The sequence below is a fragment of the Quercus robur genome, chromosome 11 (genome assembly GCF_932294415.1).
Source record: "Quercus robur chromosome 11, dhQueRobu3.1, whole genome shotgun sequence".
In the NCBI taxonomy this organism is placed as follows: Eukaryota; Viridiplantae; Streptophyta; class Magnoliopsida; order Fagales; family Fagaceae; genus Quercus; species Quercus robur.
The window spans coordinates 44721557-44793645 of NC_065544.1; the positions used below are offsets into that span (position 1 = coordinate 44721557).

General features: G+C 35.4%; 5 protein-coding genes across 15 annotated transcripts in view; 4 read left to right on the top strand and 1 right to left on the bottom strand.

Moving 5' to 3' along the window:
* Positions 1–202, bottom strand: part of LOC126705821 (probable receptor-like serine/threonine-protein kinase At4g34500) — a 4981-nt gene extending 4779 nt beyond the window's left edge. For both annotated transcript variants that reach the window (XM_050405037.1, XM_050405036.1), the window contains exon 1: positions 1–202. This exon is cut by the window's left edge and continues 640 nt beyond it. The gene's annotated coding sequence lies outside the window, so the exon portion shown is untranslated.
* Positions 203–9357: 9155 nt separating this feature from the next.
* Positions 9358–9638, top strand: LOC126705777 (ATP synthase subunit 9, mitochondrial; the record flags this gene model as incomplete). Its single annotated transcript, XM_050404970.1, has 1 exon — positions 9358–9638. A coding segment is annotated over one exon (252 nt), but the record flags the coding sequence as incomplete, so codon positions are not given.
* A 14302-nt stretch (positions 9639–23940) lies between these two features.
* On the top strand, positions 23941–34174 carry LOC126706590 (17.5 kDa class I heat shock protein-like). Its single transcript, XM_050406127.1, has 2 exons — positions 23941–24548; positions 34012–34174. Exons 1-2 carry the CDS (start codon positions 24135–24137, stop codon positions 34051–34053), a joined length of 456 nt encoding a protein of 151 aa, XP_050262084.1. The 5' UTR covers positions 23941–24134; the 3' UTR covers positions 34054–34174.
* On the top strand, positions 33393–60210 carry LOC126706587 (17.5 kDa class I heat shock protein-like). 10 transcript variants are annotated; one of them, XM_050406122.1, is made up of 4 exons: positions 33393–33813; positions 42368–42483; positions 54254–54335; positions 60018–60210. In XM_050406122.1, exons 1-4 carry the CDS (start codon positions 33502–33504, stop codon positions 60057–60059), a joined length of 552 nt encoding a protein of 183 aa, XP_050262079.1. In that variant the 5' UTR covers positions 33393–33501; the 3' UTR covers positions 60060–60210. The 10 variants fall into 10 exon arrangements, with proteins under 10 accessions (XP_050262079.1, XP_050262078.1, XP_050262076.1 ...); XM_050406121.1 differs by lacking the exons at positions 42368–42483; positions 54254–54335 and adding an exon at positions 54138–54253 and having other exon boundaries at positions 33402–33813; positions 59936–60210; XM_050406119.1 differs by lacking the exons at positions 42368–42483; positions 54254–54335 and adding an exon at positions 42484–42565 and having other exon boundaries at positions 33411–33929.
* Positions 49474–50380, top strand: LOC126706593 (17.5 kDa class I heat shock protein-like). The gene has a single exon (XM_050406129.1). It carries the CDS (start codon positions 49672–49674, stop codon positions 50125–50127), a length of 456 nt encoding a protein of 151 aa, XP_050262086.1. The 5' UTR covers positions 49474–49671; the 3' UTR covers positions 50128–50380.
* Positions 60211–72089: the final 11879 nt, after the last annotated feature.

Here is a 72089-nt window from a genome sequence, read left to right on the forward strand (position 1 = left end):
TGTGAACTTTTTTTTCTCGGGAAAGAGAGAGAGAAAGTGTGAGAGAATTAGGAAGGTTTAGACTTCATTCAGAGGTTTGGGAGATGAGACTTGAGAGTTCTGTGTTTGGTTGGAGAGAAAAACTATTAAAAAATGTACATTGGTTGGAGATATTAGTAGGGATTTGAAAGTCTTTTGCACAGTGAGGGAGAGAAAAAGAGAGTGGGGTTTCAACGGATACAAAGTGAAAAGGAGGCAAAATAGTGAGGGACAAAAGTGAGAGCTGTTATTTTCAGGGTTCGGTGTAACTGATTATTACGGAACTGCCACTGTTGTAGTGTGAGTAACTTTAACGGCAATAAATTATTCAATTTCCACTCTGCTTTTTGCTTCTGAATTTTGCAACCGTAGGCTTTAATAAATTATATTTGGACAGAAATACATTACTATTCCCTAGTCCTTATCTACCAAGCTTTTATGTGAGAGTTATTGTTTACATAGAAATTATTATGTAGTGTCATAAATTATTATGTAGAAATTATTATATAGTGTCATAAATACATTCTCTTTTCTCTCATATGAACAGTGAGTCTTACTAATTAAATTCATGATAAAACTCACAATTTATATGAGATAAGTGAGTACGCATTTATGATATTCCAGAAATACCTAATAATTTTTCAAGTTTATATAAGGGGTGTTATTGGTTCTTAAAGTTAAAAAAATGAACGTTAATGCTTTGTTAGATACATCAGTAAAGAAACTAGCAGAAATTAACGAAATAATTAATAATACTCATTTTTAAAACTTAAAGGACAAAAGTGGTCATTTGTTAAACTTCAAATACCGAAAGTGCTCAGTAACTAAAGTTTAGAAATCAACCACTATTTCATTTTATGTTCAAGAGATACCTCAGAAACCCTACCGGCTGTTAGTGTAATGGATTAAACCTAAGATCTTATAATCTATGTTACATCTCAAACTAATGAGTTCACCACCTGGATACCCTCATAGTGTTAACCCATGTATTTATGGTTGTGTATAATCCAGACGATTTGAGATATATGTTCAATATTGCATTCAGCGTGAGATCAACATGACCGAAATACTATGACAAATATGTTGCACATGTCAAATGTGGCGCATATCTTCTCGTCTCATAGAGACTAATATGGTCACTTTGAGATCAAAATGACCATAATAACCTGGATTGATTAGGAAAAGGCCAAAACTCAGATTTGTAAACTTAAATAGCAAGTCAAGTTTAATGTCAGGAATTGGATTTGGGAAGTCAAGTTGTGCATGTCAAGCAAGTGATTAATGCTAATATAAGTTACTATGTTAGAAAGATGAGCCTGGTCCTTTCATTAAGTAGGACGATGTGTGTCAAACAATTTTAGCAATTAGCATGTCGCTGTGGCACTTTGCATTTTAAGTCAAAATTAGATATTAACAAACAAATGCTAACACACAAAAAGAACATCTTCCTTTTTTTTCTCTTTTGAAGTACGCATGGTAAAAACTTAAACTTACATTATATGTCAAAGTATTGACAGAGAAATGATAATACATGGAAACAACTTAAACCAGTCAACATGGCTATTGATTATTGAAACGAGTCTTACAATCCCATCGTCATAAATAATTGTGACTTAACAATGAGCAATATTATAAGTTACCAATTATATAACGGAATTACTGATGCAACTATGCAAGTTGATGTGAAGGAGTATAATGTTATATCATAATCACAACAACCCCTTTTTATCTTTGTATTTTATCAATAATACGCTTCGTGCATCAGGCGTACAGTACAAGAGTATGACAACATGAACAAATATTAGCACGTTTTTCACAAAATAAAATTTGAAGGGGTTGATTATGGGTTAGCACCTTTTTTTTATTTTATTTAAGTACTAGTAAATTTTCAAAATGATTGATGCAATTTAATATGAAATTTTAATGCACTACTGACCATGAGCATTGCAAACCAACCATTATTTAGTGTTTTATTCAATAGAGATATTTAGAGTTTAAATCATCCCTCACTATTATAACTATTGAATTATTAAAAAACAACAACAAAAACAAAAAAGCACTACCATAATAGTCATTTATTTTGCTTTCAGTATTTTTTTTCAATAATATGTTGTATGTATTAGAAATGTTAGGATTATATTAATGTTGGCAAAATTATGTATCAAAAGATTCAATTGTAATTGCAAAATTTTCATGTATTTAATTTATTTCAATTGTAAGTGAGTTAAGTGTAAAACAAGGAGATGCTCTTAAGTTTTTGTTTAAAGTGCTATATTGGAGAGTTTTGGTTGAGCGGTATACAATTTGGTTGAGCAAGTTTCAAATAGAATGAAACTTGCTCAACCAAACTGAATAAGTGTGGACTAAGTTTCAAAATTGTATACCTAAATCAAACGAGATCATCAATGTGGACTTCCAAAGGAGCTCACCTAGCACTAGCTAGGCGTTGACCTCAACTTTTTAATGGGATTTTTGTAGCCATTTAAAGTCTCAAATTCCAAACCCTACACATACATAAACTTGGTTTTAAAGCCCTAATTTATGAGGAAGACAATCACATAGCAAAGAGAGACTAGATTTGAAAATTCCTAACCTCTTCCTACCCTCTCCCATTGAATACATTTGAGAGGAAAATCCATTCAAACACCGTGTTACCTTAAGAACTTTGGAGTGCTAAGAACCTCAGAGACTTATTAAAATCTTCAAGAGGCCTTGAAGTGTTCAAGAGATGGACTCGCATAATTGGAGGTTATTTAAGCCATTATGTTAGATAACTATCTTCATAATGAATTTTGTTTACTATAATATCCGAAGAGTTTTTGTCCTTGACGAGTTTCTCTCTGTAATCACATACCATGTGTGCATATGTTGTGATTTATTGCTTGCAATTTGAATTAGATTAAGCAATCACTTGGTTAAGAATAATGGTTAAAATAAGTAGCAAGTTGTTCTAGGGGGTATAAATGGAACTTTCAGGATATATATATATATATATATATATATATATAAAAGAATGACATAACCACACACACATATATAATGCAGCAGCGCAATCATTATATCAGAATGAAATCATAGTGTTTGTTATCAGCTTTGTGACTACAAGAACATGATGTATCAATGCCAAATTTTGTGGTGTGCTCTTTAGGTAACAAGAACATAGTCCAATATTCATTACTTATAGATCATGCCTAGCTAATAACCAAAAAACTTAAATGTATTTACTACATACACAAGCTAAGCTATTGATGATTTTGAAAGTACATCATCCCATTTGCATCAAGACAAAGTGGGGTTCACCGCCAAACAAGAGTCGGTAGCAACAACAAATATTTCATTGTCACAAGTTTCCTAATCCGAAAGAAATATTCTTACCAATTGCGTATAGCATTGAAATGAGATAACATTGAAATTTATTTACAAAGTTTCAAGTTTCAGCAACCATTTTTACCCAATTTTTTTTTCTTTTTGGGTTACACGCAGCCAACGAAATCCTTAAGTAGGGCATAAGCTATCCCAAGAAATTGTGTTAGCTTCGAATGAATCCTCTAGTTCATTTGTCTTGACCGGTTTGCATGTGATTATCAATGTAACTTTCCACCAAATGTGTCGTTAAATATGCTTCTCTCAGACACAGACTCTTGCTTAATTAATTGAACACCATTAATTTGACACCCACATGCTTTGGTTACTATATTTGAGAACAGTTCTATGTCGCATGTATTGCCCTATAAGAAAGGAGGAAGAAGAATTACTATAAGATTAGATTACATATGGAATGTTTCATTGTTTTTAGCGTGTAAGAAACTCCGAAATAGAAATACTAAAATACAAAACTCACTCTTTCCCTTTAAGTTTTACTAGAATTCATTTCAATTTTTTAATTTTATTTTAATTCATTTTAATCCTTTAAATTTCAAGTTTATTAAATTATTAAGGTCTTTCCATTAACTTTTGTTAATTTTTTTTTTTAAATCCTGGAAAGTATTTTTAATAATTAATTGGATTTTTTTATTTAAAAATTTTGAAAAAAATTAAAAATTTTGACAATTAACCACAACATTTAACAGAAGTTAATGGAAAGATTAAAATACAAAACTCACCATTTTCCTTTAAGTTTCACTAGAATTCATTTTAGTTTTTTAATTTTATTTTAATTCATTTTAATCCTTTAAATTTCAAGTTTATTAAATTATTAAGGTCTTTCTATCAAGTTTTGTTAATTTTTTTAAAAAAAAATCCTTGAAAGTATTTTTAATAATTAATTGGATTTTTTTAATTAAAAATTTTGACAATTAACCACAACATTTAGTAGAAATTGATGGAAAGATTTTAATTGAATAAACTTGAAACTTAAAGGACTAGAATGAATTTTAGTGAAACATAGATAGTGAGTTTTGCATTTTAGCCTAAATATAAAGCCCCTTCTTTGAAAAACTAAACTAACGGTTGGATGGAATTAATTAAGGTTATTGAATAGTTTTGGTAAATGAAAATAGCATTCCATCTTCTTTTTTTTTTTTGTGGATATAATTGTCCTTTAATTTATCGTTTCAAATTATTCATCGGCAAACTTTAAATGCTGCTAACTAACAAGTAACAATCTCGAGCTATATATTTTGATTGGAAATCCGAAATTTCATTTTGCTCTATGGTTGCAGTTCTATCTAGCTTGATCGCTTTGTTGTGTAATTGGGCTTATCTATGCCCAATTTTCTCTCACTTAAGTTGACTTAGAAACACTTAATGAGTATGTGCTTTTAGACCGATAATTACTCAAAGAACACTATGTCCAATGACGACTGCTATGTAGATAAATTATGATGATGAAACCAAACGAGTGCAGTAATTTATGCAATTTGACTGACCCAATCATCATTCATTTTGCAAAGTAAAAAATGTCACTCACAGTTTTCCTCCTCTCTTTGACATTTAACCTTTGTTGATTTTGAAATATTCCGGTAACCCCAATAATTAATGATGAAAATTGAAAGGAAAAATTCCCACAATAAGAGGAGAAGATATACCATGCACCCTATTTTTCACGACAGGGTGAACTCAGCAATCTCAAACATGACGAAAATTTCGAAGTAATAAATTCAATCCACTATACTATAATTTATAGAGTTTTTAGTTGTCTTATGAACAAAGCATGTAATAGTTTGAATTTTGAACTTTGCACTAAGACATTAGTTGATTTTTGGTATAAAGTGAAAACAATATTTAAAGCACAAATCTCTTATTTGATACAAAAACACCTTTTTGCTAGTTGAACAAACTAGAATTCACAATTATTTAAGAGACGCTTTGTAAGAGAAACTTATGTATGGCTAGAAAAAAGAAAAAGGGCAATATTTGTAATTAATATAGAGCAATTTGGACAAAATTACAAGTTCCCGATTGGCATTCAATGGGACAGTGTCTCTGTTTGTGTGGGGACTGAGGACCCGGCATATTTATGATTATTTGAAAATTTTCGTGACACGTAAAATGAATCTTATTAATGAAGGAGCTCTTTCTTTTTCTTTTTTTTTTTGGCTTCAGAAATACTACTAACCAAAAACCATCTATGATCGTGACAGAAAGTAAAGTTTGTCACCCAATCGCTTTTAAATTTAATTATTACATGCGTGCAACGGTGCAAACAACACTATCCTCATGTATTTGTCAGGAGCAAGAACTTGATGGGATCATATTATCATATAGACGATGCCAACAAATACTTTATTATAAGTGTATATATATTTACTATAGTCTCTAGCACGCGTAAATATACTTACTAGTGAAAGTATAAGTGTATATATATTTACTAGCCTTTGAGTAAGTGTATTTACTAACCTTTGAACATGCACAAATACTAATGAGAGTATAAGTGTAGGAATATATATAATATAATAGCTTTTGAGAGTGTTTAGAGACTTTTTTAATTATTTTTTTTCTCTCTAAAGATTAATAATTTTCATTTATCATAATTTGAAGTTACTGCATTTTTCAATCACAAACCATCTCATCATCTTAAAATTAATATAATAATTACCCAATTATAATTCTTGTGTCATTGTCATATATATACTCTTGATATTATTATAGGACATGATTCTACTTTTGTGACAAGGAAGCTAATTGGAGTGGGCACAAGTAATGTAGTACTGTAAAATCTTGTGAATAACGTTTCAAATGCGCTTGAAAGTTTGGACAACTTTTGAGAATAATAATCATAAATAAAGTAGTACTTGCACCAAAAAATTGAATAAATGAAAGTAAGGCTTGGTTTAATATGAGAGTGTAGATAGAACCGAAAAAAGAGTAAATTTTTCTTTTTTCCGAGTGAATATAACATGCTCTAAAGCACTCCTAATGATTTTTAGCTTAAAAAGTAATTTTTTATTTTAATTAATCCACTTTTCACATACACTCACCAACAAATTTTTTTTTTCTTTCTCCACTTCCATTTAAATAGTTTTTATTATCCTTTCTCTATGAGAAATCTCTCTTTTTCATCTCTTTCCACTGTCTTTCTTCTCTCACTCAACTATCTCCATCTTTTCTCCAATTCTATTTTTGTTATTATTGGATTTTTGTGAGTTTTAATGAGTAGTAAAGGTGTTCCCATGTCTTAGATTAGGTTTGGTGTTAAACAGGCACTCGACCCGACTTTGTATTGGCTGTTTATTTAACCAATGATTCAAACTTAAACCCAAATTTATTCTTTATTATCAAATGAGCAAAGTTTAAACATAATCATATATTCATGAATAAGTTTGTGAGTATGAAAATCGATTCAAGTATAGATTGTGTGAATTTTGTAAATAAAACAATAAAAATCAAATTAATGTTTGTAATTTGTTGAAAATATAAATAGTTCATTTTATAGTAAAAATTATATATAAATCATAACAAGACATGGTTGATTAATCTAATTTTTTTTTTTATAAATTCATAAACTAAAAGCATTCTATCTAATTAACTTAAATAATATAATTTAGTTATTAATTATTAGTATAAATTTGTGAAAAAAAAGGAAAAAAGTTTTGTTGTGATATTTACTATAAATGAGAAATAAATAAGTCTATCAAATTGCTTGTGAACAAGTTTGAGTTTAATCAACAATAAAATAAATCAAGTTTGAATATATAAAGTATAAACCATCTTAAGTGACAAAATTGAAATGGACTTGGGTCTAAAAGAAAATTATGTAAATAATGTTAACTTTTAATACTCATCCAAATGAGTTGTTTTTTTTTTTTTTTTTTGATAACCACCAAATGAGCTGTTTGTTGAACATATACTATGCAAAGATGTAGCAATATTTTGACAAAAGTTGATGAGAATCAGCCGTACCGGAATGCTTCCAAGAGGAAGAGAGGCAAAAGATAATAATAATTATAACGGTTAATTTTTATAGATTCACAACCCTTTTTTAACGGCTATATTGGACTTTGGAACAAGATTCGAGGATTTGTCTGCCAAATTGGGAGTATATGTTAACTTGTAGGCGGCCTTAGGAGGGCCAGAAGCTGTGCATTGAAATGAAATGGCCCTCATATATAGTGATATGTGTATGACATTTTAACCCTGTCCTTTGCGGTATGTTTGATTGGACCCTTTGGCGTTGGTACCCAAAATGGTTGGTTTTTTGTGATCATCATCCATGCTCCCTTAATCATCACTTGTGGCTTGGTGGGTAGGAATGTACGATGCCTCGTATTATTGCATGGTGAGACTTGAGCGATTCTAGTAATGACACTTTAATAAATGTGTTTATTAACCACGAAAGTTACATCAAAACTCTGGTAATACGCGTAGAATTACCCCTACTGTCATGTGGATCGGAACTTCCCCCCTTTTTTTTTTATTTCAGGGAAGAAAAAAAAAATCATCCATATTTGTTTGTTTGTTGATTCGCCTTCTACGTGGGAAACACATTGATTCGCACTAGAGCTATGCGCTTTTTGGATGTATATTTCTAAATTCAAGGTGTCTAGGTCCACATTGTCTTGTTTCACCACTGGTTTTCATCATTTCACGTTGATTTTCTTGTTTCACCATAACTATATTTTCTTTTTGTCTCAATGACTCTTGATAATTTCCCATAAGCATGTTTCAAAAATATTCGCATCTGAATGACTCAAGGACTTCATGTTCCCTAAATCATGCCATTGTTCTTGGATTTTCACATAAACAAAGGTTAGTTTTTGCCATTAAAAGATGAGATTAGAAATTCCTTTCGTTTCCACTTTCAATAACAAGGATTAGATCGGCCTTTTGTTTCCAACAGATCATGGAAAGATAATTTTCACCTTTACTATGTTATCATAGCGACTCGCCTTTAAAAAATATTCTTATATTCTTTAAAATATTCATTCGGATATTACGTAAGATTTATTTTTTGATATGCAAAACTATAATCCGAACCTAATTTTTTCACTTCTGTGTATGTTTATATATTGGATAACCAATTTTAACAAATAGAAATAACTCTTTCACGAATAATGCTATAAAATAAATATAAAATTGTTGCAAGTTTGAGGCACGGACTAAATTATTGTTACAAATGTTATTAGCAGTTTCTCAAAAAAAAAAAAAAAAAATGTTATTAGCAGATCATTTATGAGCTTTGGCAAACTCATAAGTGAGCTATTTATAGACTAAAAATTAAAAAACTATATATACCTTAACCACCATCAATTCAAGTATTCATCACCAATTCACCATCATTCTCTTATTAATTTTGTGAGACAAGTTGTACTAGAAGAAATTTAATGACAAATGATCAAAATAAAATGTTTCCTTTTTCAATTTTTAATAAAATATTTTCCTTTTCAATTTTTTTTTTTGCCAATAGCAAAGTAGGGTGCCTGCTTCTTACACAGGTGTTTACACTAATAAAAATTATCACAAGAGAATATGTACGGATGCTAATACTTTCCCACTTTTCATGAGAAAATGTGAGAGTTATTTTGGGTTATATTAGCACTTCTCGTATGTTTTTTATTTGTATTTATTTAAATAAAAAATAGTATGCAGTTTTAGACTTATATATAATGACTTTTCTTTTCTTTTTTAATAATTGGACCCGACCCACAAGGCTGTCAATGCTGAATTGCATGAAGTATATCCAGGTGTCTGTGAGCTGCTCCTAGACTATATCAAGGTTGTTGAAGGGTTTGTTAGAACAGTGTTGCTACCTCATGGTTGGAATAGTAATTTTACTAAACTTAAAAAACATGATTGCTCTCAATTGCCCGTTGATGAAGTGTATTTTCAAAAGACTATACACATTTAACATTATACGTTAAAGGTAAGTTTCATGATCTACCTCTAAAATCGTGAATAAAAAAGCGTGACGAGAATTCTCAACCCAAGATGTTAGAAGGTGCAAAATCAATGGGTGCCGGAGCTGCTACAATTGCTTCAGCGGGAGCTGCTGTCGGTATTGGAAACGTGTTCAGTTCTTTGATCCATTCCGTGGCGCGAAATCCATCATTGGCTAAACAATTATTTGGTTATGCCATTTTGGGCTTTGCTCTAACCGAAGCTATTGCATCGTTTGCCTCAATGATGGCCTTTTTGATTTCATCCGTATTCTGATCGAAGAAAGAAGGTTGAACTTTCATAAAGCAAGCACCTCTTTCACATAAGAAAATGGAGGCGGAAAAGTGTTGATATGGCATCAAGAAGAAAATGGATATAGATAAAAATAAATAGAAAAAAGGGTGCAAGACAATGATTTTCAATGTGACACATTTTAATGTGAATAATTATTAGTTTCTTCCAATATCTCAATGGTGGTTCTCGTTGAACATTTATTTGTAAAAACATCAATTTGATATCTGTGTTTTTAAAAACTTTAACCTCAATTGAATTGATTTCTTTGTATTAATATAATGGTGATCATGCCAAAATCATGAAATATTAGCCATGTTATTAGCATGTTAAATGTTTTTCATGCAAAATAGGGCCACTATGAGAATTTTTCACATGCGTGGAGTATTTTAAAAATAAATTAATTTATATAAAAAAAAAAACTTGTAAATTCTATGTAGTGTTGTTTCTAACATTCTATCAAATACTTCAATTCAATTCAATTCAAAATAGATTCATTTCAAACCTCAATTAAATTTGCAGTCTGCAATAATAGGGCCTAATCTAAGACAAGCACAACCCGTTTTGGAGTTTACAATAATGTTTAGTGGGGACTTCTCTTATTTTAAATATTAATTGTATAATACATATGTTTTGATTTTTTTTTTTAATTTAAAATTTTATTTTTCTTGCCTTTTGAGATACAAAATTGCTACTAATTGTGGTTTAGCGTTTAACTTCTGCAAAGATTGCATTTTCAATTGGTAACATCACTAATTCACTTAATATTAATTGTGTCATATTCTATCTTCAATAGGATTTTATCATTTTTAATTTTGGATAACTATACGCAAATATTATATGTATTGTTAGTTAATATTTTATAGGTGACACGTGCATTAGAAAATTTGTCTAGTCTTCTCACATATCTTAATATGTTAATTGAACTATTTTCATCTATATATAAAATTGTAAGGATGATAGGCCTAGTAGTATATATTGGGTCAAGGGCTCGGTCTGAGGACACCTAGTAATTCAAGGACGGGTAAACGTGTTATAGAGGTCGACACTAATAAATAAAGGAAGGGATCTAGGCATGATGGTCCAGGAAGGTGGTCCGAGGAGGGATGCTTTCTCGAATAAGTAAGGCAGAGGTCAGAAGGTATGGCCCGTCATCCAAAACAACGCTCTAGGAGTTTCTATTGACAAGGATACATGTCATGGAGGCATGGGGGCTATGAAATATCTAAGAGAAAGTTGTTACCACCGCATTGAATACTCTGTAACTAACTCTCTAGCCGCATTAATGAGGAAGTGATACCTGAACAGTAACTTTCAGCCTTACAGCTACTCCCCAAAGACTTCAAGAAGGTGCTGATGAGACAAGGATCAAGACCAGCAATCTAATCTACACGTGGAGGGTAGAGATGAAAAAGGAGGATAGTATAAATAGAAAGAAGACCCTAAGGGAAGGGGATTGGAGAATTGAGAGAGAAATATTGTAGCAACAAGAGCTGTACTTGTAACCAATTTTAAGGATTATATACAAGAACTGATCTCCTCGGATTGTGCCGAGGACGATTTTCTTAGATAAAACCAGTCTATTTTTACTTTATTGTCATTTGGATCCACTATAATCATGACCCAACTCATAAGAACCTAGTTTTCCAACTCACTCTCTACAAATTCATTGTATTGGGCTCTTTGGGCCTAGATCTTTTTAACTTTTGGGTTTAGGACTCAAATTGCATCCTTACAATTGGCGCCATCTGTGGGAATTTCTTGTGTTCTAGTGAGCTTGACGTTCAGTTATGATAGGTTCAGGTCCAAACCAGGCGGAATCCATAGGGTTCCAGCGTTAAGATCATTTCTTCAATTTTGAGCAAAAAAGGGACTGAGAAGTTAGTATGCACACCACCCATACTAGTAGGAGCCACTCTCGAGGTGGGAGTCATATCTCTCATGAGGAAAACACTAGAGCCATGCAGTTGGAGATTGATCGTTTGAAGAGGAAGTTACGCCACAAACGACGAAGGCAAACTCCCTCAAACTCTTATTTTTCTTCTAGTGATGAGGGGGGATGGTAGCTATAGACCCAGATTAAGAACTCCCCCTAGTAAATCCTTCATGTGTGATGAGGATTACCACTGTAAGTGTAGGAATAGGAGCCCGTCTCGCAAAGGCCTGGGAAATGACGTGATGAGTAAGGTGTTAAACCAAATTTCCAAGTTGCCTTTCACACGCAGAATTGGAGGAAAACTTCCTCAACAGTTTACTATGCCAATGTTCACCATGTATAATGGTCAAATAGACTCTGTGGAGCATGTAAGTCACTTCAACCGAAGAATGGTTGTCCACTCCAGGAACGAGGCCTTAATGTGCAAGATATTCCCATCCAGCTTGGGGCCTGTGGCCATGTGGTGGTTTGATGACTTAGGAGCAAGTTCTATTGATTCTTTTAAAGAACTCGCTCAGGCATTTGAATCTCGCTTTATTACATGCTACTTACTCGGCCTTTAGACTCCCTATTGTCTATGACCGTACGAGAAGGGAAGACCCTGAAAACGTACTCAAATAGATACTGGGAGATGTTCAATGACATAGGTGGTGACTTTGATGATGTGGCCATAAGAAATTTCAAGGTCGGCCTACTGGCGAGCATGGTTTGAGGAAGTCTTTAAAGTTATCCCTCAGGAGATGAGGGATTTCAAATCGAATTGATACAACAATAACCAGCCAAAGAGAGATTTTGTTAGGTAATCAGGGTTAATTGCTACTCAAGTGGTTAGTACGGTGTTCCAAGAACTAGTACACCAGGTCTTGGAGAAAATCAAGAACAAGTCATTCTTTAAATGGCCAAATAAGATGGGAGGTGATCCCATGAAGCGCAATCAAAGCTTTCATTGCCAATGCCACTGGACTGAGGGCACACCATAGAAGACTATGGAACTTTAAGGAGTCATCTGGAGCAACTAGTCAGAGAGGGGAGGCTGGGGGAGGCTGAAACAATTTTTTCATCAGTCCAATGGACTAGAAGGTCAGACAGGATCAAGATTTCAGGGGAATGCTTTTTCCAGAGCCCCTTTGGGCACCATTAATGTCATCTTCGCGACCCCGATGAGAATTGGTTCTCACCCCTCCAAGGTGATGTCTGTAGCTTGGCCACCTGCCGAGGACTCTAGACCTAAGCCAAAGAGGGCTAGAGTGGAGAACTGGCTAGCAATGAGTTTCTTTGAGGAGGACAAGGCTGGAACCATACAGCTACATGATGTTGCCCTGGTAGTCACCCTCAAGATAGGGGGATATAATGTTAAGAGGGTGATGTTGGATCAATGCAGTGGGGCAGAGATTATGTACTCTGATTTGTACAATAGACTGGGCTTAAAACCTGAGGACTTGATAGCTTATGATTCGCCTCCAGTAAACTTCGACGGGAAAGTTGTTCTTCTAAGGGGCTAGATTTGACTACTCGTGCAAGCAAGGTCAGAGGTGGTAGAGGTGGATTTCATTGTAGTGGATGCTTATTCTTCCTACACGGCCATTGTAGCAAGACCCTAGCTTCATGCCTTGGGAATCATTTCCTCCACTTTGCATTTAAAGGTGAAATATCCGTCTGGGGACCGGATTGAGGAGTTGATTAGGAGCCAGTTTGTGGCTAGGCAGTGCTTGGTCGCTGCAATAATGCATCAACCAGGAGTGAAGTCCTTGGCCTCTACTGAGGGGAGCTTATAGCAATCAAGGACTTTGGTCTTGTTTGTGGGTACGGTGTCAGAAGGGGCAATGTGTGAGGAATTGGAGAAAATTACTATTGATGATGATATGGAAAAGTTCTTTCAGGTTGGAGCTTAACTGCCTCCTCTAGAGAAGGAAGAGCTGATAGTGTTTTTCAGGAGGAATATTGATGTGTTCTCATGGAATGCTTACGAAGGACCTGGGGTGGATCCAAACTTCATCTGCCATCACTTGAATGTCAGTCCGTCCGCCATCCCCAAAAAGCAGCCACCTTGGCACTTATCTAAGGACCATTTTAATGCTGTCAAAGATGAAGTGACCAAGCTTAAGTAGGCCAGGGCTATTAAAGAGGTGTTTTACCTTGAATTACTAGCCAATACTGTAGTGGTAAAAAAGAAGAGTGGAAAGTGGCGAGTGTGTCTGGACTTCACAGATTTGAACAAGGCCTGTCCAAAAGACCCTTTCCCCATGCTCCGAATAGACCAGCTAGTAAATGCCACTGTAGGCCATCATCGGATGAATTTTTTGGATGCCTTCAAAGGATACTACCAAATACCATTGGCTCTGGGTGACCAGGAGAAGACAAATTTTTTCACTCCTATTGGAAATTACCACTACAAGGTGATGCCTTTTTGGTTAAAGAATGTAGGATCTACCTATCAGAGGATGATAACTAGGATGTTTGAGGCACAATTGGGCAAGAATATTGAGATTTATATAGATGATATGGTGGTGAAGAGTATGATGATGTTCGAGCATGTGGGAGACTTCGGGGATATTTTTGAAATACTAAGGAAACACAAACTGCGCCTTAATACTTCCAAGTGCTCATTTAACGTGGGATAAGGCAAATTTCTGGGCTATATGGACACCCATCGTAGAATTGAGGTCAACTCTGATCAGGCTAAGATAATTAACAGTCTACAACTACCTCAGAATCCTAAAGAAATCCAGAAGCTAATTGGAATGACTGCTGCCCTGAACCGATTTATCTCTCGATAAGGGAACAGGTGCAAACCCTTCTTCTAGCTGTTGAATAAATGGAAGGGATTTGAATGGATCCAAGAGTGTGCTTAGCCTTCCAGCAACTCAAGGAATACCTTTCTCGACCACCTATTATGTTCAAGCCTGAGGTGGATGAGGTCTTGTTTGCATATATTGCTGTGGCTTCTCACGCTGTGAGCTTGGTACTGATACGGGTTAAGAATGGCATGCAAAGGCCAGTCTACTGTGCGAGCAAGTCTTTACATGAAACAGAAGTTCATTACTTACTATTGAAGAAGGCCATTTTAGCAGTAGTACCAAGGTTTTAAAAACCGATACTGAAAAAGAACCGAAAAAGTAGCTAATTATCGGTTTTTTGGTCCGACCAATGGTCGAACCGATGATGTCATAAATAATTTAATTAAAATATTAAAATAATTTTTATTTAAAATTTTAATTTTAATAACTTATATTAAGAAAAAAAAAATTTTAAGGTGCTTTTTTCCCTATCACCTTTTCCTTCTTATCAGTAATAGTTGACAAAGAATAAACTATTTAACATTTAAGCTTTTATCTTTTAGTTTGTATAAACAATAGTATAACAATAACTATTTATTTATTCAAGAAAATTTAAATTAAAAAAAAAAAGTTCCAAAGTCAGATGACTAGACAAGTCACTGAATCCCCATTAGAAGAGGAGATAGAGAAGTAAGACATTGATGGAAAATCAGTTGGCATGGTCACCTTGCAAGAACCTTTATCTTGGAAGGTATACATTGATAGTGCAGTGAATCAAAGAGGATTCGGAGTAGGGCTGGTTTTAATATCTTTTGAGAGGATCACTATTGAGAAATTCTTAAGATTGGGCTTCTCGGCCACAAACAATGAGGCTGAATATGAGGCTTTATCAGTAAGGATGACCATAGTTCAGAAAATGGGAGGAAAAGCAGTGAAGATATTCTTGGATTCAAGTTTGGTGGTAGGCCAAGTAAAAGGAGAGTTAGAGGCCAGGGATGTGAGAATGCAAGGATATTTAAGTCAGGTTAGGTACTTGTGATCAGGGTTTGAGTCTTTCAACTTGCTGCAAATCCCGAGAAGTGGAAACACACATGCTGATTCCCTGGCCACTCTTGCAACTTCCTCGACACAGGGCTTGCCTCGGGTTATACTTGTTGAAGACTTATGCAAACCTACTGAGAAGAAGAAAAAGATGACTCAAATTCATTAAATTAGGGTGGGACCTAGTTAGATGGACCCTATAATGCTATTCCTTAAAAAGGATATCTTGCCCAAGGAGAAGTCAGAGGCTAACAAGGTGCGAAGAAAGGCTCCTCGGTTTTGGTTGTCCAAGGACCAAAGGTTATATAAGCGTTCTTTTTCTGGGCCATACTTGCTATGCATACACCCTGAGGCATCAGAGATACTCCTTGAGGAGTTACATGAAGGGATTTGTAAAAGTCATACAAAAGGAAAGTCTATGTCTCACAGAGTTTTTACCTAGGGATATTGGTGGCCGAACATGCAAAAAGAAGCGCAAGAATATGTGAAGAAGTGTAACCAATGCCAAAAATTTGCATCAAACATTCACCAACCAGGGGGAGTCCTTAATCCTCTGTCTAGCCCTTTGTCATTTGCTCAATGAGTTTGGATATTGTAGGACCTTTCCCTAAGGCAATAAGGAATAAGAGATGGTTGCTGGTCGGCACGAATTACTTCACCAAATGAGTTGAAACTGAACCATTGGCAAATATCAAGGACGTGGATGCCAAGAGATTTGTTTGGAAAGATATTGTCACTCGGTTTGGGATCCCTTATACCCTTATCTCTGACAATAGTCTTTAGTTTGATAGCAAGGCTTTCAGGAGGTACTGTTGTGATCTGGGAATTGCAAATAGGTATTCCACCCCGGCTTATCCACAGGGGAATGGACAGGCTGAGACTGTCAATAAGGTCATAGTGAATGGACTCAAGAAGAGATTAGATGATGCGAAGGGAAAGTGGGTCGAAGAGTTGTCACACGTCCTTTGGACATATTGGATCACACCTCGTAGGTCAATAGGGGAGACACCCTTTTCAATGACTTATAGGGCCGAGGCTGTTATTCCTCTAGAGACTGGATTCTTAACACTAAGAACAAGTTCTTTCACTCCGAGCAATAATGACATGCTGTTAGGGAAGAGTTTAGACTTAATTGAAAAGCGAAGAGAGAACACCATGGTCCAACTAGTGTATTATCAACACAGGCTCAAGTAAGGGTATGATGCCAACGTGAAGTTAAGGCCATTGGCGCCTGAAAACTTGGTATTAAGAAAGGTTTTAGGTACTACAAAGAACCGAGCATAGCGAAAGTTAAGGCCTAACTATGAAGGGCTATATTGCATCACCTTAGTGGTTGGAATAGGTGCATATTATCTTGAAGATCTAGATGAAAATGTTGTACTACGCCCTTGGAATGTAAACAACCTAAGAATGTATTATTATTAATGAAAGTCTTTTCTGCCATATTTTTGTTTATTGAATTATGTGTCATACATCGTATTTGCTTAAGTATCAAAAAGAACATTGGTTATGTCTGACTCCTCGGATCACATACTTTGAGTAAATTGATATTGTCAAGCGTTTCTCTAAGTGTTAAAAAGAACCTTAGTTATGCATTGTTTCTTAGACCACATACTTTGAGTAAATTAATACTTCATGACTTTTTTTTTAGTGCCAAACAGAACCTTAGTTATGTCTGATTTCTCGAACCACATACTTTGGGTAAATTAATGCTCTCTGTTATTTTTCTAAGAGTTAAACAAAACCTTAGTTATGTCTGGCTCCTTGGACCATATACTTTGGGTAAATTGATACTTCATGACTTTTTTTTAAGTGTTAGACAGAACTTTAGTTATGTTTGGCTCCTGGGACCACATACTTTGGGTAAATTAATGTTTTCTGTCATTTTTCTAAGTGTAAGAACCTTAGTTATGCCTGGCTCCTCAGACCATGTACTTTGGGTAAATTAATACTTCATGACTTTTTTCTAAGTATTAAACAGAACCTTAGTTATGCTTGACTCCTCGGACCACATACTTTGGGTAAATTAATGCTCTCTGTTATTTTTCTAAGTGTTAAACAAAATCTTAGTTATGTCTGGCTCCTCGGACCACATACTTTGGGTAAATTGATACTTTATGACTTTTTTTTAAGTGTTAAACAGAACCTTAGTTATGTCTGGCTCCTCAGACCACATACTTTGGGTAAATTAATGTTTCTTGTCATTTTTCTAAGTGTATAACAGAACCTTAGTTATACTTGACTTCTCAATCCACATACTTTGGGTAAATTAATATTTCATAACTTTTTTCTAAGTATTAAACAGAACCTTAGTTATGCCTGACTCCTCGGACCACATACTTTGGGTAAATTAATACTCCCTGTTATTTTTTTAAGTGTTAAATAGAAGTTTAGTTATGCCTGGCTCCTTAAACCACATACTTTGGGTAAATTAATGTTTCCTGTTATTTTTCTAAGTGTAAAACAGAATCTTAGTTATGCCTGGCTCTTCAGACCACATACTTTGGGTAAATTAATACTTCATTACTTTTTTCTAAGTATTAAACAGAACCTTAGTTATGCCTGACTCCTCGGACCACATACTTTGGGTAAATTAATACTTCATTACTTTTTTCTAAGTATTAAACAGAACCTTAGTTATGCCTAACTCCTCGGACCACATACTTTGGGTAAATTAATACTCCCTGTTATTTTTCTAAGTGTTAAATAGAATCTTAGTTATGCCTGACTCCTCAGACTACATATTTTGAGTAAATTAATACTTCATGACTTTTTTTTAAGTGTTAAACAAAACCTTAGTTATGCTTAACTCCTCGGACCACATACTTTGGATAAATTAATGCTTCTTGTCATTTCTCTAAGTGTTAAACAGAACCTTAATTATGTTTGGCTTTTTGGATCACATACTTTAGGTAAATTAATATTTCATGACTTTTTTTTAAGTGTTAAACAGAATCTTAGTTATGCCTGACTCCTCGGACTACATACTTTGGGTAAATTAATACCTCCTATTATTTTTTAAGTATTAAACAAAACCTTAGTTATGCCTGACTCCTTGGACCACATACTTTGGGTAAATTAATACTTCATGACTTTTTTCTAAGTGTTAAACAGAACCTTAGTTATGTCTGGCTCCTCAGACCATATACTTTGGGTAAATTAATGCTCCTTGTTATTTTTCTAAGTGTTAAACAGAATTTTAGTTATGCTTGGCTCATCGGACCACATACTTTAGGTAAATTAATGCTTCCTATCATTTTTCTAAGTGTTAAACAGATCCTTAGTTATGCCTAGCTCCTCAGATCACATACTTTGGGTAAATTAATACTTCATGACTTTTTTCTAAGTGTTAAACAGAATCTTAGTTATGCCTGGCTCCTCGGACTGCAAACTTTGGGTAAATTAATGCTTCCTGTCATTTTCTTTAGTGTTAAACAAAGTCTCCTCAGACCACATGCTTTGGGCAGGTTAATACTCTCTATTGGTTGTTTAAGTATCAAATAGAACTAACCATGCATAATGACATAGATTTTCATAGTAATAGCTTAAGCAAATGGACATTCATGAGCATCACTTAAAGCATTTGTAAGTATATCAAGTATATTTATCACCTATTTAAGAATTGATTGTTCCTTTAGTCCTTCAGACTTACAGATAAATGGAGGGGTTAAGTGGAGTCAGACATGCATGGATGCTTCACCATTGTATATTTCTAAGGTTAAAATTATACTTTGTTGAGATTGTGGACTTAATAGGTCTAAACTATCCTGTTGCTGATCATGTAAGGTGTGGTAATTATGCTACCGCTTATGCAAATAGCTAAGGGGAACAATCTCTCATTGTTGCTTTGGTTAAGTGTTAAAAGAAACAGACACTATGTGTGGATCCATACAAATATCACAAGTATAAAAGAAAAAAACTTGCAATTATCATTAAACTAGGCCTTGGAAAAAGGCAAATAAGTTACAAAAGATTAGACTAATTACAAATGTTGAACACAAAAGTTAAAAAATAAAATAAAATAAAAAAGCTACATTGGAAATTACTACTTTTTTATTACAATCTTTTCTTTGGTTGGGGCCTTGGTGGGCCGAGTGAGTGTTGCTTCAGGAGCCTCTGGACCCTTACTTGTGAGATCACCCTTAATAGGCACGAGAAGAGTAGCCAGGACTATCTCCTTCCTTGTATAGGCTTCTTTCTCTGTTGGGAGGTCCTAGGGAGCAGTTGGGGGCTTTGTGGCATCAGGGGGCCACTCCCTTGGTTGGGTTTGCTTTCTTTTCAACAACTCCAGGCTGTTCGGCCACCTTGGAAAGGCTGTCAGGAGAAGGGAGGACCTTGGTTGGGCTGGCCTTACCCATATTTGCCATCTTGGAGGAGGTATCAATCCTAAAGCTAGCAAGGCCAAATGATTGGATGATAGGAGGATAGTATACACTCTCTGCTCTCTTTAGTGCAAAAGAGGCCTTAACCCTTTCCTAGTCGCGGGCCTCATTCCACACCTGGAGGCAGTAGTTCCTACACACCTCTGAGACCTCAGCCCTGAGGGCTTCCTCGGTCTCCACCACTCTTACATCGTATCCGTCCTGCTTGGCCTGATCCATAGCCTTTGCTACCTGGTCCTTGGTCCCTGGCCTTCTCGGCCTCCTCCAATTTCTTCTTTAAAGCAGCAATTTGCTCCTTAGCAGCAATCAGCTAGTCCTCAATTTGGCGAAGCTACCTCCGTTAACGTTCAACCTACCTTTCAACCCCTTCCAAGGTGGCTTCAACGCTCTTCTTGTCTCGGTCCGCCTCAGCCAGCTTATTCTTCAAGTTTTGGACCCTTTTCTCGACCACATTGAAGGCATTAATGGCTGCAATGTGCCTCCCCTTTTCCTCTTTCATCATCCAGTGGGAGGTATTCACTATCTCCTCGGCCCTGAACGTGGCTTGGACGGCTTAAGAGAGGAAGAAAATATAGTTAAAAAAAAAAAAACGAGAAAAGAGAGAAATTAAAGACTAAGACTAGGATACTTACCATGGCGAGGTCTCTCTTCAAGCCGAGGAACACCTCATACTTCCTCATAAACCTGAGGTCAACCATGTCATTGGGCAGCAATAGGGACTGTTTCACGGCATTAGCCATAAAACCAGCTTTACCCTGCTGGAAGTATTGAATGGAGGCATCATTGAGGAGGGGGGCTCCATCCATCACCAAAGGTGGGGTGTAGGCTAAGACTATATAGCTTGCTGGCCATCCCTCCTCTCACCCTCACCAAATGACCTCGTCTGCATACCTCTGGCCTATTTGGCCCCCCTCTGGGGCTCAACCTCCTGGGAGGGATGGGTTTTTCTTACTTCTACCGCCTCCTTACCCTTCTACTCCCTCTTCCTCTTGTGGTTGGCTGGATTAGATCGGAGGGGTTGGATGGGTGGAGGGGTAGGAAGCCTAGTCTGGGTTGCCTTCCCAGGCATGTTTCCCTTAGGTTGGGACTTTAGTAGCTCTTGGAGAGTTGACATCAGTTTGCGCTGTATCCCCATAGCGTCTAATATGTTAGTAACTTCTTGGTGGTGACTGACTTGGGCTGGGAGAGGCTGGTCGAGGTCACCAATTGGGATCTCTGGGGACAGAGGCTAATTAAAGACCTCGTGGTCGTCTTCTGAGTCCGAGACGTCTACTATCTCTTCTTCTTCTTTTTCTTCTTCTTCTTCTTCTTTGATGATAGGATGGAAAGGGGCGGCCTCTCCGCTTGTATATTGAAGCGGCAGAGTTACTTGAAGTATGCCTTCTAAAATAGGGCCGGTGGTGAGGAAACTAGGAGCAACGACACTTATCTGGTGCAAGCACGGATCCCTTGCCTTTATCTGGCACTTCGGTGCCTAGAAATTAGACAACAAAGGCTTGTAGCCGAGGATCAGGTGGGTCGCTCTCAGTTGACCATCTTTGTGGACAAACACCTCGGCTTGGAGTATCCTGTCTTAGCTTGGCTGGTTGACAAGGCTGAAATTTAGAATGACGGCGTGATGATCTGCAAAACCATTAACAGAAACAATCAACAAAGGGTACAGCGCAAATTAAAGGAAATTTCAAATATCGACACAAAAGGAAGAAAATAGGAACAGAATGTGTCAAAGTGAAGAAAGGGTAACATAGAAGAAATAAACTTAGACCTAAAACCCCACCTAGTTGCCCCTCTCTCGTTGGGCAGGGGAGGTCATCATGCCACTCCCCTAAAACGATCAGGAAGTCCTTGTTCATGCCTTTGTTGGAATCAGGAAGGCATGAGATAAGTTTGACCTCGGGGTGCCTAGTTTTTAAGTAATACCCCTGCCCCTTTACATGGTGAAGGTTGTAAACCCAGTTAACATCGTGGTAGGTAAGGTTTAAGCCCATTTTCTCATTAAGGGTGTCTACACTACCTAAAATCCTAAACATGTTGGGGGCACACTGGGTGGGAACTAACCTATGAGCCTTTAGATAATCCCTGGTGACTGTACCCATAGGGATTCTCATCCCTCCCTCTATGAAGGCAATCATTGGGTTTACCACTTCTTTCTCCTGCTTATTAGTGTGCCAATCCCCCTCCTTATAATACCTAATGGAGACTCCCGGCAGGATTCTATATTAAGTTTTAAAGTTCTCAATACTTTCTGCGGAGTCTACCAAGTAAGCGAATCTACCCATTTAGTTGGAGATAGGTGAAAGTGAGAAGAAGGGAAAGGGAAATTAAGAGGAACGAGGAGAAAAGAACTCTGTGAAAAGAAAAATAGAAGGGAAAGTAAACAAAAAGGGTTAAAATGACTTACGTGAAGTAGGAAACTCTCCTCGGACTAGCTCTTGGTATTTATAAGTGCAAAGGTTCAATTTATGAGTGCAAAGGTTCAGTGTATGAATGCTAAAGTGAGGTGAATGAGGTGTTGGGGCAATATTTGTATAAGTGAGAGAGCGACAAGCGGGAAAGTTCCCACTCGAGTTCCAATAAAATCTCCAGCTGTTGGATCTGCATCGCATCGTAGAACGTGGGAAACATGGAGCCGCAAAAATTTAATGAAGGCATGTCTCGGATATCGAAGCGTCAAGAGCGTGTGTTGGGCAGTTAAAAAGGCACCTGTGCAAACAGAGGTGATATATGATAAATGCAGAGTGGTTGTGGCGATATCGAAATCCTCCTTTTTGCCCGATGAGCAAAAGAGGAGAATTTCAAGGGGCTATTGTAAGGATGAAAGGGGCAGTAGTATATATTGGGTCGGGAGCCTGATCCAAGGACACCTAGTAGTCCGAGGACGGGTAAATGTGTTATAGAGGTCGGCACTAATAAATAAAGGAAGGGATCTAGGCATGATGGTCCAGGAAGGTGGTCCGAGGAGGGATGCTTCCTTGGATAAGCAAGGTAGAGGTCAGAAGGTGCGGCCCGTCATCCAAAGCAATGTTCTAGGAGTTTCTATTGACAAGGATGCACGTCATGAAGGCATGGGAGCTATGAAATATTTAAGAGAAAAATGCTACTACAGCATTGAATGCTTTGTAGCTAACTCTCTTGCCACATTAATGAGGAAGTGATACCTGAACAGTAACTTTCAGCCTTACAGCTACTCCCCAAAGATTTCAAGAAGGTGTTAATGGGACAAGGATCAAGACCAGCAATCTAATCTACACGTGGAGGGTAGAGATGAAAGAGGAGGATAGAATAAAATAGAAAGAAGACCCTAAGGGAAAGGGATTGGAGAATTGAGAGAGAAATATTGTAGCAACAAGAGCTGTACTTGTAACCAACTTTAAGGATTATATACAAGAACTGATCTCCTCGGACTGTGCTGATGACGATTTTCTTAGATAAAACCAGTCGATTTTTACTTTATTATCATTTGGATCCACTATAATCATGACCTAACTCATAAGAGCTAAGTTTTCCAACCCACTCTCTACAAATTCATTGTATTGGATTCTTTAAGCATAGATCCTTTTAACTTTTGGGCTTAGGACTCAAATTGCATCCTTACAAAAATATATTTTAAAATTTTTAATTCTAAAAATAAATTTGAATAATCAGTATAAGAATAAACATCATGTATGAGATAGTCATTATCTCTCTTGGTAATATTAATTCTAATTTTAACTTTGATAGAGAGAGAATGAAAGAGTAAAATTTTTAAGAGATTTAAAATTGTTAACTTATTTTCACAGGCTCAACTCTAATATCTATTTTTTAATTTGAATTTTAAAGTAACAAAATAATGTTAAAACATATCAATTTAAACTAATTAGATCATTCTTTTTCAATAAAGCAACCCAAGTTCATAATACTAAACAAATTTTCATTAAATTAGATGTTATCTTTTCTGAATTAATTATAATAAATTAAATAAGTCATTTAAAAAAAATTCTCTAATTAATTTTTAATTAATAAAATATATCGGATTTTTTGTTCGCATATTACAGGCTTGCTACTAGTTCTAAAATATAATCATATATTGCTGGGCTAAAAAGGCCAGATATTCAAAAGGGACTTGCTAAACCATGGGCCATGAGTCTCTTCAAGCTTCAATTTGGTCCTATAAACGTGCCCACAAAGTAGCTCCTACATAGTTCTCAATAGTCCTAGAAAGTTCCAAAGAACCAAAAATCTCAAAACAAAAAACAGGGCCTAGACTACACTAGAATCCTCCTAGTCATCTTTATAAATTCCCAACCCATCAAATCCTTCAACCATCGAAAAATTTCCTGCAAAAATCTGAGTCTCTGTGTCTGAAGTTATTCGCAACAACATCAAAGTTCAAAAATGTCGATAATTCCAAGCTTCTTCGGTGGCCAACGCAGCAATATCTTCGACCCATTTTCTCTAAACGTATGGGACCCATTCAAGGATTTCCCAACACAAATTTCCAGAGAGACTTCCGCTTTTGTCAATACTCGTATTGATTGGAAAGAGACCCCAGAAGCTCACGTGTTGAAGGCGGATCTTCCTGGGCTAAACAAGGAGGAAGTGAAAGTCGAGGTCGAAGATGACAGAGTGGTTCGGATCAGTGGAGAGAGAAAGATAGAGAAGGAAGACAAGAATGACACGTGGCATCGTGTCGAGCGGAGCAGTGGCAAGTTTGTGAGGAGTTTCAGGTTGCCGGAGAATGTGAAGATGGATCAGATCAAGGCTGCTATGGAGAATGGGGTTCTCACTGTTACTGTTCCTAAAGTGGAGGTGAAGAAACCTGATGTCAAGGCTATTGAAATCTCTGGTTGATTTTGTTTGTGTGTGTATGTGCTTTTGGGAAACATGATTAATCTCAGCTGTGTATGTTGCGTGTGCGAAGTGTTCGCTTAAAATATTTATGCAAATAATACTTTTTGGCTAATTTTTTTATGATGCTCTAGTATTTTATGATCGTTATTTACTTCTTTTGTGAAATTTCAGTCTCAGTGCATTCCTCTTGAGTAAATTGCCCCCTCTGTTTTTTTATTTTTCAAAAAATACTTTTATTCAATTGATGGGATTTTTAAGCAGTGAATAGACATTAACAGGAGGATTTAACGATTGAATAAAATTTGAAACATTTTTATTATTGTTTGGTTATTGTTTCCAACTATCCCTCTTTTCTCTATTTTTTCCCCCTAAATTGGGGAGATGGAATTTTGGTGTTCTAAGGAAAAAACGCCCTAGCTCACTATTTTTTTTTTCTTTCAATCAAACACTAATAAAATTAGTTTTTTCTTAACTTTTTTATCCTCAATTTTCTATCCTTTTTGTTTCACCCAACCAATCAGACCCTTACACCCACCAAAAGCATATAAAGTAGATAGAACGGTTTTAAAGCATATAAAGTAGATAGAAAGGTTTTATTGAATAGGGGATGTAAGTGTGAAAGTATGATATCTTAATTTGATTGGTGATGTGATATGTATAGGTGTGGTATAGGTGTGTGATGCGTAGAGGAATGTAGGAGTGGAAGTATGATATCTCAATTTGATTAATTATCTGATGTGTGTATAATATCTCAATTTGATTGATTATGTGATGTGTGTAAGTGTGTGATAAATTTCACATTGAATATTTATTAGGTAGATCTTGGTTTTATTAACAATTATAAGAAGTTACAATTGTGACTAATTTTTTTGAGTTATAGTATAGAAGTGGCTAAAGTTTTTCTTTGGGTTGTTATAGGAAGTGAGCTTCATAATAGCTTCTAAGTGATGGCTTAAGAGTACTCATAATAAGTGGGCTATTTTTAAAGCTAAAGAGGAATACTTGATTGGGGATACTACTTTGTGGTGGAAACTATCCAAAAAAAATTGGGCTTGTTGGAAAGCAAATAGATAGGAAGGAAGGAAGAAGATCACTAGGCCCAAATAGAAAGAAAGGAGTTTTGGACTTTCACACGACTTAAGCTTATTTTAGACTTCGGCAAGTTAAATTATGTTCGATTCAGGAGGACCAATTCTTTGTAGTTCCAATTGACTCTTCTTGCCTAACCCTTTTCTTTTTTTTCTCATCTTACAACTTTAGAGTAACACATCCTTGGTAGATAAAGTGCACCTATCAATCACTGCATTGGAATGTAGCCCTCTAAATCTAATCATGTGATGATTGTCCTAGTAAGCACTAGCACCTATCCAAGTTAATCTTATCCGTTTCATTATGTGAAAGTAATAATTAAGGGTTTGAAACTTTGAAGAGGCATCCTAGGGCTGTACATGATGCAATGTGGCCAATTTTGGAGGGCTTTTTTGCACCGCACCTACAAGGGTGGTTTCCCTTATCCTTTACCGCACCTTACCTGTGAAGGAGTGAGAATTAGTTTGCACAAGGTGCGATGCACCATGTCGGTTTGGTGCAATATGTTCGGTAAAAAAAAAATATTACCTAAATATTAAATAAATAAAAAATTAAACCACATCAAACAACCCATACTGAATCATCAAACAATGTAAAAATTCATTAAAAAAAAAAAAAAACAAACATATTCACCGTATTTCTTTAAAACCCACACAAAATATCTCAAGGGAATTCACAATCTTTCTAAAAAATATTGCAAGACAAAGCATAATTTGTAACCTAGATACTAAGAATCAAATAAAATTAGATACCTAGTAAAAGAAGGAGAAGCATAGTAGTTCTAAGTATTGACCATCAAACATTCTGTACAAACTTCCAGAGAATAGCTAGGACAAAGAGAAGAGTGGAGAGGAAGACACTTGGAGAATGGTGGTGGTGAGCGGCAGAGGACGGTGGCAGTGAGTGACGAAGGCTAAGGAAGAAAGGGGCTGTGATGAGAGAGAGGGAGAGCGAGAGGCTATGGGCGGTGGGCTTGTGGAGAGAGAGAGAGAGATATATATATATATAAATGAGAAACTAGAAATTTAACCTAGGATAAAATGACATCATTCCTTAAATTTTTTTTTTTTTTTTTAAAGACCAAAACTATGTTGTTTTAGTATTAGAACTTAAAAAATATATATACAAAACGGCTTCATTTTATATTGTATTACCTAAACCTATTTAACATGTTCTTCTTCCTCCAAATTCAATAGTGCAGCTTTATCTCTCTCTTTCTCTCAGCCTCCTCTCATTCTATTGTCCTCTTCTTCTCTAAGCTTTCTCTATCCTAATCACACACACACACACACACACACACACACACACACACACACACACACACAAGCGATGTGTGATTCTCATCGGTGAGCAAAACTCACTATCATTCACCACACCTGTTGGCTTTGGTTCCCAAATAACACTGCCAACCACTGCGTCAAACACCTACAGTGGAGCTTTAGGTCAGGCGGCTCAGTGTGGTAAGGGGAGGTTCCATCGGTGGTGGGCGATGGATGAACAAGCCAATCACTATTCACTTATCATGTGAAGTTGTGAACGCACTTCAATTGGTCTGGCTATACCAAATTTGGGCACACATCAAAATAAGCATGGGCATTTTGCCCATTTTTAACCTCTTAAAACAACTATGGTTGGTTCCTAAACTTAGATATCTATTGCATGCTAAACTTAGACTCTTTATTAAGTCTCTTTAAGTTATGTGCAACACCCAAAAAAAAAAAAAAAGTGTTTACACAACCTTGCAAAAAGTTGTGGGCAATCTTCTTGTATGTCAAGCCTGTATACGACTTATTGTTAGCTTTAAAAACATGCAAAAGGCTGTGGTCAATCTTCTTTTATGTCAAGCTTGTATATGACTTATTGTTAGTTTTAAAAGTAAGTATAATCTATGAACAAAGTTTAACTCAAAGTCGGTTTGAAGGAAAAAAAGGTTTCACCCACTGTGTGATTATTAAAACGATTATTCATGTATATTTTTAGTCAAGTAGCGAGTTATTTTAAGTGATCTATGAATGAGTTATGTGATTTGTCCGTTTAAAATCTTGTTTTTATACTTTAATGACTGACGTAAATGTTTAAGTGATAGCCCATTAATAATGACATCCTTTATATTGCCTTGCATCTATGGTTTAAGACCCACCTCCTCCTCCCAAACTTCAATGTCATTAGTATATTTATTTTTATCTAAGATAGAATTCTACTTTAACCTTATCTAAATTTTTATATTTTTCAAGAAAGAAAATCATTTTTTTTAATTAAGAAAAATTGATATTTTAATGAAATATGGTGTAAAATAAATAATCTAACATGGGATGTTTTGAAAAGCGAGTATATAAAATAAAAAAGGTAGGTTATTATGCTAAAATAGACACAAATTTTTGCATGAACAAATGTGAATGCTCTTAATCGTTAGTGTTGTGGATTTATTAGATTCATGTTCATTGTTTTTCATAGGAACCAAATACTTGAATTTATTTTTAAGTATCCTCTAGAATGCTAACAATAAAATTTAAAAAAAAAAAAATCAATTGAACAAATTTAAAAAAAAAAAAAAAAAAAAAAACCACCTAGGCTTTTATGGCTTAAACACTTTTAATCTACAATTACAAATTAGTCCAATATAAGTGTTTAGCCAAAATTCATATTGCAAACATATTCAATAATGAACTAAAGCATGTAAAAAGCAATATGAAAATGCCGGAAAAAAAAATCCACCCTTTCAAAGAGGAAAACCTGATCACTCAGGCAAAAAAACCTCTCTGCCAACACCACCGTCGAAAAATTCACTATTATGAATAGTTGTAATACATGAATGACTATAACTTCTCCAAGCGTATATTTCCTTGTATATTTGAACCCTCCAAGTTCTACCTAGCAACCCATTGCTCCAAGTATTTTTTGCACCCAGCTTACCGAAGTTACCACCGTTGAGCCGCCAACGAAAAAGCACCAAAGGATTTGGATTTGAGATAGCTATACTGGTTTCCAAGCCAATCAACATTCTAACACTTATAAATTTTGTAAGAAGTGATGGTAGAAATCTCCTCTCAATGATATAAAAGATTGGAGAGGGAAGGGACAAAAGGCTACTATGGGTTTCTCATTAAGGGAATGGGTAGCTCTCTTTCATACAAAAGGTTAGGATGTGTATGTGGTATCTCCAGTTTTATAAGCTCAACTTATTAATTTATCACATTTAGAAATGTATAGGGTTTGAGTCTTACTTATATATATAATGTGGGTGGAAAAGAATATTGAAATAAGAACATATCAAATTGCCAACTAGATAAAGATACATTAAAATGAGAAACTAATTACTTGTAAATCTGGCATGACATTAAGTTATCAAAAACATAGATTTTACAGCCGTCAAAATGAAAAATTTTTAGGAGATTTGTTGGGTAGAATTTTTAGGGACTCCGAAAGTTTTCCAGTTAGCTGATTGGAATGCAAGTTTAGATATTCTAATTTCTCTAAATTGAAAATGCTAGGCGGTATATTGCCTTTCAAAGAATTGTTCATCAAGTAAAGCCCTAAGAGGCTTGTACTGAGATTGGAGGACCAATTAGGTATCTCATGATTGAAATGATTTTCAGAAAGATCAAGGACTCGAAGAGACGTGAAATTGACAAATCCAAGAGATGGATTCAGGCTATCAAGCTGACAGTTATACAAGTATAGCTCCAAAAGAGATGGGAACTTACTCGTTATTTGAAGCCAATCAACTTCTTTGTGAAGGTCAGTTGAGCTCAGGTCAAGAAATTGAATGGCAGAGAGACTAGACATCCAACGAAGGTTATCTACATAGAGGTCATAATTATATTTGAAAGACAAATAGCGAAGGCTTGAAAGGTTCTCAAGCTGATGAGGAATGATTCCACTGAAGTTAGCATATGAGAGGTCAAGATGTGTTAGACTGTACATTGAACCAAAGAAAGTTGGGATCGGAGTAAAATTAAAGTCATTGTGACTCAAATCCAGGTAATTCAAATGTTCTAATTGGAGCAACGAACCACCAACCTCACCGCCTAACCTCGAATAATTGAGGTGGAGCTCAATGACTCGGCCAATTTTCTTGTCACAGAAAACTCCGTCCCAAACACAGCAATCTTTATGGTCAGACTAGGATGAGAGGACGTGTCCATGATCAGTGAGACCACGTTTGAGGGTTAGAAGGGCTTGATTGTCTTTTTCATTGCAAGAGACATTTGAGATTGACTCTGCTTTGAAGAAGAAAAAGCTTAAACTGAAGGTAGTGGGAAGGAACCATACTAAGAAAAGCACGTGAAGAGTTGCAAAAGAGGTGGCCATAGTAGCGAAGGAAGGGAAGTTTGAAGGAAAAGAAGCTGAAGTGTGAGTGTATTGTAATTAACTCGTCATCTATATATATATATATATATATATATATAAAACCGAAACATTTGAAACTCCCACAATTTTTCACCTCAGCATTACTTAAATAAAAAAAAATAAAAAAAATTCTAATATTACTATAAAACCAGGAAAAAAATTCTCTGCCACTTAAAACAAAACTCGATAATAACACTATCGCAATAGCAATTTGAGCATCATGACTGCATGACTTTATTTTGTTTGACACACACAGGCGCTTTGAACTCCTGGCTTTTCCGCACTGGTGGTGTAGCCCCAATTGGCATCATCACACCATCAGCTGAAGATTCCATTGAAAATAAGGGCTTACTACTAGCAGTAGGGTCATCCACGTTCTTTTCAAACAATGGGGAACTCACATTCATCTTGCCATTGGGGTTTGCCTGATCCCTAAAGTTAAATATGCTTAGAGCACCCACAGCAGATGTGGGATATGTGCCAAATGCTAAATATTTGGCACATATCCCACACTAAACACCATTTGACCCCATTTATCAGATGTGCTAAATGCCATATTTTTTGCAACATGCTACAGTACAATCACAAATTTCCCACGGTACGGTAAGCTGTGGCATATGGATTTATTAATTTTTTATTCCTCTTTCTCTCTCATATCTCTTTCATCTTCTCCTTCAGCAATTTAGTATTCACCGCCTCCATCTCCACTCTCTCATACTCTTTCTTCTCCCCTTTTCCCTTTTGCTCTATTCTCTTCCCATTCATGAATATGAGCCACCACCGATTTCCTCTCTACCATCACTGATCTCCTTCACCGGTTTTTTCTTTCCCCTTTTGTTTGCTCTCTCCTCTCTGTTCTATCTCAGAGTCGCCTATTGGCGTGGGTCTAGGTTTGGATTTGTGATTTTCGATTGTGATCGGCGTGGGCGCAGGTCTCTGGGTTGTGGGTTTGTGAATTCGGATTGTGATCGGCGTGGGTCTCTAGGTTATGGGTCTCTATTCTATCTTGATTCGCCGATTCGCTGTTCGTTGTTCTCAGAGCCGCTGATTCGCTGTTCTATCTCTGAAGGTTTCATTGATTCACCGTTTCTCTGAAGGTTTCATCGATTCGTTCTACATCTACTGCGTACAGGTAAGTTCTCCGTCTTCTCTATGATTCTCTGAGATTGTCATATAGTCATATAGTCATTGATTCTCCGTCTTCTCTGTGATTCTCTAAGTTCTTTGTGATTCTCCTTTTTTTGGTTTTTTTTAAAAAAATGGTTTCGACTGTTTAATGTCTGTTTCTTCGTAAGAATAAAAAATGAGCTCTGGGTATTTCTGATTCTGAGAAACTGTCTTTTGGGTTAGTGTCTTTTGAAAGTGAGAGTGAGAAGGAGTTTTTGAATATACTTCTTTTGTTTGATTGCTGTACTTGGAAGCATTGCTTGGTTTTTAGTTTATTAGAGAGAGAAGAGAGAGAGATTTGAAGATCAAGTTATAGTCAGTAGCTGATTCTTATATGCATTTCTAAGTTATAGCTTTGAAAGAAAGAGAGAGAGACAGAGAGAGAAAGAGGTTTGAAGAAGAAGCTATAGTGGGTTGTTTTCTGGGTATAAAGGGACAAGGTTCTGAGTTTCTGAGACTTAAATGTTGGTTTTTCAGATCGTTTTTGCTTGCTTTCATTGATGCCTACTTCAAAAAAGAAAAGAAAAGTGATTTTGTTTTCTTTTTTCCCTTTTCCTTTGTTTAATTTGCTTTCTGATCACTATAGATTACGGATCATTGTTTTTTTTTTTTTTTTTTCCTTACTTGTTCTTACAGTAGTGAGGCACTGTTTGGTGGCTGTTAGTTCATATGTGTTGTGTGCTCTGTTATTTATTTATTTTTTTTTTAAGGTGACAGGTTCTGAGGTTTTTTTTTTTTTTTTTTTTTTTTAGTCCCCAGGTTCTAATTTTTTTTTTTGAAGGTGACAGGTTCTAAGTTTTTTTTATTTTTATTTTTATTTTTAAAAAAAAATGCTTAAGAAAATATTAATTTTTAAAAATATGACAGTTGAATAAAGAGGATTGTTTGAAAATGTTACCGTTAGAATTGATGAGATTTGAAAATATGACTGTTGTAGAAACAAATATTACTGTTAGGAAGAAAGAATAAAGAAATAATTAAAAAGAATTAAGAAGTAATATTTAAATGAAGTGGTAAAAATATAGAACATCTGATAAATGAAATTTTGTAAAATGATGTGGTAAAATAATAAAGTATGCTTTTGGTGTGGCAAAATGACATAATTTTTGTAACGGCTGCTACGGATGCTCTTAAGGGTAACTTTTTTAGCTTCCCTCTTCCCCTCTTTTTACCAGTGGCACACACATCTTCCAAAGTTTTATCCCTTGGCTGACTTGATTCTGCTTCCCCGTTATTTTTTTTTTTGTATGGATGAGAGAACAGGTACTAATTGAATTGATCAGGTACTTAATTATTAAAGATTTAAAAGCACATACGCACAAACAAATCCTATGGAAATGCTCTTAATCGTTTAGTGTTGTGGATTTATTTTTGACGTATTGCAGGCTAGCCTCTGGCAAAAATGGCCCATTACCATCAATTTTCAAAATAATTTGCCCAGAAACACTGTTTCCAAACTATATAGGTATATACCACTTTTTTAGGTACTCGAGCTTGCCAAGCTCGAGTACCATGTTTTTTTAATCCACTGTCACCCCATATTCAAGGAGCCCTATAGTGGCGTTTTTAAGCCCTATAGTGACGTTTTCGGGCCCTATAGCGGCGTTTTTAAACCCCCATACCAAGTTAAGAGACCCTATAGTGACGTTTTCGGGTCCTATAGCGGCGTTTTACTGCAAAATTTTTTTTGTAAGTCCCCATAACAGGTTCAAGGGGCCCTATAGTGGCGTTTTTAATCCCTATAGTGACGTTTTTGGGCCCTATAGCGGCGTTTTCAAGCAAAATTTTTTTATAAGTCCCATAACAGGTTCAAGGGGCCCTATAGTGGCGTTTTTTGGCCCGAAAACGTCACTATAGGGCTTAAAAACGCCACTATAGGGCTCCTTGAATATGGGGCGATAGTGGATTAAAAAAACATGGTACTCGAGCTTGGCAAGCTCGAGTACCTAAAAAAGTGGTATATTGCTATATAGTTTGGAAACAGTGTTTCTGGGCAAATTATTTTGAAAATTGATGGTAATGGGCCATTTTTGCCCTAGCCTCTAGTACTAAAATATAATAATAGTTTTGGGCTATAAAGGCCTGATATTCAAGGGACTTGTTAAGTTATGGGCCATGAGTCTCTTCAAGCTTCAGTTAGGTCCTTAAACGTGCCCACAAAGTAGCTCCTACATAGTTCTCAATAGTCCTAGAAAGTTCCAAAAAACCCAAAAATCTCAAATCAAAAAACAGGGCCTAGACTACACTAGAAGCCTCTTTTTTTTTTTTGTTTGCTGAATACACTAGAATCCTCTGAGTCATCTTTATGAATACCCAACCCATCAAATCCTTCAACCATCGAAAAAAATTCAGTAAAAACCTGTGTCTCAGAAGTTATTCCCAACAACATCAAAGTTCAAATATGTCGATGATTCCAAGCTTCTTCGGTGGCCAACGTAGCAATATTTTCGACCCATTTTATCTAAACGTATGGGACCCATTCAAGGATTTCTCAACCCAAATTTCCAAAGAGAATTCTGCTTTCGTTAACACTCGTATTGATTGGAAAGAGACCCCAGAAGCTCACGTGATGAAGGCCGATCTTCCTGGGCTCAACAAGGAGGAAGTGAAAGTCGAGGTCGAAGATGACAGAGTGGTTCGGATAAGTGGAGAGAGGAAGATAGAGAAGGAAGACAAGAATGACACGTGGCATCGTGTCGAGCGGAGCAGTGGCAAGTTCGTGAGAAGTTTCAGGTTGCCGGAGAACGTGAAGATGGATCAGATTAAGGCCGCTATGGAGAATGGGGTTCTCACTGTTACTGTTCCCAAAGTGGAGGTGAAGAAACCTGATGTCAAGGCCATTGAAATCTCTGGTTGATTTTGTGTGTGTGTGTGAATTGTGTATGTGCTTTTGGGAAACATGATTAATCTCAACTGTGAATGTTGTGTGTGCGAAGTGTTTGCTTAAAATATCTATGCAAATAATACTTTTTGTCTAATTTTTTTATGATGCTCAAGTATTTATGATCGTTCTTTACTTCTTCTTTTGTGAATTTTCAGTCTTCAGGGCATTCCTCTTGAGTAAATTGGCCCCTCTATTTTTTAATTTTTCAAAAAATACTTTTTATTCAATTGATGGGATTTTAAAGCACGGAATAGACATTAACAGGAGGATTAAAGATTGAATAAATTTGAAATTTAAGTACTAAATTGAGTTTTGGGTAAATCTAAATGGAACAATTTGTAATTTGGGCCTAACATTTAAGAACGGTTGGTTGCATTCTAAGTTCATATATTTTTGTTGAGCTTCTCATCTATAAGTGTTATGGGCTTATGGCTGACAAATCCTATTATCAAATACTGGAATACACGTTGGAAGCCCACAAATATGCACTTAACAAAATATGACACTTAATGATGCAAAAAATTAGTAGTTGTGCTCCTCCTCGTCATAGCGGATGGATGAATCTGTGATGGGGTCGTCTCATTTAGAGGAAAACTTACAAAATGAACTGGGTGGTAGTGTAACACGCTGGTGAGGTGTTAGCAAAATCACTTTTGATGTTTAAGTTAGTAAGGGAGAAAGATTTTAAAGAGAAACAATTTGGAAAGTGATTTTTGTAGAGTACTAGTCTGTACTTTTAACTTTTGTTGCCCTCTCTTTTATAGTTGTGTGTGTAATTAATGGGCAATGAATTGTTGTATTTATGCTCAATGATTAGTGCGTTATAAAATCTTTGTCTGAAGTTTACAGCTTATTTTGTGACTGTTGCTTCATCCGTTACGCTTTGTCATCAATGAGCGTAATAAATGCGTAACATCTTCTCTTGGTTAATGACAATCTTTGCTTAATGACGATCGTAAATTTTTGACTCATCAGCTGCCCCTTTGTTCAAATCTTCGTCTGTTCGATGAGATGAGAACATATTCGTCTGACGCTTTGTATTCCATGTATTGTGTATTTATGATGTGTTGAAGTTTGACCAATTGAGTGTCATGTGTACAGTTAGGATGCGTTCAACGTAGACACTTCTTGGTTTTTCCGCGCGTGTTTTGGTCACTTATTTTGCATTTTTCCCTCCTGTTTCCTTTTCTTTGTAATTTTTCCTTGTTTAGTTTTCATTTTAGGGTTTGTTTCTCCTTCAAGCTTCCTTTCTCTGTCTTGCGTTCCCTGGTAAGTTCTTCATGCTCTTGGTTCTTTTTCTGTTCTTCCATGGTAGATTACTCTTCTGTTAGGGTTGATTTTCCTTTAATAGATTTTCTTTTTGCTTGCTTAGGTTGTTTGCTTGAGGCTGTAGAAGGAGAGTGTCTCAAGTGGGTCAGCCTCTTCGTGGGGGAGGACTGTCCACATAATTTTGTCCTTTCTTCTTTATTCCCTTTAGTTTCCCTTTCTGCTAGGGTAGCTAGGTCACTAAAGATGTCTGGGGAGGTTAGGTCTAGTGAGTTGGAGACGGGGTTGTCCTCGTCTGATGACAGTGTGATTCCCGAGGTTACCTCCCCTTCCACTCCTTATAAAGCTTGGAATATCTCTTGTGCCCTCTCTGGAAAAGATGAGAAGCGGATTAGGGATAGGTTTCAGTTCCCTGATTTTGTTAAGATTAGGATCTCGAGTGGCGAGGATAGGACCTGTCACTCTTACGCTGATAAAGTCTGTTTCTACGAGGCGAACTTTACTAGTGGTCTTCTTTTTCCCATCCATCCCTTTGTTAGGGAGCTTTTTGCATATTTATATCTTGCTCCGGCACAATTAGTGCCCAATTCTTAGCTGATCGTCGTTTCTTGTATGGTAGTGTGGATGTCTGCCAATGATGGGGACGTCATTAAGAAAGACGAATTCCTTCATTTTTATAGTCTGAGGAAGTCCAAAGACCCTAACTATTATGAATTTAAGTCATGGGATAGGGCTTCTAGATTAATATTTGATTACCCATCATCTCTCCGCTATTGGAAACCAAACTTCTTTTTTGCTTCTAGCAATGGTTAGGAGTTCGTCCCTGGTGAGGACCTAGATGAAGCCCCCAAATTTTTTCGTAGTTAGGGAACCCCTATGTCTAGTGCATCTTTCTGTTCGTTTTTCATTCTTTGCTAGTGACGGTGGTATGTAACATACTTGTTTTTTTGCAGTTTCTCAACGTTCTCATTTGAAGACGAGATATCATTGTCACGCTGAAAAGGTGTAGGAATATTTGGAGACTGTCAAGGATTTTAACGAGCTTGTCTCTACTCAATCGCTATTCCTTCATTTCCTAGGTTTGGAACCATCAAGTAAGGTCATGAGAAATCTTGAAGTTGTGAAAAAGAGTGAGTGTTCCATCTTTTTTTTTTCTCTCTCCTTCTTTTCAAGAATGACGACCAGATTTAGCAAGCAAAAGTTGGCCGAGGCTCAAGAGAAGAAAGCCAAAGGTGGCCTCGTCAGTGGTCTCTTTTCAAAGAAGTGTTCAAAGGTAAGGGACGTTTCCAAGGATGATCCCGTGGTGACTCCTCCTTCTGCCCATTCTCTTGCTAAGCATCCAGCCTCTCCCACCTTGTTTCTGGAGGTAATTGCCTTTGCTAGGGAGGAGACTAAGAAGAAGAAGAAGGTTGGTGGCAAGCCTTTTCTTCCTTCCTTCTGGGACAATGCTGATGCTGCTGCTCTAAAGGCTCATGAGGCACTCTCTGTGGACAACCCAAACCCTTTGATGGCGAAGTCGTTCGGCAAAGTTGTCCAGTGAAGTGATGTCGTCTCACATTCAGAAACTCGTGCAGGTATGTGTTGATAACGCAAATTACTTTTTCTTTTTTGTTTTGCTTTTTGCTAAGAGAGATTTTATGTGGAGGCTTTAGGGAAGTCCTTGTTCGTTTATAGGAAACTTTTGGACTTGGAGAAAAGGGTGGCCATGTCTGAGCCTATGATCAAATCTTTTTCTGTTGAAAATGAGACCCTCAAGAACAAGGTTGCCATTCTTACCGTCAAAGCTGAAAATGAAAAAAAACGTGTGGCAGCCTTGGAGAAGAGCCTACAAGTGGAATAGGACTTTTGCAATCTAAAGTACAAGCAGGTTGGTGATCTGGAGTTAAAGTTGCAGAAAGCTTGGGCTACGGTGGTATAGGAATTCAAGGACTCTGATGAGTACTCAGACGAGTTGTGTGCGTACTACGTGGAAGGTTTCGATCTTCTCAAGAAATGGATGGCGAAGCATCACCCTGACTTGGACCTTTCTGGTCTTGTTATTAGTGATGTTGAGAAGGAGCTCTTGTCTCCTCCTTCTGAAGCTACAGCAATGAATGTAGTGACTATAGCCGAGGTAACGGAAGAGGCCATGACCACAACCCCTGCAGATCCAGTCCTTGACGAACAGTAACTTATATGTTTTTTCTTTCCAGTTTTTCCTCTTTTTTTCTTTTTTTGTGTAAGACGAAAACAATGTCTTTATGGGCTCGCTGTTTTGAGCAATTCTTCTAAACAATTTCTTTGGGCCCGTGTGTTTTAGGCATTTTTTTTTTTGACAATGACAACTTCTTTCATGAATTGCTGACATGAAAAAAAAAAAATTATAAGTAAATCTTTGCTGTGTTCAGATGACGAAGGTTTTTTGGCTACCTTTATGCTTTAGTTGTTTTAAACAACTTTTCATACTTGATTGTGTTTGGATAACCTTTCATTGAGTCATGATGGTAATGACTTAGCTATGTTTGAACAGTTGAATTATGACGATATTAGTTGTGTTTAAACAACTTTTTATGTTTAAACATCTTTTCTTATTGAGTCATGTTTGAATGACTGTGTTTGCTGTGTTTGCTGTGTTTGAATAGTTTTTTATTGAGTCATGTTTTAATGACGATTTTAGTTGTGTTTGAACAACTTATTATTTTTAGCTGTGTTTGAACAGCTTTTTTATTGAGTCATATTTTAATGACGATGTTAGTTGTATTTGAACAACTTATTATTTTTAGCTATGTTTGAACAGTTTTTTATTAAGTCATGTTTTAATAACGATGTTAGTTGTGTTTGACCAACTTATTATTTTCAGCTGTGTTTGAATAGTTTTTTTATTGAGTCATGTTTGAATGACGATGTTAGTTGTGTTTGAACAACTTATTATTTTTAGCTGTGTTTGAATAGCTTTTTTATTGAGTCATGTTTGAATGACGATGTTGCGCTATACACGTGACTTAGAGTCATGCTATTGGAGCGTCTTTAGGTTAACCATTTTTTTTTTGTTCGTTCATGTTTAAATGACGATCATAATAGTTGTTTTTAATCAACTTTTGATTTAGTCGACTTTGGAAGTTTTGTATTCACAACTTTGATGGCTATGAAGATGTCAGTTATGTATGAACAGCTTTCAATTTGAAATTCAATGATGGAGATCCTTGGGACGTCTCACAAGAATAACTCCTGAGTGTTGCACATGCTTTTGTTGATAAATAACTCATGGATAATCATTGATAAATGCACATGAATAATGCTTTCATGTATTATTGATCTATGAATGATGAAAGTAATAACTGTCGTACATACTAATATGAAGATTGGGCAACTTGAAATGTAAAAGATTCCTTACTGGTAGTACTTCTTCAAATGTTCTATGTTCCATGGTCAAGGCAGTTCCTGGCCGTCTAAAGACTTTAGGTAGTAGGAGCCTTCTCTAGAGTGACGGATTACTTCATAGGGGCCTTCCCAGGCTAGTCCCAATTTTCCTTGGGATGGGTCTTTTGTTGCCTATGACATATTTCTGAGGATGAGGTCTCCTGTGCTGAACCTTCTTACCTTGACCTTTCTGTTGTAGTATCTGGTCATTGTTTCCTTGTGTTTGGCCATTCGCTTCATGGCTTCCTCTTTGACTTCATCAATTAGATCCAAGTTATTGTTAAGCTCCTACTGGTTCTTCTGGTCTTCGTAAGTTTTGACCCGAAGGCTCGTCAGTCCCACTTCCACTAGTATGACGGCTTCAATGCCAAATGTCAATCTAAATAGTGTTTCTCCTGTTGGAACTCTTATGGTAGTCCTATATGCCCAAAGGACATTTGGTAGTTTTTCAGGTCATGCCCCCTTTGCCCCCTCAAGCCAAGTTTTAATAATTTTGAGCAAGCTTTTGTTTGTCAGTTTTGTTTTATTGTTGGCCTGAGGGTGTCTTAAAGAAGAGTAGTGGTTTTTGACTCCTAAGTCTTGGTAAAATTTTTGAAACTTGGGATTGTCGAACTACTTTCCATTGCCTAATATTATGACATATGGGACTCCAAATCTGCAGATGATATTTTTCCATACGAAGCTTATGACTTTTGCCTCTATTATCATCGTCATCGGTTCTGCTTCTACCCATTTTGTGAAGTAATCAATTGCGACGATCAAAAATCTACGTTGCTTCTTCCCTAAAGGGAATGGGCCCATAATGTCAATCACCCATTGGGCGAAGTGCCATGGCGAGGATATTGGCGTCATCGTCTCTCTTGGTCTCGTCTGGACATTTGTGAAGTGTTGACACTTATCGCATACTCTGACAAGGTCGTGTGCATCCTTCTGTAAAGTTGGCCAATAATATCCTGTTCTGAGTGCCTTTCCTGCTTAAGACCTTGCTCCTACATGATTTCCACAAATTCCCTCATGGAGCACGTAATCTACTTCTTCCGAGTTGGCACACCTTAAGTAGGGGAGTGAATAACCTCATCTGTATAGTATATCGTCAATAATGACGAAGCGAGCTGCTTTGATCTGTATCTTTCTTGCATTCATTTTATCTTCTAGGAGCCATCCTTCTTTCAAGTAACAGACGATGGGAGTCATCCACTTGTCTTGCTATTTTATCTTCAGAACCTGCTCACCTTTTGTGCTTGGTTGCCCTCTTATCTCTATACATAGTTCGGAGGTTGCATTGTAGTCGTCTGACAAGGCTATTCTTGCTAGGAAGTTAACTTCTGCGTTTTTCACCTGAAGGATTTGTACAAAGTCTAGGCTGTCGAAATGTTGTGAGATTCGTTGGATGATCTTCAGGTACTTTTTCATCCTCTCTTCTTTGGCTTCATAATCCCCCTTCACTTGTCCAATTATTAGCTGAGAATCAGCTTGGATGATGAGATTCTTTGCTTCAAAAGCTTTTGCTAGACTTAGTCTTGTTAGCAATGTTTCGTACTCTATCTCGTTATTTATTGCTGAGAATTGTAGTCTAACTGCATACTTCAGTATTTCTCCTTATGGGGATATTAGCACTACTCTTGGCCCTCTTACTTTCTTCATGGCGGACCCATCTGTTTGGACCGTCCATGTTTCCAAGGGGATTTCTTCTTCCTTGTAGGGGTAAGTGAATTCTACAATGAAGTTTGATAGTACTTGGGCTTTGATTGCTGCTCGAGGCCGATATTCGATGTCGAATTGGCCTAGTTCAATTATCTATTGAATTAGTCATCTTGTTGCATCTATCTTGTTCATCGTCTTTGTTATTGGCTGGTCTGTCATGATGACGATGGAGTGTGCTTGGAATAAGGATGGAGTTTCCTAGAAGCGACCAGCAATGCGAAAGTTATCTTTTCCATCCTTGGGTAATTTGCCTCTGCTCCTTGGAATGCCTGGCTGGTATAGTAAACTGGCTTCTGGATGTTTTCTTCTTCTCTGATCAATGACGAACTCACTGTGGTGTTAGACACTACTAAGTAGAGGTACAACTTCTCTCCCATCACCGAGAGACTTAGCAATGGTGGCTTCGTCAAGTACTCTTTTAATTTTGCAAGGGCTTCTTCACACTCGTCAGTCCACTGAAAGGCCTATTTTAATACCTTGAAGAATGGCATGCACTTGTCTGTTGCCTTAGAGATGAATTTGTTTAGAGCACATCTTTCCTGACAAGCTCTGAACCTCCTTCATTGTTTTTGGTGATTTGACCTCAAGTATCGCCCTAGAGACGAATCAAAACATTTTGGAGTTTGTGATAATTTTTAGGAGGGATTTCTCTTATTTTAAATATTAATTGTATAATATTTATGTTTTGATTTTTTTTTTAAATCTATTTTTATTGCCTTTTGAGATACAAAATTACTGCTAACATCTCTAATTCACCTTATATTTCTTGCGAGCTTGTGACATTTTCTATCTTAAATGGGATTTTATCATTTTTAATTTTGGATAATTATAAACAAATATAATATTTATTGTTAGTTAATATTTTATAAGTGACACATGCAATAGAAAATTTGTCTTGCCTTTTTGAATAACTATTTTCATCTATATATAAAATGTATTTTAAAAATTTTTAATTCCAAAAATAAATTTGAATAATAAGAATAAATATCATGTATGAGATGGTCATTGTCTCTCTTGGTACTATTAGTTCTGATTTTAATTTTGATAGAGAGAAAAAGAAATTGTAAAATTTTTAAGAGATTTTTTGATAACCTTTAAAATTGTTAACTTATTGTCAAAGCTCAAATCTAATATCTATTTTTTAATTTGAATTTTAGAGTTACAAAATAATGTTAAAACGTATCAATTTAAACTAATCACTTTTTCAATAAAGCAACCCAAGTTCACAACACTAAATAAATTTTCATTAAATTAGATGTTATGTTTTCTTAATTAGTTATAATAAATTAAATAAGTCATTCATTTACAAATAATCAATTAAATATATCATATAAAATTTTATTTTATTTTTTTACTTTTATTTTTGGCGTATTGCAGGCTAGCCTCTAGTTCTAAAATATAATAATATTTTTGGGCTATAAAGGCCTGATATTCAAGGGACTTGTTAAACTATGGGCCATGAGTCTCTTCAAGCTTCAATTAGGTCCTATAAACGTGCCCACAAAGTAGCTCCTACATAGTTCTCAATAGTCCTAGAAAGTTCCAAAAATTTCAAAACAAAAAACAGGGCCTAGACTACACTAGAATCCTCTTAGTCATCTTTATAAAATACCCAACCCATCAAATCCTTCAACCAGCGAAAAAAATTCAGCAAAAATCTGTGAGTCTCTGAAGTTATTCACAACAACATCAAAGTTCAAAAATGTCGATAATTCCAAGCTTCTTCGGGGGCCAGCGCAGCAATATCTTCGACCCATTCTCTCTAAGCGTATGGGACCCATTCAAGGATTTCCCAACCCAATTTTCCAAAGAGAATTCTGCATTTGTCAACACTCATATTGATTGGAAAGAGACCCCAGAAGCACACGTGTTGAAAGCCGATCTTCCTGGGCTCAACAAGGAGGAAGTGAAAGTCGAGGTCGAAGATGACAGAGTGGTTCAGATTAGTGGAGAGAGGAAGATAGAGAAGGAAGACAAGAATGACACGTGGCATCGTGTCGAGCGGAGCAGTGGCAAGTTTGTGAGGAGTTTCAGGTTGCCGGAGAATGTGAAGATGGATCAGATCAAGGCTGCTATGGAGAATGGGGTTCTCACTGTTACTGTTCCTAAAGTGGAGGTGAAGAAACCTGATATCAAGGCCATTGAAATCTCTGGTTGATTTTGCTTTTTGTGTGCGCGCGCGCGCTTTTGGGAAACATTATTAATCTCAGCTGTGAATGTTCCGTGTGCGAAGTGTTTGCTTAAAATATCGATGCAAATAATACTCTTTGTCTAATTTTTTATGACGCTCAAGTATTTATGATCGTTATTTACTTCTTTTGTGAAATTTCAGTCTTCAGTGCATTCCTTGAGTAAATTGCCCCCTTTATTTTTTAATTTTTCAAAAAATACTTTTATTCAATTGATAGGATTTTTAGATTTGTTTGTTACGTGTACTTAAATAATAATTTTTAATTTTTTTAAAAATATGTTGATAAAAAAATTATAAAAATACGTATAATATTATTTAAAAATGAAAAATATGTATTTAAAATTACACACAGACAAACCCTTAAAGATTGAATAAAATTTGAAATTTACGCACTGAATTGAGTTTTTGGTTAAGCTAAATGGTACAATTTGTTTGAGTTTTTGGTTAAGCTAAATGGTACAATTTGTAATTTGAGCCTAACATTTAAGAACGGTTAGTTGCATTCTGAGTTCATATATTTCTGTTGAGCTTCTCAACTATAGGTGTTGTGGGCTTATTGCTGACAAATCCTATTACCAAATACTAGAATACAAGTTGAAAGCCCACAAATATGCACTTAACAAAATTTGACACTGACCAAGATAGAAGAAACTTTATGTAGTACAATGTGGTTAAGGAAGAAACTTTATGTAGTACAGTATAAGTGAGGATAGAAAATGAAGAAAAGAAGATAAAGGTGGATTAAGGTGGATGATAGAAAAGATTTTAGTTTTTTTATTTGTATTTAATTGAGAGTGAAAAAGTGAAAGGATAAAAAAAATGAACTGGTACAAATTTACTTATAAGTTCTTGATGTCCAATTAAAATAAAAAAAGTAGCAAAAAACTAACAAAAAAATTACCCAAATTTATTGAAAAAGAAAAATCATGCCAAGGAAAAAAGTAAAAAGTAAAAAAAAAAAAAAAAAATTCACATTCAATTAAACCTGGAAAAAAAATCTCAAGAATATATGGCAAAAAAATCTAACAGGTGCTTAGCAGGTAAGAAGAAAAGGGATAGTTTTGTCACTGACTGCAACTATTTATCTTTTCTTTATTTTCTTCCCAAATTGGGGAGGTAGGATTTTGGTGGTTAAGGAAAAAACACATGAGCCTATTAATTTTTTATCCTCTTTATTTTTCCAATCAAACACTTATAAAATTAGTTTTTTCTCAACTTTTTTATCCTCAATTTTTTATCATTCTTGTTTCACCCAACCAATCAGACCCTTACACCCACCAAAAACTTAGAAAGGTTGTATTGAATAGAGGAATGTAAGAGTGGAAGTATGATATCCCAATTTGATTGATTATGTGATGTTTGTAGGTGTGCGATGTGTAGATAAATGTAAGAGTGGAAGCATGATATCTCAATTTGATTGATTATGTGATGTGTGTAGATATACGATGAGTTTCACATCGGATATTTATTGTATAGTTCTAGACTTTATTAACAATTATAAGGAGTTTTAATTGTGACTAATCATTTTGACTTATAGCGGAGAAGTGGCTAAAACTTTTCCTTGGGTTGTTCTAAGAAGTGAGCTTCAGAATAGCTTCTGAGTGATGGTTTAAGAGTACTCATAATAAGCGGGCTATTTTTAAAGTTAAAGAAGAATACTTGAATGGAGATACGATTTTGTGGTGGAAACTATCCAAAACAAAATTGGGCCTTTTGGAAAGCAAATAGATAGGAAGGAAGGAAGAAGATAACCATGCCCAAATAGGAAGAAAGGAGTTTTGGACCTTCACACGACTTAAGCTTATTTTAGGCTTCGGCAAGTTAAATTATGTTCGATTCAGGAGGACCAATTCTTTGTAGTTCTAATTGACTCTTCTTGCCTAACCCTTTTCTTTTTTTCTCATCTTACAACTTTAGAGTAACACTTATCCTTGGTAGATGAAGCACACCTATCAGTCATTACATTGGAATTTAGTCCTCTAAATCTAATCATGTGAAGATTATCCTAGTAAGCACTAGCACTTATCCAAGTTAATCTTATCCATTTCATTATGTGGGTTTTAAACTTTGAAGAGGCATTCTAGGGCTGTACACGATGTGATGTGGCTGATTTTGGAGGGCTTTTTTTCACCGCACCTACAGGGGTGGTTTTCCCTTATCCTTGACTGCACCTTACTTAAGAAGGGGGTGGGAACCAGTTTGCACAAGGTGCGGTGCACCATGCCAGTTTGGTGCAATAAGTTTGATAAAAAAAAAAAAAAAATCAAACCACCTCAAACAACCCATACTGAATCTTCAAAAATGCAAACATTCATTAAAAAAACACACACACACACACACACACACACACACACATTCACTATATTTCTTTAAAACCCACACAAAATATCTCAAGGAAATTTATAATCTTTCTAAAAAGTATAGCGAGACAAAGCATAGTTAACAACCATGTTACTGAGAATCAAATAAATTCACATACCTAGTAAGGGAAGGAGAAGCATAGTAGTCCTAAGTATTGACCATCAAAACATTCTCTTCAAACTTCCAGAGAATAGTTAGGACAAAGAGAAGAGTGGAGAGGAAGACACTTGGAGAATGATGGCATCGAGCAACAGAGGACGGTGGCAGTGAGTGGCGAAGGCTAAGGAAAGCGAGGGGCTGTGATGAGAGAGAGGGAGAGCGAGAGGCTGTGGGTGGTGGGCTTGTGGAGAGAGAGAAGATGAGAGAGAGGGAGAGTGATATAAATGAGAAACTTGAAATTTAACCTAGGATAAAACGACATTATTCCCTAATTTGGATTTTTTTTTTAGAGACCAAAACTACGTCGTTTTAGTACCAGAACTTAAAAAAAAAAATATATATATATATATATATATAATGGTTTTTTTTTTTTTTTTTTATATATTGTATTACCTAAAATTGTCCTTTTATTCTCTAAACTCTCTCTATCCCAATGACACACACACTCACATATATGCGATGTGCGATTCTCATCAATGAGCAAAACTCACCACTGTTCACCACACCTGTTGACTTCAATTCTCAGAAAACACTGTCGACCACTGTGTCAAATACCTGCAGTGGAGCTCTGAGTCGGGCAGCTCTGTGCGGTAAGGGGCGGTTCCATCGGTGGTGGGCGATGGATGAACAAGCCTATCCCTATTGACTTATCATGCGAAGTTGTGAGTGCACTTCAATTGGTTCGGCTCAACCAAATTTGGGCATGCATCAAAATAATCATGGGCATTTTGCCCATTTTTAACCTCTTAATGCAACTGTGGTTGGTTCCTAAACTTAGATATCTGTTGCATGCTAAACTTAGACTCTTTATTAAGTCTCTTTGAGTTATGCACAACCCAAAAAAAAAAAAAAAAAAAAAGTGTTTGCACAACCTTGCAAAAAGTTGTAGGCAATCTTCTTGTATGTCAAGCTTGTATACGACTTATTGTTAGTTTTAAAAATATACAAAAGGTTGTGGTCAATCTTCTTTTATGTCAAGCTTGTATATGATTTATTGTTAGTTTTAAAAGTAAGCATAATCTCTGAACAAAGTTTAACTCTAAGTTGGTTTGAAGAAAAAAAAGGTTTCACCCATTGTGTGATTATTATAATGATTATTCATGTATATTTTTAGTCAAGTAGCGAGTTATTTTAAGTGATCTATGAATAAGTTATGTGATTTATCCTTTTAAAATCTTGTTTTTATACTTTAATGACTGACGTAAATGTTTAAGTGATAGCCCATTAATAATGACATCCTTTATATTGCCTTGCGTCTATGGTTTAAAACCCACCTCCTCCTCCCAAACTTCAATGTCGTTACTATATTTATTTTTATCTGAAATAGAATTCTACTCTAGCCGAATCTAAGTTTTTATGTGTTTGAAGAAAGAAAATCATTTTTAAAAAAAGTTAAGAAAAATTGATATTTTAATGAAATGTGGTGTAAAATAAATAATCTGACGTGGGGTGTTTTGAAAAGTGAGTGTGTAAAATAAAAATGGTAGGTTATTATGTTAAAATAGACACAAATTTTTGTACGAACTAATGTGAATACTCTTAATCGTTAGTGTTTTGGATTTATTAGATTCATGTTCATTGTTTTTCATAGGAACCAAATACTTGAATTTATTTTTAAGTATCCTCTAGAATGCTAACAATAAATTTAAAAAAAAAAATCAATTGAACAAATTCAAAAATTAAACAAACACCACCTTGGTTTTTATGGCTTAAACACTTTTAATCTACAATTACAAATTAGTCCAATATAAGTGTTTAGCCAAATTTCATATTGCAAACATATTCAATAATGATCTAAAGCATGTAAAAAGCAATATGAAAATGTAGGGAAAAAAATCCACCCTTTTGAAGAGGAAAACTTGATCACTCAGGCGAAAAAACCTCTCCGCCAACATCACCATCGAAAAATTCACTATTATGAATAGTTGTAGTGCATGAATGACAGTAAACTCTCCGAGCCTATATCTCCTTGTATACTTGAACTTCCAAGTTCCAACTAGCAACCAATTGCTCTAAGTATTTTCTCCACCTGACCTAGCTTACCAAAGTTACCATTGTTGTGTCGCCAACGAAAAACCACCAAAGGATTTTGATTTGAGATAGCTATAATGGTTTCCAAACCAATCAACTTTCTAACACTCATAAATTGTGTAAGAAGTGATGGTAGAAATCTCCTCTCAATGATATAAAAGATTGGAGAGAGAAGGGACAAAAGGCTACTATGGGTTTCTCATTAAGGGAGTGGGTAGCTCTCTCTCATACAAAAGGTTAGGATATGTATGTGGTATCTCCAGTTTTATAAGCTCAACTCATTAATTTCTCACGTTTAGAAATGCACAGGGTTTGAGTCTGTCTTATATATATAATTTGGGTAGAAAAGAATGTTGAAATAAGAACATATCAATGTGCCAACAGATAAAGATACCTTAAAATGAGAAACTAATTGTTTGTAAATCTAGCATGACATTAAGCTAACAAAAACATAGATTTTACAGCTTTCAAAATGAAAATTTTGTAGGAGATTTGTTGGGTAGAATTTAAATTGGGAAGGATATCAAAGTTTCATTTACTTGTTCAAAAATGAAGGCTTACAACACCAGATGATCTTTTTTACTTCATGGTTTTCAAACTGATCTCCTACATTTCCTATTTATGATCGTCAAAGACGTCATGAAATCGCTCAAGTCTAATTATGTTCAAGAACTTTTTGAAACCTCCAAACTGTTATTTTCACAATTCTTTCTCCAACAACATGATTTTTATGCACTTCAGTATATCCATCCCATTTTTTTCAATCTAAATGAGTGTTTCAGTTTCATTGACATAATGTTAGATTATATTGATAAAAAAGTGAGTTTTATTTATTTATTAGGTCAGTTTATGAGTTCAAAATTTTCATTTTGCAAATGGTAAAGTTGGGTGACTTCTTCTTGCATGAGCGTTTCATGATCTACCTTGAAGCTAGTCAATGCAAGGTCGGCTAACTTTTCATGATCTTTATTTTAATGAACAATTATTAGTTTCTCCCAATATCTCAACCATAGTTCTCGTTGAACACATATTTGTAAAACAAACAATTTGATATGTGTGTTTTTAAAAAATTTGGTCTCAATTGAATTAATTTCTTTGTAATAATAAGATGGTGATCATGACAAAATCATGAAATATTAACTATGTTATTGGCATGTTAAATGTATTTCATGCAAAATGGGGCCGTTGTGTGGATTTTTTCAATGCATAGAGCATTTTAAATATAAAATATAAATAAAAAACTTGCAAATTCTAAATAGTGTCATTTCTATCAAATACTTCAATTTAATTTGAAATAGATTCAATTAAAATGTAGCTTAAATTCACAGTGTGCAGTAATAAGGCCTAATCTCGGACAAGCACAACACATTTTGGAGTTTTCGATAATTTTTAGTAGGGATTTCTCTTATTTTAAGTATTAATTGTATAATATTTATGTTTTGATTTTTTTTTAATCTATTTTTATTGCCTTTTGAGATACAAAATTACTACTAACATCTCTAATTCACTTAATATTTCTTGCGAGTTTGTGACATATTCTATCTTAAATAGGATTTTATCATTTTTAATATTGGATAATTATAAGCTAATGTAATATTTATTGTTAGTTAATATTTTATAAGTGACACACGCATTAGAAAATTTGTCCTGCCTTTTTGCATTACTATTTTCATCTATATATAAAATCTATTTTAAAAATTTTAATTCCAAAAATAAATTTGAATAATAGGTATAAGAATAAATATCATGTATGAGATGGTCATTGTCTCTCTTGGTACCATTGTTTCTAATTTTAATTTTGATAGAGAGCAAAAAGAATGTAAAATTTTTAAGGGATTTAAAACTGTTAGCTTTTTTATAACCTTTAAAAATGTTAATTTATTGTCAGAAGTTCAAATCTAATATCTATTTTTTAATTTGAATTTTAGAGATATAAAATAATGTTAAAACGTTTCAATTTAAACTAGTCCGATGATTCTTTTTCAATAAAGCTACCCAAGTTCTTGATGCTAAACAAATTTTCATTAAATTAGATGTTATGTTTTCTTAATTAGTTATAATAAATTAAATAAGTCATTCATTTAAAAATAATCAAATAAATATATCATATAAAATTTTATTTTATTTTTTTATATTTATTTTTGGCGTATTGCAGGCTAGCTACCATTTCTAAAATAAAATAATATAAAAGCCTGATATTCAAGGAACTTGTTAAACTATGGGCCATAAGTCTCTTCAAGCTTCAGTTAGGTCCTTAAACGTGCCCACAAAGTAGCTCCTACATAGTTCTCAACAGTACTAGAAAGTTCCAAAGAACCCAAAAATCTCAAAACAAAAAACAGGGCCTAGACTACACTAGAATCCTCTTAGTCATCTTTATAAATACCCAACCCATCAAATCCTTCAACCAGCGAAAAAATTCAGCAAAAATCTGTGTCTCTGAAGTCTGAAGTTATTAACAACAACATCAAAGTTCAAAAATGTCGATGATTCCAAGCTTCTTCGGTGGCCAACGCAGCAATATCTTCGACCTATTCTCTCTAAACGTGTGGGATCCGTTCAAGGATTTGCCAACCCAAATTTCCAAAGAGAATTCTGCTTTTGTCAACACTCGTATTGATTGGAAAGAGACCCCAGAAGCTCACGTGTTGAAGGCGGATCTTCCTGGGCTAAACAAGGAGGAAGTCAAAGTCGAGGTCGAAGATGACAGAGTGGTTCGGATTAGTGGAGAGAGGAAGATAGAGAAGGAAGATAAGAATGACACGTGGCATCGTGTCGAGCGGAGCAGTGGCAAGTTTGTGAGGAGTTTCAGGTTGCCGGAGAATGTTAAGATGGATCAGATTAAGGCTGTGATGGAGAATGGGGTTCTCACTGTTACTGTTCCCAAAGTGGAGGTGAAGAAACCTGATGTCAAGGCCATTGAAATCTCTGGTTGATTTTGTGTGTGTGTGTGTGTGTGTGAATTGTGTATGTGCTTTTGGGAAACATGATTAATCCCACCTGCGAATGTTGTGCGTGCGAAGTGGTTTTTTTTTGAAACAAACACACACAAGGGAGAGACAAGGGAGAGAGAAAGGTCACAAAAAGTGTTTTTTTTTTTTTTTTTTTTTTTTTTGCGTGCACAGTGTTTGCTTAAAATATCAATGCAAATCATACTTTATGATTAATTTTTTATGATGCTCAAGTATTGATGATCCTCAAGTATTTATGATCGTTATTTACTTTTTTTTTTTTTTTTTTTTTTTTTTTAAATTTCAGTCTTCAGTGTATTCCTCTAGAGTAAATTGCCCCCTCTATTTTTTAATTTTTCAAAAAACACTTTTTATTCAATTGATGGGATTTTTTTTTTTTTTTTTTTTTTGAGAATCGAATTGATGTGATTTTTAAGACTACATTTTTGGGCACTTAATAGACATTAACTGGAGGATTAAATATTGAATAAAATTTGAAATTTAAGCACTGAATTGAGTTTTTGGTAAAGCTAAACGGAACAATTTGTAATTTGGGCCAAACACATAAGAACGGTCTGGTTGCATTCTGAGTTCATATATTTTTGTTGAGCTCAACTATATGTGTTATGGGCTTAGAGCATTAGTATTGGAGCTTGTAGAGCATTAGCAAGCCCCAAAATAGTATTTTACAATCCACAAACATTAAAAGCACGCATTATCCAAAGTTGTAATTGTAAAAAAATATACCATTGTTCTTCAATAGCCTCTTACAACTATTATAAGAGGTATTTTATTGTGTCTGAAAGAGGATAGATGGTATTGTGTTGTATATTTTATTGTGTATATATATATATATATATATTATTTCAATGAGTTGTATAGGAAAATAAAAGTTGAAATGTTAGGTGTGTTGTAAAATGGTATGGTATAATAGGTAAAGTAGTTTTTGAGATGGTAAAATGGAATTTTTTGAAAAAATTGGATATGAATGTTCTAAAAATTGTATACATTAGAAGATTTTAGCATCAAAGTTATAAAAGTGTGCAAAAGTGTACATTATTCGGTATTGTAATGGTAAAAAAAATTACATTTGTATTACAGTAGCATCTTATTTATATGATACTATGGTAGCAAAATGGTATTCTTAAAAAGTTTTTTTTTTTTAATTGTCTTTCTCCTACTTATTGATGATTCCAACAAAATTTCTCTCTCCTATTTTTTGGGTTATATATTTTATTGTGTAGATATATTATTTTAATGTGTTATATAAGAAAATAAAAGTTAAAATGTTAGGTGTGTTATAAAATAATATAATATAATTAATAAAGCAGGTTTTGAGATGGTAAAATAGAATTTTTTGAAGAAATCGAATTTGAATACTTTTATGGCGGACAAGTTCTATTACCAAATACTGGAATACAAGTCGGAAGCCCACGAATATGCACTTAACAAAATACGACACTTTAACTAAGAAAGAAGAAACTTTATGCAATACAATATGGTTAAAGAAGAATCTTTATGGACTACAATATTAAAGCGAGAAAATAGAAAATGAATAAAAAATAAAAAAGTGAAATGATGAAAAAAATCAATTTATACAAATATACTCCTAAGCTTTTATTAAAAAATGATGCCCAATTAAAACAAAAAAGTGACAAAAAACCAGCAAAAAAAAAAATAATCACCCAAATTTATTGAAAAAGAAAAATCATGCCAAGGAAAAAAGTTAAAAGTTAAAAAAGAAAAATACAGTTAAACCCAAAAAAAAAAAAAAAAAACCTCAAGAAAATATTGTAAAAAAATCTAGCAGGTGCCAAGTATGTAAGAGGAAAAGGGATAGTTTTGTCATTGTCCTTTTCCCTTCTATTTTCTCCTCGAATTGGGGAGATAGAATTTTGGTGGGCCGAGAGAAAAACACGTGAGCCCACTAATTTTCCATCCTCTCTTTTTATCCAATCAAACATCATTTTTGGTGGGCCAAGGGAAAAATACATGAGTCCACTAATTTTCCATCCTCCCTTTTTCACCAATCAAACACCCATAAAATTTGTTCTCTCTCCACTTTTCTATCCTCAATTTTTTATCCTTCTTATTTCACCTAACCAACACAAACCCATACACCCACCTAAAACATAGAAAGTAGATAGAAATGTTTTATTGAATAGTGGAATGTGAGAGTGGAAGTATGATGCCCCAATTTGATTGATTATGTGATGTGTGTAGGTGTGTGATAAGTTCCATATTGGATATTTAATGGGTAGATCTGAGCTTTATTAAAAACTACAAGGAGCCTCAATTGTGATTAAATTTTTAAAAATATAGTGCAAATGTAGCTAGTATTTTTCCTTGGGTCGCTATAGGAAATAAGCTTTAGAATAGCTTCTGAGTGATGGTTTAAGAGTGCTCACAACAAGTGGGTTATTTTTAATGCTAACGAGGAAAAATTGAATGGGGATACAATTTTGTGGTGGAAACTATCCAAAAAAAATTGGGTTGGTTTGAAAGCAATGTTACTATCCTTTAGTGGCATGGAAGAAGGTCCCCAGGCCCAAATAGGAAGGAAGGAGTTTTGGACCTTCACACAACTTGAGCTTAATTTAGGTTTCGGCAAGTTAAATTACGTTAGATTCATGAGGAAATTTTTTTTGTAGTTCCAATTGACTCTTCTTGCCTAACCCTTTTCTTTATTTCTCATCTTACAACTTTAGAGTAGCACTTGCCTTGGTAGATGGAGTGCACCTATCAGTCATTGCATTGGAATGTAGCCCTTTAAATCTAATCATGTGAAGATTATCCTACTAAGCACTAGCACTTATCCAAGTTAACCTTATTCATTTCATTACGTGAAAGTAATAATTAAGGGTTTGAAACTTTGATGAGGCATCCCTATTTACTTATCATGTGAAGTAGTGAACGCACTTCAATTGGTCATTTTGTATAAAAATAAATTTGAATGGTAAGTATAAAAATAAATATCATGTATGAGATGGTTATTGTCTTTATTTATACTATTGAACTTCAGGTATTGAACAATGAATTTCAATAATGATTTTGTTTGAAAAACTATTAATTCTAATTTAATTTTAACAGAGAGAGAAAGAGTAATTTTTTTTGAAAGATTTGAAAATTTTAATTTATTGTCACAAGCTCAACTCTAATATCTATTTTTTAATTTGAATTTTAGAGTTACAAAATAATGTTAAAACATAACAATTTAAACTAATCATATCTTTTTTTTTTTCAATAAAGCAACTCAAGTTCATAACACTAAACAAATTTTCATTATATTTGATGTTATCTTTTATTAGTTAATTAAATAAGTCATTTTTCACAAAATTATCTAATTAATTAAATATATATCTCCTATAAAAAAAAATTTAAGTATATTATTTTATTTACAATTTTTTCCTTGTATTTCAAGGTAGCTACTAGTTCTACAATATAATCATATTGTTGGGCTATAAAGGCCAGATATTAAACCATGGGCCATGAGTCTCTTCAAGCTTGAATTAGGTCCATAAACGCGCCCGCACAAAGCAGCTCCTACATATAGTTCTCAATAGTTCTAGAAAGTTCCAAAGAACCAAAAATCACAAAACCAAAACCGGGCCTAGACTACACTAGAATCCTCTTTTTGTTTTTTAATACTGAAAAAGGTAGACTAGAATCCTCTTATTCATCTTTGTAAATACCCAAGCCATCAATTTCCTCAACCATTGAAAAAATTCAGCAAAAATCGGAGCCTCTGGAGTTATTCAGAACAACATCAAAGTTCAAAAATGTCGATGATTCCAAGCTTCTTCGGTGGCCAACGCAGCAATATCTTCGACCCATTATCTCTAACCGTATGGGACCCATTCAAGGATTTCCCAACCCAATTTTCCAAAGAGAATTCTGCTTTCGTTAACACTCGTATTGATTGGAAAGAGACCCCAGAAGCACACGTGTTGAAAGCCGATCTTCCTGGGCTCAACAAGGAGGAAGTGAAAGTCGAGGTCGAAGATGACAGAGTGGTTCGGATTAGTGGAGAGAGGAAGATAGAGAAGGAAGACAAGAATGACACGTGGCATCGTGTCGAGCGGAGCAGTGGCAAGTTCGTGAGGAGTTTCAGGTTGCCGGAGAATGTGAAGATGGATCAGATTAAGGCTGCGATGGAGAATGGGGTTCTCACTGTTACTGTGCCCAAAGTGGAGGTGAAGAAACCTGATGTTAAGGCCATTGAGATCTCTGGTTGATTTTGTTTGTGCGTGTGTATGTGTATTGACAGTATTGTGTATGTGCTTTTGGGAAACCTGATTAATCTCAGCAGCGAATGTTATGTGTGCGAAGTGTTTGCTTAAAATATATATGCAAAAAAGTACTTTTTGGCTAATTTTTTTTTTTATGATCGTTATTTACTTCTTCTTTTGTGAAATTTCAGTCTTTAGTGCATTCCTCTTGAGTAAATTGCACCCTTTATTTTTTAATTTTTCAAAAAATACTTTTATTCAATTGATGGAATTTTTTTTTTTTTTTAAATTGATGGGATTTTTAGGACTACATTTTTGGGCACTTAATAGACATTAAAAGGAGGAGTAAAGATTGAATAAAATTTGAAATTTAAGCACTGAATTGAGTTTTTGGTAAAGCTAAATGGAACAATTTGTAATTTGGGCCTAACATTTAAAAACGGTTGGTTGCATTCTGAGTTCATATATTTTTGTTGAGCTTTTCAACTATAAGTGTTATGGGCTTATGGCTGACAAATCCTATTACAAAACACATGAATAAAGTTGGAAGCTCACAAATATGAACTTAACAAAATATGACACTTTAACCAGGAAAGAAGAAACTTTATGTGTAGTGTGCGTTTAGTTTCATATTAAAAAGATAGTTTATTTTATTATTTAATTTAATTTTGTTATTATTTATGGTCTTTAATATATTTTTTGGTATTATTTATGGGTTTTAAACAGATCTGCAGTACAATGTGGTTAAAGAAGAAACTTTATGTGGTAAAATATTAAAGTGTGTGAGAGGATAGAAAATGAAAAAGAGATGAAAAAGTTGGATGACAAAAAAGAGTTTAGTTTTCTTTGTTTGTGTTTAGTTGACAGTGAAAAATATTCATTTGTATTTGATTAGGAGTGAAAAAGTAGAAGGATGGAAAAAATAAATTTTTATAAATTTATTTATGAGTTTTTATTAAAAAATGATGCCTAATTAAAACAAAAAAGTGGCAAAAAACTAACAAAAAAATCACTCAAATTTATTGAAAAAGAAAAATCATGCCAAGGAAAAAAGTAAAAAGTAAAAATAAATATCCACATATAGCTAAACCTGAGGAAAAAAAAAAAAAACTTTAGGAAAAATATTGCAAAAAAATCTAATAGGTGCTAGCATGTAAGAGGAAAAGAGATAGTTCAGTCATTGCTTGCAACTATTTCTCTTCCCTTTATTTTCTCCTCAAATTTGGGAGATAGAATTTTGGTGGGCCAAGGGAAAAACACTAAAGCCCACTAATTTTTCATCCTCCCTTTTTTCCAATCAAACATCTATAAAATTAGTTTTTTCTCCACTTTTCTATCTTCAATTTTCTATCCTTATTGTTTCACCCAACCAAATAGACCCTTACACCCACCAAAAACATAGAAAGTAGATAGAAATATGTAAGAGTGGAAGTATGATGCTCCAATTTAATTGATTGTGTGATGTATGTGGATGTGTGATGAATCTCATATCTGGTATTTACTAGGTAGATTTGGACTTTATTAACCACTACAAAGAGTCTCAATTGTAACTAGTCATTTTGAGGTATAGCACATATGTGATTAGTGCTTTTCTTGAGTCGTTATAGGAAGTGAGCTTCAAAATAGTTTCTGAATGACAGTTTTAGAGTACTCAAAATAAGTTGACCATTTTTAAAGCTAAAGAGGAATACTTGAATGGGTATACAATTTTGTGGTGGAAATTATCCAAAAAAAATTGGGTTGGTTGGAAAGCAATGTTACCATCCCTTAGTGGCATGGAAGAAGATCAACAGGCCCAAATAGGAAGGAAGGAGTTTTGGACCTTCACATGACTTGAGCTTAGTTTAGGCTTCGGCAAGTTAAATTACGTTGATTTAGGAGGACAATTCTTTGTAGTTCCAATTGACTCTTCTTGCCTAACCCTTTTCTTTTTTTCTCATCTTACAACTTTAGAGTAATACTTATCCTTGGTAAATGGAGTGCACCTATCGGTCACTGCATTGGAATATAGCCCTCTAAATCTTAATCATGTGAAGATTATCCTAGTAAGCACTAGCACTTATCCAAGTTAACCTTATCCATTTCATTATGTGAAAGTAATAATTAAGGGTTTGAAACTTTGTCGAGGCATCCCTATTCACTTATCTTGTGAAGTTGTGAACGCTCTTCAATTGGTCATTTTGTATAAAAATAAATTTGAATAATATGTATCAAAATAAATATCTTGTATGAGATGGTTCTTGTCTTTCTTTGTACTATTAAACTTCAGGTATTGAACAATGAATTTCTGCAATGATTTTGTTTGGAAAATTATTAATTCTAATTTGAATTTTAATAGAGAGAGAAAGTTAGAGTAAATTTTTTTGAGAGATTTAAAATTGTTAACTTATTATCACAAGTTCAACTCTAAAATCTATTTTTTAATTTGAGTTTTAGAGTTACAAAATAATGTTAAAACTGTTGTATATATAGGTATACACATGAATAGGTTGTAATAATGATATTTGAGTTTGGAGAGTATTCTTTCATAAAATTGATAAAGTGAAAATTCAAGTTCTGGAATTTTCTAAATGAAAATTCGAAATTTAGTATTTTCGATCGGTTGAAACTTTTGCTCAATTGATTGAAATGGTAAGGAAATCTATCTTGGAGTCTCTGCCTGTTTCAATCGATGCTCGATTCCTGTTCGATCGATTGAAAAGAGCATTTGATCAATCGAAACGAACTCTCGACCGATCGAAAGTTGTAAAAACTAAGTTTTCTGCAGAATTTTTTGGTAATTGTTCTGATTGTTTGAAGAGGTTTCAAGCACTGTGAACAATTTTATGAAATATTTTAACTCTCCGTACGTGCCTTTTGATGAAATATAACCCTATGAGTATAAATAGAGGCGTACGTTCAATTGAAAAATAGTAAGTTCTCGAGAAACACAAGAAATCCTGTGTTTATTCTCTAAAATTGCTATCTGTAGAATCCTACAACTTTGTTGTATCTTAGGGACAAATTTGCAATAATCATTTAGCAATAAAAGTGTGGAGGCAAATATTGTCTAAGGATAATAATTTTGTGCTTCCAAGTTATCTATTTCTGTTTGTTTTTTGTGTTATCCTTGTTTTTTATTTATTACTGTGTGAATTATTCCCAATAATAACATATCAATTTAAACTAATCAGATCATTTTTTTTTCGATAAAGCAACCCAAGTTCATAACACTAAACAAATTTTCATTATATTAGATGTTGTCTTTTATTAATTAATTAAATAAATCATTTTTCACAAATTATATAATTAATTAAATATATATCATATTTTATTTTATTTATTTATTTTACAATTTTTTTCCGCATATTTCAAGGTAGCTACTAGTTCTACAATATAATCATATTGTCGGGCTATAAAGTATAAAGGCTAGATATTCAAGGGACTTGTTAAACCATGGGCCATGAGTCTCTTCAAGCTTTAGAGCATCCACAGCAGTGGAGCTAAATTTTTAGCAATTTAGCTCTACCAAAAGTTACTTTATCTATTTTACCAACACACATACTGCAGCAGTGGATCTATTTTAGCTTTCAGCATAATAAAATAATATAAACATCACAATAAAATATTATAACCACTACAATAAAATAATATATTTCACTACCAAAAAACTATTACACCACCAACCTCAACCACCTCTACCATCAACCACAGGCACAGGCACAGGCACCACCACCACCACCACCACCACCACCACCACCACCACCACCACCACCACCACCACCGGCAGTCCACAGCAAAAAAAAAAAAAAAAAAAAAAAATAACCACAACAAGCACAAGCCCACTGCCACAAACACAAACACAAACACAAGATGGTAAAACTCTACAAAATCCTAATTCCTAATCCATCCCCCGCCAGCACATCAGATCAAATTCTGATTTGTCATAATATGGGCCAGAAACACCTTCGTGGTGAGCGGTGGTGAGCGGTGTTCTGTAAGGGTGTCTGGAAATCAGTCTCTCCTCTAACAGATAAATAGAACATGATTTCTTAACCACCAAATCTCATCTAAAGTGACTGCCATGTTCATAGATACAAACCAGAGCTCATTTGAAGGGCAGGTAGATTTAGGGGGGTCCAAGATAAGCTTGATGATGTCTTTGGGGTCGTTGAGATTGACTTCATCAGCTCTTAAACCCCAGCAAGCAGAGTTTCAAATTGCTCTTGCCACAGGACAGAGGAAAAAGATATGAGCACTCGATTCAATATCATTCTTACAGAGCGCACAGCAGGGATCAATGTTGTCCATTCTCTATTATAGAAGCAGATAGAGCTTTGTTGCTTTAAAATAATAGTCATGAGTAAGCTTAAGGAATAGAGGGAAACACCTTCGTGGTGAGCGGTGGGCTTGGATTCGTAGGCTCCGCTCTCTGCTTGGAGCTCGTCAGAAGAGAGGCTAGCCAGGTCCGAGCCTTTGATCTCCGAACCACCTCCCCTTGGTCCCAACACCTCAAAAACAACGGCGATCGGCGATCGGCGCTGGCAGCGAGGAGTGGTCGGTGCTGGGCTGGGCTTCGATCAGCGATCGGTGCTGAGGAGTGGTCGACGTTGGGCTGGGCTTCGATCGGCGATCGGCGCTGGGAAGCGAGGAGTGGTCGGCGCTGGGATGGACTTCGATCGGCGATCGGCGCTGGGCTTCGGAGGACTGAGCAGAGAGGCTGGTTTGATTAAAATGGAGGACTGGAAGATGAAGAAAGAGGAAGAAAGAAGTGACACCGGAGAGAGAGAGAGAGAAAAGAAAGAAAAAGGAAAAAATATTTTTTTAATAAAAGAAGAGAGAGAAATTTAATATAATAATATTTTTTTCTTTTAGATGTGATGAACAGTGCACATCTATTTATAGATGTGCACTGTAGCAATGAAGCTAAATTTTTTAGATTTAGCTCCACTGCTGCAGCAAGGTTTTTGTGTTTGTGGAGTTAAATTTTAGCATTATAGCATTATAGCTCCACTGCTGTGGATGCTCTTAGGTCCATAAACGTGCCCACAAAGTAGCTCCCACATAGTACTCAATAGTCCTAGAAAGTTCCAAAGAACCAAAAATCTCAAAACAAAAAACAGGGCCTAGGCTATACTAGAATCCTCTTAGTCATCTTCATAAATACCCCAATCCATCAAATCCTTCAACCTTCGAAAAAAATTCAGCAAAAATCTGAGTCTCTGAAGTTATTCACAACATCAAAGTTCAAAAATGTCGATGACTCCAAGCTTCTACGGTGGCCAACGCAGCAATATCTTCGACCCATTTTCTCTAAACGTATGGGACCCATTCAAGGATTTCCCAACACAAATTTCCAGAGAGACTTCTGCTTTTGTTAATACTCGTATTGATTGGAAAGAGACCCCAGAAGCTCACGTGTTGAAAGCCGATCTTCCTGGGCTAAACAAGGAGGAAGTGAAAGTCGAGGTCGAAGATGACAGAGTGGTTCAGATTAGTGGAGAGAGGAAGATAGAGAAGGAAGACAAGAATGACACGTGGCATCGTGTAGAGCGGAGCAGTGGCAAGTTTGTGAGGAGTTTCAGGTTGCCGGAGAATGTGAAGATGGATCAGATCAAGGCTGCTATGGAGAATGGGGTTCTCACTGTAACTGTTCCTAAAGTGGAGGTGAAGAAACCTGATGTCAAGGCCATTGAAATCTCTGGTTGATTTTGTTTGTTTGTGTATATGTATTGACAGTATTGTGTATGTGCTTTTGGGAAACATGATTAATCTCAGCTGTGAATGTTGTGTGTGCAAAGGGTTTGCTTAAAATATCCACGCAAATAATACTTTTTGGCTAATTTTTATTTATGATCGTTATTTACTTCTTCTTTTGTGAAATTTCAGTCTTTAGTGCATTCCTCTTGAGTAAATTGCCCCCTTTATTTTTTAATTTTTCAAAAAAAGTTTTTTTCTCATTGATGGGATTTTTAAAAAAATTTTAATTAATGGGATGATTAGGACTACATTTTTGGGCACTTAATAGACATTAACAGGAGAAGTAAAGAATGAATAAAATTTGAAATTTAAGCACTGAATTGAGTCCTTGGTAAAGCTAAATGGAACAATTTGTAATTTGGGCCTGACATTTAAGAACGGGTGGCTGCATTCTGAGTTCATATATTTTTGTTGAGCACCATCGTGTACCTTTTTTCACTCTTCAAGTATAAGTGCTTGTGAGATGTGAGTATAAAAGTCAGAGTTTAAGTCTTTAAGAGGGAGTTTTACATATTTATATACTTAGATTAAGTTAGAATAGAAATTCTATCTTGTATTAAAAAAAAAATATATTTTTGTTGAGCTTCTCAACTATAAGTGTTATGGGCTTATGGATGACTAATACCATTACAAAATACAGGAATACAAGTTGGAAGCCCACAAATATGAACTTAACAAAATAGGACCCTTTAACTAAGAAAGGAGAAAGAGCATTTTTATCAAGGGTTTCAAATGTTAAATATGTTATCTTTTAACATTTGAATCTGAAAAAGTACACTACATTACGAGTGCTATATTTAAAAGTTTTAACATCTTAGCTACAGTAGAATGTCATCTTTGACATCTTATTGTAGCTAAAATATTTTTTAAAAAATAATATTTTATTATCACTTCAATTAATAAAGAGAGAGAGATAGAGGGAAAGAGAGAGAGAGAGAGAGAGGGAGAGAGAGACAAGTAGAATAAAAAATAATTTAAAAAGTATATTTAAATGAAGTAGTAAAAAAAATAGAAGTTTTGATATTGGATGTATTGTAAAGTGATGTGTTAAATGTTATAAAGTGACTTCTTTAATTGTTAAATGCTAAAATTTTTAAAATTCTTGATGGGAATGCTCTTTAGAGCATTCTTATCAAGGGTGCTATAAGTGCTAAAATGCTACTATTTTTAGCATTTATAACCACAAAAACCTATTCTATCAAAGATGCCAAATGCTAAAAAATTTGACATCTTGTTACAGTGAGCTCTCATTTTTGAAAGCGCACTGTAGCAAGATATTATAATTTTTTAATATTTTTAATTCTCTCCCTCCTTAAACTCAAATTCACTCTGTCCTCTTTCTCACTCTCACTCTGTCTATCTTTTCTCTCTTTCTCTATGCTTCTCACTAAGCTAGGATCTAAGACTCCAGTCTCTCTTCGTCTCCCTCTTTCTCACTGAGCTACAGTTTGACTGTGGCAACTAGTGTGAATAGTGGTAGGGCAAAACTGGTGAAAAAGATGAGGTCGAGTTTGTGGTTCGTGGGTCTCTGTTGTTGATCGAGGTGGCTAGGTTGTGGTGGTTTGGCAAGCGTGGTTGTATTTCAATAGGTGTGGTGGATTTGGGTGGGTTTTGTGATTTGATTTTGGGTGAGAAATTTCTTCAAATATGCTCTTTATGATTTTAGGTATGTGATTTCTAACATGGGTTTGTGGTTTGTGGTTCATGATTCATGGGTCTCTATTATGGGTTGAGTTCGTCGCTTTTCATCGAGGATGGGTTGTTTTGATTTTGTGATTTTGGTTGTTTTATGGGTTTTGTGCTTTGATTTTGGTGGGTGTGATTTGATTTGTGATTTGGTGGGCTTCTGGGTCTTTGTTGTGATTTGATTTTGGCTAAGTTTTGACAATGGTGGTGGTTGTTGTGATTTGATGTTGGCTGGGTTTGGTCGTGGTGGTGGTTGTGATTTGATTTTTGATGGGTTTCGGCCGTTGTGGTGGTTGTTTGGATTTGATTTTGGCTGGGTTTCGGCAGTGGTGCGTGGTTGGAGGTGATGAGCTTGAAAAGCTCCAACCATGGAGGTTGGTGGTTAGCCATGGAGCACAGGTTTGAGAGCAGAAGATCAGAGAGAGGGAGAAGGTTCTGGATCTGTTGGGTTGAGAAAGAAAGAGAGATAGAAGGAGAGAGAGGAAGAATAAAAAATGAATATAAAATTGAATAAATAAAGAATATTTAAATGAAGTGGTGAAAAAAAATAGAAATTTTGATGTAGGTTGTATTGTAAAGTGATGTGTTAAATGTTATAAAGTTGGTCTTTTAGATGCTAAATGCTAAAATTTTTACAACCTTTGATGAGAATGCTCTTATGTAGTACAATGTGGTTAAAGAAGAAACTTTATGCAGTACAATATTAAAGTATGTGAGAGAATAAAAAATGAAGAAGAGATGAAAAAATTGGATGACAGAAAAGATTTTAATTTTTCTTATTTGTGTTTGGTCAACAGTGAAAAAGACTCATTTGTATTTGGTTAGGAGTGAAAAAGTGGAAGGATGGAAAAAATGAATTTGTATAAATTTATTCATAAGCTCTTATTAAAAAATGATGCCCAATTAAAACAAAAAAGTGGCAAAAAACCAACAAAAAAAAATCACCCAAATTTATTGAAAAAGAAAAATCATGCCAAGGAAAAAGTAAAATGTTAAAAACAAAATATTCACATACAATTGAACCCGAGAAAAAAAAAAAAAACGCCTCAGGAAAATATTGCAAAAAAATCTAACAAGTGCTAGCACGTAAGAGGAAAATGGATAGTTCAGTCATTGTGGGCAACTATTCTTCTTCTCTATATTTTCTCATTAAATTGGAGAGATAGAATTTTGATGGGCCAAGGGAAAAACACCTAAACCCACTAATTTTCCATCCTCCCTTTTTCTCCAATCAAACACCCATAAAATTAGTTTTCTCTTCGCTTTTCTATCCTCAATTTTCTATCCTTCTTGTTTCACCCAACCAAACAGACCCTTACACCCACCAAAAACATAGAAAGTAGATAGAAAGGTTTTATTGAATAGAGGAATGAAAGAGTGGAAGTATGATGCCTTAATTTAATTGATTGTGTGATGTGTGTGGGTGTGTGATGGGTCCACATCTGGTATTTACTGGATAGATCTAGGCTTTATTAACAACTACAGGGAACCTTAATTGTAACTAGTCCTTTTGAGGTATAGCACCGATGTGGTTAGTGTTTTTCCTTGGGTCCTTATAGGAAGTCAATTTCAATATAGCTTTTGAGTGATGGTTTAAGAGTACTCATAATAAGTGGGCTATTTTTAAAGCTAAAGAGGAATACTTGAATGGGAATACAATTTTGTGGTGGAAACTATCCAAACAAAATTGGGCTGGTTGGAAAGCAATGTTACTATCCCGTAGTGGCACGGAAGAAGATCACTAGGCCCAAATAGGAAGGAAGGAGTTTTGGACCTTCCCACGACTTGAGCTTAATTTAGGTTTCGGCAAGTTAAATTACGTTTGATTCAAGAGGATAATTCTTTGTAGTTCCAATTGACTCTTCTTGCCTAGTCCTTTTCTTTTTTTCTCATCTTACAATTTTAGAGTAACACTTATCCTTGGTAGATGGAGCGCACCTGTCAGTCATTGCATTGGAATGTAGCCCTCTAAATCTAATCATGTGAAGATTATCCTAGTAAGCACTAGCACTTATCCAAGTTAACCTTATCCATTTCATTATGTGGAAGTAATAATAACTTGTTTGAATGGAGGGAGAATAGAGGGGAGTAGAGTAGAAGGAAGGAGAGTAAGTTAAATTATCATGTTTGGATTTTTTTTAAGGGAGGAGGGGTAGGGATTTGGAGTGGTTTGGAAGGGTTCTAACTACTTCTAACTCCTCATTTTTAATTCCCCTAAATTGGTGAGATTTAGAGAGAGAGTAAAGCATGGAAATGCTTGACCAAATGAATTACCAAATGAATTATCTTGTTTGGATTTTTTCAATAAAGCAACCCAAGTTCATAACACTAAACAAATTTTCATTATATTAGATTTTATCTTTTATTAATTAATTAAATAATTCATTTCTCACAACTTATTTTATTTTTTTACAATTTTTTTCCGTGTATTTTAGGGTAGCTACTAGTTCTACAATATAATCATATTGTTGTGCTATAAAGGCCAGATATTCAAGGACTTGTTAAACCATGGGCCATAAGTCTCTTCAAGCTTTAATTAGGTCCATAAACGTGCCCACAAAGTAGCTCCTACATAGTTCTCAATAGTCCTAGAAAGTTCTGAAGAACCAAAAATCTCAAAACAAAAAACTGGGCCTAGACTACACTAGAATCCTCTTAGTCATCTTTATAAATACCCAACCCATCAAATCCTTCAACCATCGAAAAAAATTCAGCAAAAATCTAAGTCTTTGAAGTTATTCACAACAACAACAGAGTTCAAAAATGTTGATGATTCCAAGCTTCTTTGGTGGCCGACGCAGCAATATCTTCGACCCATTCTCCCTAGACGTATGGGACCCGCTCAAGGATTTTCCAACCCAAATTTGCAAAGAGAATTCTGCTTTTGTCAACATTCGTATTGATTGGAAAGAGACCCCAGAAGCACACGTGTTGAAGGCTGATCTTCCTGGCTCAACAAGGAGGAAGTGAAAGTCGAGGTCGAAGATAACAGAGTGGTTTGGATCAATGGAGAGAGGAAGATAGAGAAGGAAGACAAGAATGACATGTGGCATTGTGTCGAGCGAAGCAGTGGCAAGTTTGTGAGGAGTTTCGAATGCCGTCTTCACATCTAACTGCTCAAGATGTAAATTTTCTGCAGCCACCATTCCCAGTACCGGTTTAATTGTTGACATCTTCACAACTGGAGAAAATATCTTTGTGTAGTCAATGCCCTCCTTCTGCTGGAACCCTTAAACAACTAATCTGGCCTTGTAACGTTTGCTATCGTCATGCTCATTCTTTATTCTGTATACCCACTTGTTGTGCAAAACATTCTTTCCTACTGGCAATTCAGTCAGTTCCCATGTCTGATTCCCCAACAAGGAATCCATATCATCCTTCATGGCAAACTCCCACTTGCTTGAATCCTTATCTTGTAAGGCTTCATCATAACATTCTGGCTCACCACCATCAGTCAACAGGAGATAATTTAGAGCGGGTGAATAATGCTATGGAGATCTAATGTTTTTGAAAGATCTGTGGACTTTAGCTACTGGTGTACTCTGATCTACCTATGAATTTACATTTTCCTTATATTCTTCACCTCTTTTCTGGACAGTACTTTCAATCATTTCATCTAAGTTGACAAACTCAGATTTATTTTGATCTATCTCTGTAACATCTGGCACTACAGTTGCCCTGTCCTTATACATAACATGTTCATTAAATATCACATTTCTACTTTTGATGATTTTCCTATTTTGTTCATCCCAAAACCTATAACCAAATTTCTCATCACCATAACCAATGAAAAAACATATTTTAGACTTTGCATCAAGTTTACTATGAGCATCATAATCAATATGAACATAAAAAACACAACAAAAAACGTTTAAATGTGAAAACTTTACTTGTTTACCGCTCCAAACCTCCTCAGAAAGTCTAAACTCCATGGGAACTGATGATCATCAATTTATCAGGTAATCTACAGTGCTAACAATATCAGCTCGGAAAGTTTTTGATAGTTCAGCATGCAACCTTATACTCCTAGCACACTCATTGAGAGTTCTGTTCATGCGTTCAGCCACACCATTCTGTTGTGGTGTCCCAGGAATGGTCTTCTCCATCTAATTCCCTGTGCAGCACAATACTCACTGAACCCTCCATTTATGTACTCTCCTCCATTATCTGACCTCAAACATTTTACTTTCAAACCCGTTTCTATCTTAACCATGGCCTTCCACTTCTTAAAAGTTTCAATTACATTAGATTTATTTTTCAGAAAATAAACTCATACCTTTCTGATTGAGTCATCAATGAAAGTGATGTAGTACCTTGAACCTCCAGGGGATGCAACCGGTGTGTACTAACTCCAATTTTACAGCCTTCGGTGTCTTGCCAGTTTTCAAGAAGCTCACCTTTTTCTACTTTCCTAAGATGCAGCTTTCACACATCTCAAAATCAATAGACTTCAATTTTGGTAGTTTTCCTTTTGACAGTAGCATCTTCATCCTTTTCTCACTCATGTGACCAAGTCTACGGTGCCATAGGCTTGTATCAGTACTTGCATCAGCAACTGCAATTGTGTCTCTTGGACTTGAGGTCATATATAGAGTACCAGTCTTCTTTCCACGAGCCAATAACCTAGCTCCCTTTGTAACCTTCCAAGTACCACCAACAAATAGTATTGCATGTCCTTTATCATCAAGTTGTCCAACAGAAATCAGATTCTTCCTCAGGTCAGGAATATGTCGAACCTTCTCCAGTAACCAAACAGACCCATTAGGTAACAATATCCGAACATCTCCCATACCCACAACATCCAAGGTTGAATTATCAGCCAAATACATCTTACCAAAATCACCTGCAACATAATTCTGTATGATTACTCGGTGTGGAGTGGTATGAAATAAAGCTCCTGAGTCCAAAACCCAATCATCAAGTGGACTGTCTACTGCAAGAAATAATGCATCATGTACCTCTTCTGTTACAGCATTAGCAGAGTCATTTTCAGTCTTCTTCTTAGGACTTTTGCATTGCCTTCTAAAGTGACCTGTTCTCCCACAGTTCCAGCATTGTACTTGTTGGCCTGATCTAGATTTACTTCTATTCCGATTAGAATTTCTGGATTTTAATCTGTCTTAATTTGAATTTCTATCATTACCTCTGCCTCTTGTCTCAAGGTTTAGGGCAAAACCAGATCCTAAGGTTTCGCCTGCATCTCTTTTGCGAATCTCCTCAGCCAGAATTAAATATCGTATTTCATTGGACTTTAGCCTTTCTTTTCTTGTAGAATTGCTTACTGCCATTCTCATTGCCTCCAACTGTTTGGCAAAGAATCCAAGACGATCAAAGCATGAATCTCATCATCAAAATCAATTTCTACAGACGACAATTGATTTGTGATAGTGTTAAATTCGTTTAGATGTTGTGCTACTGATGCATTCTTTGCCATCTTTAAATTGAATAGTTTCTTCATCAAATGCACCTTGTTGTTTGCTGACGGCTTTTCATACATACCAGACAAAGCCTTAATCAGATCTGCTGTGGTCTTCTCCTTTACAACATTGTGCGCAACAGACCTAGATAGAGTTAACCTAATAACTCCCAGTACCTGTTTATCAAGTAGAGCCCATTCCTCAGCCTTCATAGTCTCAGGTTTTGTCCCCAAAAGCGGCAGATGCAATTTCCTCCCATAGAGATAATTTTCAATCTGCATCCTCCAATACGTGAAGTCTATGCCATCAAACTTTTTTTATTCTAGATGCCTTTCCTGCTTCCTCTGCCATTGCTCCCACTCAAACCTAACCAGGCTCTGATACCAGTTGTACGGAATTAACCCAAAATTCCCAACCCGTGAGAGACAAAAAAAAAGAAAAAGAAAAAAGAAAACACATGCCAAAGAAAAAACAATCACACGCACAAGACAATATTTACGTGGTTCGGCAATTTTCCTACATGCATATAATTGCAGAGATTTCATTATTATCAGGGAAAAAATACATAGTACGGTTACAATATTTCACACTCTCTTAAGACGACAACAAAGACCAAAACACTAATCACCAAACTCGATTTCTATATCCTGCGCATAGGATTTACAATGGGCTACAAAACGTGCTAAAAATGCACCAAAGATTGAAATTTCACAAAAGAAGTAAATAACGCTCATATATAAAAATTAGCCAAAAAGTATCATTTGCATAGATATTTTAAGCCAACACTTTGCACACTTAACATTCATAGCTGAGATTAATCATGTTGCCCAAAAGCACATACACACACACACACAAACAAAATCATCCAGAGATTTCAATGGCCTTGACATTAGCTTTCTTCACCTCCACTTTAGTCTGCAAACTGAGAAAAAGCTTGTATGGCCTAAAACAAGCTCCTAGATAGTGTTACAAGAAATTTTACATTTTTATGCACAGAATTGGGTGCAAGAGATGTGAAGCTGATCACTGTTGCTATGTTAAGTTTTTTGACAATTCTTATATCATTTTACTGTTGGATGTGGCTGATATGCTCATTGCAGGGTCTAGCATTGAAGAGATTAATGATCTAAAGAAGCAATTGTCAAAATAGTTTGCAATGAAAGATTTGGGAGCTGCAAAGCAAATCCTTAGTATAAGAATCATTAGAGACAAGGCTAATGGTACATTGAAGCTTTCACAGTTAGAGTATGTGAAGAAAGTTCTCAGCAGGTTCACCAATAAAGTTCTCACCCTGAGCCCGCTGAACTCCCTGCCCTTATGAAGCCTTAACTTGCCATAGAGGAGATTACGTCCTCGGATGAAGGAGAGGATGTGGAATCAAAAGACATCACCTTGGAAGAAGATACTGAAAATCCTGTCCAAGACGAGGATTTTGAAGTCTTCTACCAAACCTCCACATCCAAGGAAGAAACATTTAGTCCCTAGCTAACTACAGCTCTTGTCAGCGAAGACCGAGGGCATAGTGAAGTTCCTGAAGGCATGGTGATAGAAAAGAAACTTCCAGACCTTATTTCCCTATTGGAATCCCACGCTAGAACCACAGTTCCAGTTATTCCAAGACCTCCAACTCCTATCATTCTAGCCCCGTCCAGACAAAACCAGTCGATAAAAAGCAAAAAAGGGACAGGAGAGGGGGCAAAGGAGTTACCGAGGAGGGTGAAGTTCAGGAAAAAACTTCCCCAGAGATTACCAAGGTGGTCAAAGTGACTCGCACTCAACAAAGAAAGGGTGTAGAGAGCTCTAGCACTGCCTCCAAACGTAGATCTAAGGTTCCCGTTTGGAACCCTTCTTTTGTCTTGGATGATTCACCTCTCCGAGAGGATGCCTCCATTTGGAATTTTGATGGTGGACGAGCCGGCTACATAGCAAATACTATTGAGCAAGCCCTTTTGCTCCTAAAGGACATGGATGAGCTGCAAAATTTAAAGAAGCATGAGCTCTTCCTGTCCGTGAAGAGGGACTTAGCCTTGGTAAGACCTTTAACCTACATTATTATTTAGTAACCTTTTTGCACTGGCTCCCCCACTAATTTTTATATAAATTGTTTGCACTCAGGCTACCCAAGCAACACATGTAGCGGAGGAATGGGTTAACCAGGCCTTCCATGACATGAAGGAGGACGAGTCTAAACACATCTTGGTGTAGAAGGCCCAAGCAGCAACCGACAAGAAGCTAAAGGAGACCTTCCTCAAATTAGCCGAGTGTGACAAGGCCTGAAAAAGCGCTAAAGCTTCCATAGAAAGCTCAAAAAGCCAAGCATGGGAGTAGTTGGTGCAGTTGAGGGAAGCTAAGAATCAACTTGCCCTTTCTCGGACAACCATACGAAGTTGAGGAAGGAGCTTGTCCTGAAGGATAAAGAGATGGAAAAGGTCAAGCAGGCGGCTTATGACTAGGGGTAGAAGGAAACAGAGACTCACCTGAAGTCCCAACTCCCTGTGTTACGTTGCAGCTTCTGCCTACAGTCACGGATTGAGGCCTTGAATGCTGTTGGGGAGGACTGCAACTTAGAATTGAGGAATCCTCATTGGGGGGAGTCCTTGACCGAGGTTTGTAACTTTCTTCGTCGTTTGACAAAACATTTGTGCTTGATGATGACCTTCTTCTTTGTTTTCAACGCAACTTCCTACATAAATGATCTATTTCTTTCTGCATGTTTTTGGTTTCCTGCCCATGAGACACATGACTCCCACTCCTAGAATGACTCCCCCTAGTTTGGGTTGTTTGAACACTAACCTTACAATCTCTCCCACGCTCAAGATTCACAAAATGATCTTGACGTTGCGACCCCACCGACTCATCCGAATTCACCATAATTAAATTAACTCAAGTATGCTCAATATTCCCACAGACGGCGCCAATTGTAAGGGCATAAATGGACCTACGACCCAAGAGCGACCTACCAGTGGCCCAATGAGCCCACTACAATAAATTTGTTAGAGAATGGGCAAGATATTGATTACTTGATGAGCTAAAGCTAATCACAATGAGAAGAAATGCTAAAGACGTGACTATGGTCAAACAGCTATAAAGAAAAAGGGGACCTCGGTCAAGCTCAAGGAATACCTTATATATATATATATATATGGGATTTACTTTTTCTTTTTTACAAGTCTCTCTCTCCCTCTCCTTATTTTTTCCTTTTTTTTTTGATCCTATTCTAAGGATCTTCATTTCCTTTTTATATTTACACATAAATTATCTTATTCCTACACTTGGAGGGCTGAGATTGCATCCCCAAGACTCCCATCTCATCCAGAATATATTAGTACGCTTCTAACCTGCAGTATGAGCTGTGTCACCACCGTTCACAATCATTTCCTCATTAATGCGGCTAGAGGAGTGGTGGTTGTCTTGCATTTAATGCGAAGAGCTATTGCTTCCACACCTTTCTTCTTTCACCCTCCTCGTATTCTGTGCCAAGTCCACCTTCTTCCTTCTGCAATATTTTAACTTCATGCATTTGGGCTGGTTACTGCTTATCCCCAGGGTCAACTGGTCCTCGTCCCGTGGTTGTACAATGCCCGTCCTCGAGGTCTGAAGTGCGCCCTCTAAAATCCCTCTGGCAACCTGTTTAAATGGAATCTGGGGTCCTCAGCCACACACTGTGTTTTTAAAAAATTTGGTCTCAATTGAATTAATTTATTTGTAATAATATGATGGTGATCATGCCAAAATCATGAAATATTAACTATGTTATTGGCATGTTAAATGTGTTTCATGCAAAATAGGGCCACTGTGAGGATTTTTCAATGCATGGAGTATTTTAAATATAAAATATAGTTAAAAAACTTGCAAATTCTAAATAGTGTCATATCTGTCAAATGCTTCAATTTAATTTGAAGTAGATTCAATTCAAACCTAGCTTAAATTCATAGTTTGCAATAATAAGACCTAATCTCGGACAAGCACAACACATTTTGGAGTTTGTGATAATTTTTAGTTGGGATTTCTCTTATTTTAAATATTAATTGTATAATATTTATGTTTTAATTTTTTAAATCTATTTTTATTGTCTTTTGAGATACAAAATTACTACTAATTATGTTTTTGTGTTCAACTTCCACTAAGATTTCCTTTTCAATTGGTAACATCTCTAATTCACTTAATATTTCTTGTGAGTTTGTGACATATTCTATATTAAATAGGATTTTATCATTTTTTTTTGGATAATTATAAGCAAATGTAATATTTATTGTTAGTTAATATTTTATAAGTGACACACGCGTTAGAAAATTTGTCTTGCCTTTTTGCATAACTATTTTCATCTATATATAAAATGTATTTAAAAAATTTTTAATTCCAAAAATAAATTTGAATAATAAGTATAAGAATAAATATCATGTATGAGATGGTCATTATCTCTCTTGGTACTATTAATTCTAATTTTAATTTTGATAGAGAGAAAAAGAAATTGTAAAATTTTTAAGAGATTTAAAATTGTTAACTTTTTGATAACCTTTAAAATTGGGTTGTGGACAAGAAAGAGTGAAAGAGATTTTTCTTGATGGTTTCAAGAAATTATACTCCTAGAAGCAGTTGCTTGTGATAGAACTTGGGACCTTTCCCTTCCTTTTGATAACACTCTCTCTGGATTAGAAGTACTTAATCTCTCTTTACCCTTTTCAGATGCTGAAATTCTCTTTGCCCTCAATTTCGTGAAAGCTTGCAAAGCCCCTGGACCTGATGGGATCCATGCTAGATTTTTTCAAAGATTCTGGATGGTGGTGGGTGACTTGGTGAAATTTGAGGTGAAAAGAATTTTTCAAAACAGGAAAATCCCCCCTTAGCTGAACAAAACTCTTAGTGCTTTGATTCC

What these genes read in the sequence shown, in the direction of transcription:
- LOC126706590 (XM_050406127.1), top strand. Translation starts at nt 24,135, where the DNA reads ATGTCGATAATTCCAAGCTTCTTCGGTGGCCAACGCAGCAATATCTTC. An exon ending in TTACTGTTCCTAAAGTGGAG is followed by an intron (nt 24,549 to 34,011) that starts GTGAAGAAACCT and finishes CCCAAAGTGGAG; the next exon opens with GTGAAGAAACCTGATGTCAA.
- LOC126706593 (XM_050406129.1), top strand. Translation starts at nt 49,672, where the DNA reads ATGTCGATGATTCCAAGCTTCTTCGGTGGCCAACGCAGCAATATCTTC.
- LOC126706587 (XM_050406122.1), top strand. Translation starts at nt 33,502, where the DNA reads ATGAATACCCAACCCATCAAATCCTTCAACCATCGAAAAAAATTCAGT. An exon ending in AGGAGGAAGTGAAAGTCGAG is followed by an intron (nt 33,814 to 42,367) that starts GTCGAAGATGAC and finishes GTGAAAGTCGAG; the next exon opens with GTCGAAGATGACAGAGTGGT. An exon ending in AAGTTTGTGAGGAGTTTCAG is followed by an intron (nt 42,484 to 54,253) that starts GTTGCCGGAGAA and finishes GAGGAGTTTCAG; the next exon opens with GTTGCCGGAGAATGTGAAGA.